Genomic DNA, 72089 nt, shown 5'->3' on the forward strand with positions numbered 1-72089 from the left:
TGTGTTTGCAAGGCAAAAAAAAAAAAGAGTAAAGTATACTTTGAATGATTTGTCAAATGAATATCCTAATTCCTAAATGAAATTCCTAATGCAATCAGGTATATACAGTTGAATTCATGCATCTTGCTACATAGGACAACTCACTTAGGAAGTAAAGGTTTGATAAATATTCCTCTAAATATCGTAAATGACATTCTAATGAAAGAATATTTTATAAAATGCCCTATCATCTCTGAAATCAAATCAACATATATAAATATTTACACATATATTAATGCAATATGTAAGTAAATACAGGGCTGTTTTTGTTGTTTGTCCTTTGTTCTGGAAGACAACCATGACATCAGGAAGGTGATGCTATGACTTGCAAGTGAATCTGATTTAATTGAGGGAGGGCTCTGCAAAGTCATCAGCCTCACTTTCTCCTCCAGTAATTTGAGGAGGGGAGCAGAACATGAGCAGCTGTGGGAGAGGAAAACAGGAACCTGTAGAATGAATAACAATTATTTTAGAAGGTGTTTAAATATCTCAAAAAGACAAATGTTCTTGCAGGAATACGTGGTCTAGAATGAGTTTTAGGAAGTGACAGGGAAGCCTGTAGACTCGAGATGATATTAGAATAATTGTTTGTAAGAGGCAGCACATGGCAAAGATATGAACTCTTGTGAATTAATGGAGATATTCCAAAGGAAAAATCTGGATAGTAGATTTCTTGGCAAGATATTCTTAAGGCCAGCTGTTTGCTTATATTCACTGTTAAACGTTCAGAATTAGTGAATATATTATCCAACTTTCCATTGTCTTCACTGAGTTTTTTGGCAGGCTATGATTGATGGGGGAAAGAACAGCAAGTTCAATAAGAATAAGGAAGGGAGGATTTGGGGTAGAGGAGGTTGCGCTAAGGGAGGAGAATTCTATAGTTTGAGATCTTGGAAGGAGAGTAGTTCTGAGTGATGTGAATATCTACAGGGTGGCTATCAGTGGTTAAGTGGAGCTGTAGAGATCCAGGAATTCTGAGGCTACTGTTTAGAAGAGTCATTCACAGGAACTCCAGACCCTGAATCACAGCTGAGCATTTGCTAAAGCATGATTCTTTTCAGAAAATGGTTGTGGTAAGCAAAGGCAACAGATCTAGGGGTTTAAGGAATTGCAATTGAGTGTGAATCAATAGCGTGATATACATAGGCCTCCATAGAGTCTTCCATGGGGAAAGATCCAATGAAAATGCTCTTTCAGGGTTGGCTGGTATACATGCATACACTCTATGCACGTCTGTAATGATGTGGAGTCCAGAAAAGCTAACATGCTGCTGGGTTGCACTGACAGAGAGACGTTGCTTCCACGAGTAAGGGGATGATAGCGCCACGTTATTTTGCCCTGATTGGACCACATCTGGACTATTAGATTTGGTTTTGGGTGCCACACTTTAAAGATGTAGATAAACTGGAGAGTGTTCAGAGGAGAGTAACCAGGAACATAGAAGGTCCTGAGATGCCATATGAAGAGGTTGAAGGAAATGAATATTCTTAGCCTACAGAAGACATGACTTGGGGGGGATTGTAAACTATCTTCAAGTATTTGAAGGGCTGTCATGTTGAAGACTTGTTCTGTTTGGCCTCAGAGAACAAACCCAGGAGCAATAGGTAGAATCTGATAAAAGCAAATTTAGGCTTGAGTTCGGAAAAAAAGTCCTAATAATTACACTTATCTAAAAATGAAATTGCTGTCCCCCCATGCTGGAAGCTCTCTCCTCATCTCAAGCTTCTAACTTCCCTGGCCCTCAAGTCTCCTCTAAAGTCCGATCTTCTTCAAGAAACTTTTCCCAATCTCTCTAAATGTTGGTGCCTTTCCTCTGCTGATTATCTCTAATTTATCTTGTTTATGTCTTGTTTGTGCATAATTGTATGCTGTTTCCCCACTAGGCTATAACCTCTTTGAGAGCAGGGCCTGGCACACAGTAGGAGCTTAATAAATACTTTTTGACTACCTCAAGAGGTAGCAGAGTTCCTTCCCTTGAAAGACTTCAAAGACAGTCTGGATGATTGCTTATCAGATATGTTGTATTGAGAACTCCTTTTCTAGCTTTTCAGGGCTGTTCATCCACCTTTGGGGTCCACCTTCATCCCACTCTCCCCTTTGGCTCCAAGAAGCTGTAACGTGCTCAGTGGCCACACCCAAGTGAACTGGTTTGGCAGATGGGCTAACCCAGGATGAGGGTAACTGATGTGCTCAAATCTGTCAGTGAGTTAGAAGAATGTCTGCCCCAAGCATGAGAAGACTTTCCCTAACAGAATAAATGCATGAGAATAATTTGTTCCAACAGCCAAGCACTATGCAGTGGGTAGAGTTTGGTCAGTCATCGAAGACGTCAAGGCCATCCACTGCATCCTGGGCCATCGCTGGTCATCTTGACTTTAGTCCTGTCACTGGACTTTGATGACTCTTGGAGAGAGAGTGAGGCTGATAATTTTGAAATACTCTGCAAACGCTTTGCCTGACTTAAACCCAATTCATGCTCAAGTTATCACCTGTGATGTCATTGGTCCTCTTTGAAAATGAAGTAAACAACGTTTTCTAGCATAGGTGACTATTCTAGAAAATGACTGTGATCCTTTCCAACTCAAAAATTCTGTGCTTCTGAGGTATAGCATCACCTCAGGGTCCAGTGTGCCACACAAGTACTTTCCATTTCACCAATATGTCTCAGGGCTTGCTCACTTGTGCTCCCTACTGTTTTGTGTGTGTGTGTGTGTGTTTAACTTCCCTTGCTGGACTGTGTTCTCTATTCACTGCAGTTTAGATGAGAAAGAGGATACAACTGATTTCCTTCTTCCCTTACCCTACTTCTTGAAAATATCAGACAATTTTTCTTCAATGTTGTTGGTTTTCAGAGGATTTACAGGGAAATATATACAGGAGAAGTTTTCAAGTTACTGAGTGTTGTGTTTTAATCTTGGTCTTATATGCCAAATACAGTAAATAAAGTTTTATTTTTTTTTTCGTTCCCTCTTTCCTTACTTACTGATTCCTTCCAAGCTGGTCCCATCCTTCATCTTAGCTCAGTTCTAGTTCTCTAAATTAGATCTGGGTGGCAGGACAATTGGGCATCTCATCCTTACTTAATCTGCCACCCCAATCCTTAACTCTGTGGGTGGGAGCCCAAGGTCCCTAGCATGTGCTTTTCCTTTTTCTGTACCTCAAGTACTCTTTAAAAACTGACAATGCCTATATTATTCTGGACCAGGGGTGGGGACCCTGTGGCCTCAAGGCCACATGTGGCCTTCTAGGTCCTTGGGTACAGCCTTTCAACCCTGTCCAACTTTTACAGAACAAAGCCCTTTATTAAGAGGATTTGTCCTGTAAAGTTTGGATTCAGTCAAAGGGTCACACTTGAGGACCTAAAGGGCCACATGTGGCCTTGAGGCTGCAGGTTCCCCAACCCTGCCTGGACTTATTGGTCACTGACCTAGGAAAAACTGTTTTTGTACTCTGTCTCCTTGGATGAAAAAGTCTCTTATCCATATTTGCATTATTTTTCCTCTCCAGCCACCCCTCCTCCTAACTTCCCTATTACTTTCAAGAAGCAACATTGACCTGGACTTACAACGAAGTCTCCTGGACTTACAACCTCAATGTCATCTTGGACTCCTCACTCTCTCTCACCCTCCATATCCAATTAGTTGCCAGGTCTCATAATACCCTTGTAACAGCTCTTACACGTGCTTCTCTCCTCTGACATTGCCACCGTCATGGTGCAGGCCCTCATCATCTCATACCAGGACTATTGCTAACAGTCTGCCAGTTGGTCTCGCTGCCTCACTCAGCTGTCAAATTGACATTCCTAAAGTACAAGTCTGACCATGTTACCCCCTTATTCAGTCAGCTCCCTCTTGACTCCAGAGTCACACATTTTGGCCTCTTCCTATGCTTTATACTGCTCTCCTTGTTACCATGTGACCCAGTGGCACTGGTCCCCCTACCGTCCCTCAGACATGTCACTCCATCTCCTGACCCTGAGCATTGTCACTGGGTGTCCTCCATGCCTGGAACTCTCTTCCTCCACCTCCTTCCTGTTAACCTGACTTTTTACAAGTGTCTCTCCTTAAGTCCCCCCTTCTATAAGAAGACTTTCCCATTCCTCTTTAAAACCCCTTAATACCTCCTCCCATTGATCTATCCTGTCTATAACTTGCTTTTACATACTTGTTTGCATTTTGTCTCCCCCGTTAGACTGTAAGCTCCTCAAGAACAGGGACTATTTTTTGCTTTTCTACATGTCCCCAGCACATAGTACAGTGCTTGGCACACAGTAGGTGCTCAACAAATATGCTAGTTGATGGACTTCCCTGGGACTCCATGAATGCCTTTTACTTCATAAGATCAGAGATCTAAAGCTGGAAAGGACCTCAAAGGCCATTCAGTCCAATGGAGTCATTTTACAAATGAGGAAACTGACACCCAAGGAGGTTAAATGACTTGCCCAGGTCACACTGGTGGCAGAGGCAGAATTAGAATTCAGATTCTCTGATTCCAAATCCAGAACGCTTTCCACTGTACCATCATGCCTCTACATTTTCAGTACACAACTTCTACTCCCAATTATTTCTCAACTCAGGGGGTTCTAACACTTCTGCCGCAATGGGGAGGGGGACTATTCCTGGAATCCAGGCATGCAATAGGTAAAAAAAAAAATTCCACAAAACCTGGACAGATAGTGTATATTAATAAAACATCGGAACATCTCCTTTCTTCCCCTCTTTTCCCCAATAATGGCAGGGTATGTCATAGCATGGCATGCCACAATAACTGCTTTCTCCTGTAAAGCACACACCACCAAGAAAAGTTGCTGAGATAAGCTAATTTGTCTAGCCACTCCCATCAAAGAACTCACCCTGATCTAGTCCTCATAAAACCCAAGCAATAATGTTGTAAGTGGAAGTGACTTCAAGAAAATGAGGGGTAATTGAAACATAGAGGAGTCTGGCCATCAGCTATTCTCTATAGCCTCTGAGGAAGGCATAAGAGGAAACAGTATTAAGTTCTTTTAGTGGAGGCTTAGTCTAGAACCAAGGAAGAACCCATGACATGAATGGCTAGTTCATTCAGGAACCATGAAATCATTTCTTTCTTTTTGGAAATCGTTGAGACTGGAATATCAGTCTTTACTAGTTGATCTGCTATCTAATCAAGAAGCAGAGAGCTGGACTAACTCATTTCAGGTGGTTTCTTCCAAAATCACCAAATGTGAGACAAGACACAACTTTAGAAATCGAGTTCAACATCCTCATTTTACAGGCGAGGAAACTGAGGCTCTGTAAGGTTATGTGGCTTGTCCAACGTCAAACATTTAGTGATAAAGCCCAGAATGCACACCAACTCCCCGCCCAGGGATCTTCCCCCTGTGCCAGCATTTCCTGAGTGTGTGTAAAAGTGTAAAAATGCTGTGAGTATGTAACAGCATTAATGTAGCATAAGCATTCTCTTAAGATATGTCCCTAAAAGTCCTGAATTTTCATTAAATTTTGATCGTAGACGAACTAAACACAGCTTGTGTTCTACAGGCTTTCCCTTCAGGTAATGCAAGGGTTAAATAAGAATTATCCTTTCTATTTCTAGAAAGTTAAGTATAATTTTTGTATGTTTGGTTTCTAAAAATACATTTAAAATAGGTCTCTTTACCATTTGCATATTAATTGTTCTCCTAAGACAACATTTTTATACATTGACAACTTCTAAAAATCATGAAGGAGTAGCTCTCTTTAATATATCCCTTCCCCTTCTTTTGACATTGGGGTGGATCTGATTATTTTAGCTTCTGGAGAAAGGAAGGAAACCAACATTTATTAAGCACCAGCTATGTGTCAAGTACTTTACAAACGTCCCATTTGAGAGATAGTTGCTATTATTATTCTTATTTTACAGTTGATGTAACTGAGGAAGACAAAGGTTAAATGACTTGCCCAGGTTCATATAGGTACTGTCTGAAGCAGAATTTGAACTCCCGTCTTCTGCCCAGTAGTTCTCTGTCCGCTGACACGCTTAGCACTGAGACACTGAGGATTTTGTAATTGTCCCGTACAGCTGATCTTTCCAGTTTTCTTTCACATTACTTCCCTTCACATACTCTATGTATGTGGCAGAGTAACATTCGTCAAACTGGACTTCGACTGTCCCCCGAGCTCAATGTCTTTTCTCTGTTGTGTGTTTTCACAAGTTGCCCATCATACCTCTGGTACTTGTCTTCCTCAGTTCGACTTCCCTGTATCCCAACTGCTGTTCTTTCCTTTCTACTCAAAATACCTTGTATCTGCCTAGCTGTGAATGCCATATCCCTCCAGGAGAATATATGCTCCCTGAGGGCAGGGACTGTTTTTTTTTTTTGGTGGGGAAAAGGATCTTTGAATCTCTAGCACTCAGCACAGTGCCTTACACATTGCAGGCCCTTAATGGTTACATAAGTGGGGGTAGGTCAGGGGAGCCCTGATCTAGTTTACATACATGTTTGTTAAATGGGAAAAACAAAACACTTGCAATTACTCAGTAGGTTAAGAAATATTTACTGGGATTCAAAGACAAAAAAGAAACAATCTATACTCTTAAGGAGTATATTTGAGAGAATTTATTTATATTTGAGAGAATTTTATTTGCCACCCTTTTTTCCACACTGCTGAAAGCACTCAGAATAGTCATAATTTGATTGTGTTCTTTTTTTTTCGTTAAAAATCATAAACTTTCAAGCATTCACAACTCTAAAATTAATACATAGACTTTGAGAAGGGGAGAGGAAGAATGGATTCCTTTTATTTCATCAAAACAAGGACCCAAAGGGAAAGGGGGAAAGCCCATTCTAGAAGCTACTACTAATGACCCCAGAAGGTACATAACAGTTCACCGGTTTCCCAGACAGATGTAGTCTACTAAAATTTGAGAGACTTGCCCAAAATGATGCTTGAGTAATAATCTTTCTTACCATAAGGAAAGGCCTTACCCATGAAGCAATTCAATGAGCTGCTACAGATTTTGTGGAATGGAGTTGGGGCTATATTCTAGGCATCTGGAAACCACCCATAGTAGATACAACATAGAGCTAGTGATGACAACGCCAGCCTTCATTTTATATCTCTATAAGATCCTTTTGTGAAATCAAGCTGACGCTCAAAACCACGATGATGTGCTATGGCCTTCCCATCAGTTCTCTCCAACCCTCAGAAAACGAAAACAAAATACCCACCAATTAACTTTTGCTATAAGAAAAAAAAACACTAGTTATTTTCTACCTGTGAGAATCAAGGTAAATTGAAAGTTTAACTATCAATCAGTTTGATGTGTTGTTGCATTTTTTTTTTTTTTTACTTTCGTTTGAGCCAGCCTTCATGAGGAATGTGTGGAATTTCCCTTCTCTTGGTAGAAACACTAGGAATCTCAGCCATGCTGCGTGGAGAGATAGGTGTGAATATGAGATATGAAAAAACACAAGCAGAGATAAAGTCTAGGGAGAGCAGGCATTTGCCTTCTGTCGCCGTGAGACATGGTATAGAATGTTTCTGGGATCTGTAAGATCCCTGAGGCCCAGGAAGAACAGATGCACAGTGATAACAATGTGAAGGCACATTTTATGGAGAATACACCATGGGACAGCCTCCAATTGACAGAGGTGACCAGAGCAGATCTGGGTTAGCAGGTAAAGAATGCTTCAAATCATTGCGTGTTTAGGGGGTAGTGAGCTAGCCTCATTTCCAGGAAGCCTTGGCCCCAGTTCAAGACTTGCCCCTGACACATACTGGTTGTGTGACCTGGGCAAGTCATTTAACCCCTCAGTGTCCAGGCAACTCTTTAAAACCATAAACTAGAGAGGGGTGGAAAATCTGCCTAAGGTTTATCTCATGGAGAATTCCTTATATAATCATATAAGAAAAAACAAACAAATCACAAAACGTTGTTTAAAAGGCAGGGGAGGACATAACAATGACTAACATTCCTAGTTGCAAACTAGGAATTTTGACAAGTTTGCAAAGCACATTACAATTCTCTCTTCCACATCGCGACTTTCCCCATTACAGTTTCAACATATTGAAATTCATTAAATATTGATTAGCATAAGAAATCAAATTGGGGGCAGCTAGGTGGTGCAGTGGATAGAGCACGGGCCCTGAAGTGAGGAGGACCTGAGTTCAAATCGGGCCTCAGACCAAACATTTAACACTCACTAGCTGTGTGACCCTGGGCAAGTCTCTTAACCCCAATTGCCTAAAAAAAAAAAATAATTAAATGGGAATTTTTGGAGAGTTTTGTGGGAGCTGCAGATGACACCAAAAAAGTTTAGAAACTCAGAAATGCATAAAATATGTGCATAATATCAACATATTTCATCTTTTAATACCATGATAGTTCAGACTTCTCTGGTACAAGGGAGGGTCAAAAATTTTTACATGGATTTTCCAGATTATGAGGGCACTGAGCCCCTCCCTAATCCCTGTATGTAGAAGGGACAACTATGTATACATTGTTTTATTTGAGCCTTATAACAACTCTCGGAGATAATTAGCTCCATTTTGTAGATGAGGAAACAGATTCAGAGAGGTCCCATGGTCACACACACGATTAGCTTCTTTCAGAGGTGGAATTTGAATCCATTTCCAACTGATTTCATGTCTGCCCTGCTAGCCAGTTTATCATTCTGGTGACAGAATATAGTGAGAAGATTGCTGGGTCTCGGATAGGGCTGAGCTGGTAAATGTTTAACACTTTTCTCTCTTCCCCCCCTCCCCCCTCCAAAAAGGGCCATGACATATTTTGAAGTTTGATCTGCATTATTAACACTTTTTTAAGCCTAGCCAGACAATCAACAAAACAATAAACCCAGGGCTTATTAAGATCATTTGCCAATTTCTAAGATGTAAATGCTTGTGCTGGACATTGAACAATCAGCTGTTTGGTCTGGCTTCAGAAAACCCATGGCCTTAGAGTAAGGGCAGACCTAGGCTCAAATCTCAGCTTCAACTTTTGCTAGCCAAGTGACCCCAGACAACTCATTTAACCTTACTAAGTTTTAGTTTCCTCATCTCTAAAATAAGAATAATGATACTTTTACTACCTACCTCCCAGGTTGCTGTGGGGAAAATATTCTGCAAACTTCAAACTGTGATACAAATGTAGGTTATAAATCAGATGGTCAATAAATATTTACTCAATGCCTACTATGTGCCAGGCATTATGTTAAGCACCGGGAATATAAAAAGAGGCAAAAGACAGTCTTTGTCCTCAAAGAGTTCACTGTAATCCTCTAATCTAATAAGGGAAATTACAAGTAAACAAATATGTACCAACAAGCTATATACAAGATAAATAGGAAGTTACTCAGAAAGGGAAGGCCTTAGAATTAAGAAGGGTTGGGAAAAGCTTCCAGTGAAAATGTGATATTAGTTGGGACTTAAAGGAAACCTGAGAAGTCACTAGTTGGAGTTGAGGAGAGAGGGCTTTCCAGGCATGGGGACAGCGAGAGAAAATGCTCAGAGCTTAGAGGTGGAAGATCTTGCTTGTGGAATAGCAAGGAGATGACTGTGTCACAGGATTGAAGAGAATGTGACAGAGAGTAAGGCGTAAGCAGACTGGAAAAATTATAATTAATAATCATAATGAGACAGTTGATAATAGTGGTGGAGTTCCTGGTCTCAGAATAAGAAAGGCCTGGATTCAAGGCCTTACTCTGCCGCACACTGGCTTTCTAACCCTGGGCACGTCACTCAATATTTCAGTGCTCTGGGAAACTCTCCCAAGCTATGCATTTCAGAGTTTTCTACCTGCATCAGTAGAGGGAGTTTCTTAAACTGGGAGTCCCCTCTATCAATGAAATCACAGGGCCAGTCCCTAGTCCTATGTAGGTATGGAGATGGGAGATGGAATATTGGGTACAGAAAATAGAAAGTGGCCCAGTTTGACTTGAGCATAGAATGTGTGATGAAGAATAATGAGAAATAAGCCTGGAAAGGTAGGCGGTACCCCAACTATGAAGAGCTTTAAAAGTGAAACAAAGTCATTTATATTTTATCTAAGATCTGAGACAGACTCACAGAGCTTCTGGACCAGGGGAATAATGGAGGAATCTGTTGCTAATTCCCTTCCCCCACCCCATGTTTCAATGAATATATTTTCCAATACCCAATTGTATAAGGTAGGACAATTATTTCTCTACTTCTGTGGTTCTTGCTGTTCTGTAAGGCACAATATATATGCATATATATATATATATACATACACACATACACACATACATACATATACATAATATATATATACACACGCATACTATGCACACACCTTGGTTTGTCAATGAGGGTATAGTCCAAGAAAAGGCTGAGGAGTTTCAAGAAGAAATCTGTGAGTGCTTCACAACAGGTGGGGCTGTCAGCATCTGCTTTCTTTTTTGATTTTTTAAAGAATAATATTTTTGCCCAATTACAAGTAAAGACAATTTTAACACCCATTTTTATATAAAATTTTGAGTTCCAAATTTTCTCCCTCTCCCCCTGTCCCCTCTCTAAGATGGTAAGCAATTTGATACAGGTTATATATATATGCAATTATGTTAAACATATTTCCATATTAATCCTATTGTGAAAGAAGAAACAGAAGGAACACACACACACACACACACACAAAGTGAAAATAGCATGGTTCAATCTGTATTCAGACTCCATCAGTTCTTTCTCTGGATGTGAACAGCATTTTCTATCTTAAGTCTTTTGGACTTGTCTTGGATGAATACATTGCTGAGAAAAGCTAAGTCAATCATAGCTGATCATCACGCAATGATGCTGATACTGTGTACAGAGTTTTCCTGGTTCCGCTTCCTTCACTTCCATCAGGCACATCTACTTTCAGAGGAAGACACTTATGTCTATAAGTCTATGTCTGTACATTTGATGTGGTGAAGTGGAAAGGAGCTGAAGTCATAGGAGCTGGGTGTTGTGAAGAAATCCTTTGTAAGCCTTAAAACACTATAGGAATGTCACAGGCATATCAGATAGGAGAAAGACCACATATCCCAGGATGCCTGGGCCCAAAGCACAAATGTTTATTGGAGGACAAGGATTCCATTAATTATGAGGCTGTGTGCTGACACACTTGGCTATTCCATATTCTTCTCAGAATATAGAGAAGGAATGATGATATCTTTCAGGTTCATGACCACATGGAACAATGGAAACTTCATAGAAGACTAGCAGTGATACGATTTTAAATTTAAATTTTATTTTTTTGATATTGGATTCCACACAAATAAGAATCTTGACCAGAGAAGAACAAGCAGACAAAACATCTTGGTTATGGAAAAAGATGACAACTGTTTCCTTTTCTAGTGGATTAAGGCAAACAAGTCAAGTGACTTGCCTAGGGTCAAATAGCTAATAAGTGTCTGAGGCTGAATTTGAACTCAGATCTTCTTTTTTTCTTTCCTTCCCTTCTTAAGCAATTGGAGTTAAGTGACTTGCCCAGGGTCACACAGCTAGTAAGTGTCAAGTATTTGGTCTGAGGTCAGATTTGAATTTAGGTCCTCCTGACTTCAGGGCCGGTGCTCTATCCACTGCACTACCTCGCTGCTGGAGAACTCAGATCTTCTTGACTCCAGGTCCAGCACTTTATCCACTGAGCTATCTAGTTGCTTCCTGACAATGTCTAGGAGTGGTTAATAGTGATTGAGGCAAGCTAAACCAGAAGCTTTATGAAGATAGCAGTGATTGGGAAGCAGACAATTGAATCAAGCCTGAACTTATCCAGGACTATCTAGCTGCTAAAATTTTGCACATCCTTTCCCTGTTTTGGAGTCATTCATCTTGGAGGAACTAATTTCTCTAACAACTTTAGGGAAATGAAATTGTACTCCTTTGAACACATGGCTGGTATTATTTTTCTTCTTTTATTCACTGTTGTTCAGACTAAATGTACTACAGTTCAGTGCTTACTTTCCTGGATCTTTGGCATTAGAACAAATGAATCTCTAGACCTGCTCTCATTTAAATTTATAGGGAGGAAATTGAGCTAGAGGAATAAGATCTCATTGAATTTCCCCACAATTGGAATGGCAGGCCATAAGGGTCCAGAAATGGTTGAATTTGAGCCATAAATATGTGTATAAAGGATGAATGGAAGGGAGGAAAGACTGAAGGTGGAAAGATCCCTAAGGAGGCTATTGTGATAGCCTAGTCAGGTGTTAATGACTAAACTGGTAGCAGTGGGAATAGAGAAGATGAATGTATGAAATATTTTGAAAATCAAATGAATAGGACTTGCTTGAAAGAATGAATTGAAGGAGAGAGAAGATTAATCAACAATAATCAGTAAGTTTTTATTAAGTATTACGTGCCAGGTACAATGCTAGGTGCTGTGGATATAAGTACAAAGAATTAAAGAATTCCTACTTACAATGAGTTTACATTCAAATAGAGGAGACAAAAATACATATAAAATATATATAGCGTAAGTATAAAGTTGAGAAGTGCAAATATACAAAAGAGTTAAATTTGATGTAGTTTGGGAGGGAGGACAATAGCAATTGGGAATTAGGGAAGACTTCATAAGGGTTAATGCCTCTCTCTTACCCCCACCCCTCCAACCCGCCTCCTATGCTCTATCACTGCGTATATTTATTTTGCATATGTCCAGGATTTACTTATATAATGTGTTTATTCTAGCCCTTTCTTTAGGCAAGACCTGTTCTCAGGTACCATTAGATACCTCAGGACCTTGAAGGCTCTTTATTTTTTTGGGGGGGGGTCCAATGACTAGCATTCTGTTCCATTTAATCATTTAATAACTCTTGGCTTTTACAAAGAGATATTTACTTTGAAGATATAGCAAAAATAAGCATACAAACCCCAATAGTTCAGGGGTGCAATCCCTTATATTACCTTGAGAGGTGAGGCAGTAGGCTCAACTTAGCTCAGTTTATGCATAGCATTGGGCCCAATAATTTCATGTCCCAAGGTGGTGGCATCTCTGCTAGTTATGTCCTCTTCTCAGCTTGTGCTGGGCAGGGAAATCTAAGGTCCTTCCAAAGATGAGCCTTCTTTCCCCAGGCATTGATGTTGCGCTGGCTGAGAATCATGGCCTGGGCTCTGAATCCCAGATTCTTATGGCTCCTTCTCCAGACCCTTCAAAACTCCCCAAATCAAATATTCTTTGGGCAAAGGAGACATTGAGTGAATGAGGCAAAGAGACAGAAATTGAAACTGACAGACCTTTTTGAATCCATCTCCAGTCAAAGATCCTCTTTAATGTGTGGTCAGTCAGCCAGAACCAGTTACAGAATGTCAACACATGTTCCAGAGCCTTTCTCTTCAAGGCCCCTCCCTTACTCAACATGCTGATTCGCCCAGCCCCCTCGTGGTCCTCCACATGGAGCGATGCCATGTCCTCACTAGTGTCTTCTATGTTGAGATGCCAGCTGATATCTTCTCTCCCTACACTTATCTGTGAATATATTGTACCCCCTTAGGAAAATGTAAGCTGCCAGAGGGCAAAGACTGTCTCATTTTTTCATTTATATCCACATTCCCTAGTACAGTGTTTGGCATATATTAGGCACCAAATAAATTTCTGTTGACTAAGTGATGCAAAGGTCTGTCTTTAGCTCTGTTCTGTTCAACATTTTTCTTAGCATTAGCTGGAACTCCAGACATATTTATGCCTTGCTTACTTGTTTTATATTCTGCCTCAGGATCAGACACTCCAGGCCTAGCCCTGGGCACTGCAGTCCTGATTGGTGAGAATTCTCACCCTAATTCTCCCTGTTTGTATTTATGCTAGACATTTCCTCCTTCCTCCCTCCCTCACTTTTCCACTTCTTTCTGTGGGAATAGTAATAAAATCAAGACAACCATTCTCAGAAAGGACATGCCAATAAATTGTCCTATGATTTCAATCATCATTTCTATGACTTTCCTGCTTAAAACACTACTCCCTCTTTATTGTATGTGTTATTTTTCCTTATGAGAACACAAAACTCCTTCAGGACAGGGACTGACTTGCTTTTTATACTTAGCACTTGGCACAGGGCCTGGCACATAGTAAATACTTCACAAATGCATTTTCATTCATTCATTCATCTTGGATAAAATTTGTAGATGACACAAAGCTAGGGTATGGAGATAGTTTATGTGTTGGGTGAGAGAATTGAGATCCCTAATAATTGCTTTTATTGTTTTTGTCGGTTCAGTAGTGCCTGACTCTTGGTAACACCATTTTGGGGTTTTCTTGGCAAAAATACTGGAGTAGTTTGCCCTTTCTTTCTCTAGCTCATTTTACATATGAGAAAACTGAGGCAAAGAGAGTTAAGTGACTTGCCCAGGGTCACACAGCTAGTAAATGTATAAGGCCAGATTTGAGCTTACAAAGATCTTTTCCAGACTCCAGGCCTGGTACTCTAACCAAGGTGTCATGTTGGACAACTTCTCTTTTGTGTTTCTTTTGTATTTTCTTTTTCTTTTTTCCCCCCATTAAAAATCTTTCTACAGACCTCAGCTGGGGATGCCCAGTGGTCTCTGCCATTCTCACCGGTGCCATTCTTCCCATGACTTCTCTAACCCTTCTCTACCCTCCACTTTTTTCTTTTTTTTCTGCAGACTTTGACTGGTGTGTTACAGGATACTGAAAGATGTTGGTTCTGTTCTCTCCAGAGTGCCCACTACTGTCACTGACAAGAATTCAGATGATCTCATAAGAAAAAGAAGGGACACACTGGGAAGGAGTTGGAAAGGAATGAGGAAAATTATCTCACAATAAAGAGGCTCAAAAGGAAGTGATTTTTGCAATGGGGGAGGGGAGCAGGAAACGCTTGAACCTCACTGTCATATGAACTGGTTCAAAGATAGAATATACATACATTCATGCACACATGTCTATACATGTATGTGAGACTGGACAGATGGGCTAGAGCTAAGAACATTCATTTTGAGAATGATGACTGTGACTGCCGACATTCAGATTCAAAACATTAGTTACACAAGTGGAGAATGATGATAAGGTTTGATAAGTACTTCCTCTGAAAAAGACCTGCATGTTCTAGGTGACTGCAAGGCCGTTATTAAAAGTATAATGTCTAGCCCAGGGGATGCAATAGTCCCTATGGACCTCTGCCCTAGTAAGACTTGTGTGGGACACTGGTAACCTATAGTTCATTAAGAAGGAAACAGTATGGTTAAGGGCCTGGGAACTATGTCATTTGAGGAAGAATTAAAGGAACAGGGTCTATTTAGCTTGATCAAATGAAGGTTTATTGGTGGGATGGGGATAAGGAGTTTGGAGAGGGAGGTTTATAAAACTGGAAGGCTTTTTATGTGGCAGAGGGATTGAAGTTTAGTCTGAGTGGCTTCAGATGATATGACTAGGACCAATGGGTGGCAGCTAAAGGGAGAGAGATTTCAGCAGAAAGAAGACAATTTTTAAAATGTTTATTCTTTTTTCTTCTCTCTCTGTCTCTGTCTCTCTCTTTCTCTCGCTCATTTTTTCTTCAGAAAGAGCTACCAAAATGTAATAGTTGGTTCTGTTAGATAATAAGTCCCTCATTACTATAAATGTTCATGTAGAAAGTGGGTATCTATCTGTCAGGGACACTGCGAAGAGATTTCTGGGTTAGTTAGGTGAGAGGTTAAACTACATGACCTTTAAGCTCCTTTCCAACTTAAGGAATCTACAATCAGCTGTTCCGATCTAGGTTTCCACACTTCCTTATCTTTACTGCCTTCTCTCTAGATAATAGAATGTAGAGACCGAACATGTGAGGTGAAACGCCTTCTACCAATGCACTTGGACACCAGAGCACAGTGAGGCTAAGTGGCTTTCCCAGGATTACACAGACACTAGGTGTCAAAAGTGAGACTCAAACCTGCATCTTCCTGATTTTGAGCTTATGTTTTTATCTGCACTATACTGCATGTCGTAGATAATGAAGGGAAAGAAAAACTCAGGGTCGAACACGTTCTCCTACTGTCATTAAAATAAACAAACCAATGTCTTCTTTCCCCCTCATTTGCTTATTTATTGGGTGGTGACTTCAGCTTGCCTCTCTCAAGGCTGTCCAAACTAGAAGGATGCACTCAGTCAGCAGGTTGCCTTACTGAAGCTCAAGCACCATCTAGTGGCAGAAACAGTAACTGTGAAGACTTCCACAAAGCTGGAATTTGGGGGAGGAAAGGGATAACTGCAGCGCTTTGTGCCACTAGGCTTATAGTTTCAAGCAACCCACTATGCTGAAAAACAGAATACATCTGTTCTGTATTTTGGAAATACTTGCTACATAAAGATGCAGATTTCCTTATACATGTAGGCCGTGGGATTCTAATCCCAGAAGGCACAGACTGTGAGTCATGCTGGTTTGTCATGGTGAAGTAACTTTCCAATCTGTCCAGGACAAGCCAGGCTAGATGGAGAGAATGGCAGGAGGGTGGAGAGTGAGATTCTGGGTGTCAGCATTGGAGCATGGCCAGGAAAGTCATCGGTGGCATCTAGGACATACTGGTAAATACAATTATCCCTTCCATACCTCAACTTTCTTTCTTGCGGTTTTGATATATCATGGGTCAGCATAAGAAATTAAAAGGGGAGTTTTGTGGAAGCTGCAGATGACACGTGAAGGCCAACTTACAACACAAAGCCTCTGACCAAATATTTAACCCAAATTTTACAATATGATACTGTAAACACCCCATTAAAAAAAAAGAAAAAAATTCAGACTTCTTCTCTGGTACGAAGGGAGAACCAAAAAAATTTTATGGACTTTCCAGGTCATGGGGTAGGGGAAGGGAGTAGGACACCGTGCCCATAACCCCAACGATGTGGAAAGGATAACTGTATTAGGGGAGTCTGACATATGTCAAAGATAGTTGATTTGTTAGTAGGACAAGTATGGCTAATCATACTATTGGAATAGAATAGGATTATAACAAAACAGTATCATATATCTAAAGCTGGAAGGGACCTTAGAAGTCATCTAGTTCAATACCCTCATTTTACAGATGAGACATTGAGGCCAAGAGAGGTTAAATGACTTGCCCTAGGTCACACAGCTAGAAAGTAGGAGAATCGAGTCATCACAACTGTATCAGCATACAACAGAATAAGCAGCAAGGTCTCAGAGATCCAAGAAGGCAAAACAAGATGGTCTCAAATTCAAAAGCAATTCAAAGCCAAAGTAAGTCATCTGAGGTCAGAGTCTGTCCGAGTATAAGAGCAATGCAACAGGAAGTGCACGCAGAGGGATGACAGTCTCAAGGAGACATGGGTGGGTAAGCAATTTCTTGTCACAGCTTTTCTATAGTTCTCATCTGGTTCCATGGAGGTGGTCTAAAACATGGAGGTGGGGAAAAGCAATTTTGGCCACGAGGCTAAGGTACAGAGCAGAAGCTCAAATATGTATGTATACATTATTCACTGAGGTTCTTCTTCGCTTGGAGAGACCTAAGGCCATCCAAGAAGAAGACTTCAATAGATCAGTGACCTCACAGATGTGGGCCATCCCTCTAATAGTGCAGCTTGCAACTTATTCACATCACTGCCTCCTGTGAGATTCAAGTCCATGTTCTTCTCTAAATCATCCACTCTAAGTCCACACAATGTAGTAGTGTGTTATCCTAATGATTTCTGCCCAATTTTCTCCCCTTCCAACTCAGAGGTAAATAACAGTATTCTTAAATCTTGCTACAACTTCTACACCTTAATATTAATCCTGCTTTCTGGAGTAAGCAAAATAAGCCTCTTTTATGTGATAACCCTTTGGATACTTTTTTGGGGGGGGAGGCAGTTGGGGTTAAGTGACTTGCCCAGGGTCACACGGCTAGTAAGTGCCTTTAGAGCCCAAACAGAATAAGGTTAAGCTCTTCCCCTCATGACAGACTTTCCAATCTTTGAAGAAAAATATCATGGCCCTCCTGAGTCTTCTCTTTTCCAGGCTAAATGTTCTCACTTCCTCAACTGATCCTCATTTGGCATGATTTTGTGGCCCTTCAGCACCTGGTTTCTTATGTGGTCTTGAGCAAATCCCTTAGCTTCTTTAGATCTCAGTTTCCTCACCTATAAAGTTGAGGGGTTTAGATTATATGCCCACTATAAGGTCCTTTCCAATTCCAAAGCTATGATCCCATAAATCCCAATTCAGTCATTCAGTAAACATTTATTAAGCGTCTCCTATGGGCCAAGTGCAAGCACTGTGACAAGTGTTGGAATTAACCTACTTCTTTATCTTCTCTCCTGCCCACTGTAAGGCCAAGCAAAATGTATAGGACAATGCAATGCTGCTCCAAGACCAGGATAATACAATGTTATTATTATTGGAGTGTGTGCACCCTACATCTAAGGAAGACATTGGACAACAAATCAGTGTCTCTCAACTGGCTTTCTCTTCACGACTCAGTAAGCTACTAGATCCAACCTCTCATTTTCCTCAACATTTTTAGCATCTATACCGATTTTACACCCACCACGGCTTCTTTGAATTATTTATAATTTTAATTCTTCTGAAAGCACAAATGGATCTTCATGGGATATGAACGAAATGCCCATCACCATACTGGTTGCCCTCTTTTCTGAGCTCTCTAGCCTATTGACATTCTTTTTCTTTTGGTAGCTTTTGATTTTATTGAAAATACTGTTTAGAAAGAACTCTGCCGTAAACCGACTTAGGGGAATATTTTCAGCCTTGTTCGCACGAGAGACCAACTTATTGGAGCAGCAACAATCTTCCAGAGTTCCAACTGCTCTATATGTTCATAAACAAGGAACTGGGGGAAAGTAGCTTCAATTGGCTCTACAATAAACTCATTTTGCCATCTTTGAGTTTCTCTAGATCATTTAGGAAAAATCAAAAATGATTGTAAGCTTCACATGTAATGTCCAAATGTCTAAGTGTGAAGTTTAGTCTTTTCTCTATTGATAAGAAGATTGTACAAGCATTTTTCAAATTGGGAGTAATTCTGTAGAGTGTTTTAAATAAAGCATCTGTGAGGTCATCATCGTAAAAAACATCAGCTGCCATTATGGTAGTAGTATGAGCATGTAAGTCAGAAATTTCTTCTTCAGACCAACTGAAAGGAACTTGAGGATAAGTGCATAAGTCATTTTTCAGCTGATCCAGTTTTTTAACCTTAATCGCACCTCCTCCTGTTGCAGTCAGGTTCCTGTTTAGGGCAACATTCCATTTGCACACAGTCAGGAGATCTTCACCCACATCTGTGCGGTAAACAGTCTCAGCAACCGTTACTGTGATGATGCTGGCAATCCTGGTGCCGGTCCCAACCTCAAGCACGGTGCAATGTTTGAGCAGGTCACATTGGAACAGGATGTAGTCAACTAGAAGGAAAGCTCCTTGTCACACCTATTTGCCAACGTCTTCCAGAGGGGTGGCCATGGTATGCTCTATTTTAACCATATTGTGGTGGATATTTTCTTGCTCTTTTTCATTCAAATTTTCTACCCCCTGGGTTAGAATTTTAAGATGTATCTTATTTCTTTTTCTTTTCTTTTCTTTTCTTTCTTTCTTTCTTTCTTTCTTTCTTTCTTTCTTTCTTTCTTTCTTTTTTTTTTGGATTAGGCAATGGGGTTAAGTGATTTGCTCAGGGTCACATAGCTAGTAAGTGTTATGTGTCTGAGGCCAGATTTGAACTCAGGGACTCCTGAATCCAGGGCCGGTGCTTCTAGCTGCCCCATTATCTTATTTCTTGGTGGCTCTTTTTGTTTTGTCTCAGAGAAAACCTGTGGTCTTCTTACCACTTCCAAGTCACCATTGTATCTAACAGAGCTTCTATTCTCATACAAGGGCAAGTCTGAGTTTCGTTCCTGTTCAGAAAATCTATACCATTGCTATTCTTGCCACAGGAGTCCTGAATACTTCTGTCATCATGTACAGTATTTTCTATTTGAATGTCTTCTTGTTTTTTATGCTTAACTTGAGTATCTCTCCAAGAATCTTTGTTCCACAGAAGTTTGAATTGAGACAGAAAGACAAGTTGGCCAACAGCATTCAGATGCACCATGAGGTGCCTTTTGTTTGGGATTTAGATTCACATCAGACAGCACAGTGTCACTTTTAAATGTAATTTCTTCTATAGCTTCCTCCTCTTCTGGGTCCATCATCGTGCAGTGTTGCTATTAATTTGTACAAGAGCGTCTGGCTGTCGGGGCGAGGCTGAGTCTGAGGGGACCCGCCTACCTTTAAGACCATTAGTCTGGGGAAGCCTGAGCCCCCTCCTCCCCTGCCGCCATGTTCGGTGTATGGCCATGGCCTCCTATTGATATTCTTACACTGTATTGAACTCTGTCTTCCAGATGGAGTCTGGCCTTGGTAGAGCTCAGAGGCCCTATCACCTCCTCATTCCTGAAATCTCTGTCTCTTTTGTTTTTCTCTCAGGCTTTGATGGGGTGCTGGAATTTAACCATCATCTGCCAATCAATCTAACATTCAAAAAGTATTTATTCATTATTTACTATGTGCCAGGCACTGTATTGAGCCCAGGGGATACATACAGTGAGAAAGTAAAAATGGAACCTGTCTTCATTCTAAAGGGAGCGACCACATGGCCCAAATGAAAAGCACTAAAACCTGAGGGAACCGGAAAGGGCTCCTGCAGAACTCGGTACTTGAGCTGCATCTTGAAGAAAGCCAAGGATTTTAAGAGATGGAGGGGAGGAAGGAGAGAATTCCAGGCCTAGGGACAGTCAGTGCAAAGGGCCAGAGATGGGAGGTGGAGTGTCTCGTGTTGGAACATCAGTTAGGATGTTACAGAGGTAGGAAGAAGTATATGGAAAGGAGCTATGTCTAAGAATACTGGAAAGGCAGAGTTTATGTTTGATCTCTAGGGAGCCAATTGGAGTTGATTTTGTAAGGGGTGACACGGTCAGATCTATGCTTTAGGAAAATCTTTGGCAGCTATGTCCAGGACAGATTGGAGTAGAGAGAGACTTGAGGTAGGGAGTTCAATTAGAAGATGATTGATTACACATTGGAGGAAATATGAGATATAAAAACATTATGAAACTGATAAATTAGGTATGATTATTCACATTACAAAAATAATTGACCAATGTTTACATTAAGTAATGTCTTTCCTAGTGGTTTTCAAATGTGATACCATTTTCTAAAACTTGATATATCCTCCTCCCCAATTTTCAGAAATAGACGTGTTTTGCAAAGTAAGACACATCCATGTAACTCTGATACTCTAGTCCCATAAACTAGAAAGAGAATTTCAGTCATAGAGAATAGTTAGTGCAAAAACCCATAAATGAGAGATAGAGTGTTTTGTGTGAGCATTAGATGAGGCAGAGACTGTCTTTTGCTTCTTTTTGTATCCCCAGCACTTAACACAGTGCCTGGCACAAAATAGATATATAATAAATATTGATTGATTGATAAATATTACATCTGTATCATTCCCACTTCTACTGATAGATGGCTATTGCCACAGAAGGCAATGAGGAGCAGTTCATCTGTGGTGAATTCAGTGGAAGCTGGAGAGGAATATTCTCTTTTTCATGATCTCGTCCTTGGAAGGACCTGAGATTGGGACCGTATAGGGAATGAAGTTACTGCAGGTTCTGCGGTGCTGACTGAAGCCTTCCAGAGATTTCATTTGGAATGTTCCCCACAGGCAGTGGGGGGGGGGGTGTGTGGCACAGAATCAAAAGGCAAGCAGGGAGAAGTCAGGGGGCAGACATCCAGGGGTTGAATTCAAAGAGCCAGAGGCAATAGAGGTATTTGAAGCAGGAGCCAATGTTGGTAACATGGAAGTTTAAAGGGCCAGAGGTAGCAGTGGTATCTAAAATAGAAACTAGGCCCTAAACATAAGGAAGTCCCAGGCCTAGCAATGATATAAGGTCTAGGGAGGCAAGGTCCAGGGTCTCAGAATCAAGGATTTGGCATAGAGTAAGCAACAAGGAGAAGTGTCATGGTACAGTAGCTACAGAGCTGTCCTCAGAGTAAGGAAGACTTGGGTTCATTCAAGAGATGCCTTAGACATGTTCTAATTGTGGACAATATAAGTCACTTAATTTCTCATTGCCCCAGGGGATTCTCTAAGGCTTTCAGGGTAGATACAGGTGTGTATTGACAGAGGGAGTTCCTCTCCTGGAATTCCTTATGCTAATGAAAGTACAGATTAGAAAGGAAGGAAGGAAGAGAGGAAGGAAGGAAGGATGGAAAGAAGGAAGAAAGGAAGGAAGGAAAGAGAGAGAAAGGGAGTGAGGGAGAGAGAGAGAGAGAGAGAGAGAGAGAGAGAGAGAGAGAGAGAGAGAGAGAGAGAGAGAGAGAGAAACAATATTTTGGTCATAACACTGCTTCCTGTCTCTGGCCCATTAATTCCACTACCTGTGTTCTAATGTATTATCTTGGCTTTTCTGCAGGACATTTCTGACCTCTATGTGTACTGGAAATACCTGGCTGCAGCCTTCTCTGCTCTTTCCAAATGAGGCTTCAAACAATGCCATGGTCTGTGTTTACCCACAGTCTCATGGGTGCCAAATAGATATTCCCAAAGCACAGGTGGTCAGGGCACTGAAAGGTTAAAGGCCTTCCTCAGGATCACCCAGCCAGAATGTGTCTGAGAAAGGACTTGAATCCATTTCTACTTGACTCCAAGGATAGCTCTCTATGCACTATACCATGCCTTCTCTCCTGTTGCTTATCTCATACCAATTCCTTGATTCTGGGACCTTAGGCCTTAATTCCCTGACTTCCACTTTATACCAGGCCTATGGGATTTCCTCATGTTTCTATTTAGGGCCTGCCTTCCAAAGACACTTCTTGTGCCTCCCTCTGTACCCTTTATTTTCTAAACAAACTGATCTACTTGTCATTCCTCATCTCACCTCTGTGCCCTTACATGAGCTGGCCTCCATGCCTGGAACGCATTCCCTCCTCACCTCTGCCTTTTAGCATCCTTAGTTTCATTCACTGATTAGCCCATGGGCTAACTCCTACTTGAGACCATCCCCCTAGTTGCTAGTGCCCTCCCTCCACCCACCATATTACTTTGCATATATTTCAAATTTTTGTGTGTACGTGTGTATGGGTAGTTCTCCATTCAATGTCTAGAACAGTGGATGTCAGTATCTCTGTTTCTCAGGATACCTAACTCCCTTCAAAGTCCAGCTCAGACCTAACCATCTACATGAGGCCTTTCTTGATGGCCCTGGCCTGTAGTAGGCCCTTAATTAATGCTTGTTGAATGGGTTCTGAGCCCAGGATAATGCCATGGGAAAGAGTTCACAGCGCAAACTAGAGAAATAGCTTAATTGTGATTCATGCTAGAAGACAGAACTATATTTAACAGAAAGTGGGGTTTACTTTAATGGATGTTGGGAAAATCCTGGGGCAAGTAAATGAAAGTGGGGGATGGTGGGGATGCATTGGACAGAGTCTCACATAATAACCCATAAGCTTTTTACTACTGAGCCATTCAGGAAGGTGACTGAATCTTCCTCTCCTTGTGGTTCCAAGTCTTAATGAGGAACACACTGGGATGCTTGGAGCTGACCCCAGTGCTTAGTTCACTTTTCATTTGAGAGGATCAGCCCTGCAAGCTAGGGGAATGCAAAAATCATTCATTTTAATGACCCAATGGTATAAAAAAATACAACTGCTGGGTGCCTTCAGGGTTCGTGAGCCAAGAAGAAAGGGTAATGTTTCAGAGGCTGCAGCCAGAGCAATTTATGAATTGCAATGGAATTATAAAGGTGGGTGATAATTACTTGTAAACAGGGTTCTTTTTGCTTGTGTAGCAGCTTTCATCCAGGGATGTGAAAGCATGCTCATCCTTGTTTTATATGGAGGAGCAATTCACCCCTTAGGAAATGAGTGACAGAATCAGAGAAGTATCAATGAAGAGTCGGAAGTGCCTCAAATTCATGCTTTATGAGGATTAGAAGCTCGACTTGGGGAAGAGAAGAAACAGGGAGAGAAGAGAGTTGCCTTCATATATTTGAAGGATTGTTGCAAGGAAGAGGTTAGACTCATTCTGCTTGGCCTGTGAAAGGACAGAATTAGGAAGAATGGGTGGAAATTTTAAAAAGAAAGATTTAAACATTACAACCATTTTGGAAAGGAATGGGTAGTTATGCAAAGTGACTAAAATGTTCATATCCTTTGACTCAGAGACTTCATTACTAGGCTTATACCCAAAGGAGGTCATTGATAAAAAGAATGCACTCATATACACCAAAAGGGGCAGCTGGATGATGCAGTAGATAGAGTGCAGGGCCTGGTGTCAGGAAGACCTGAGTTCAAATCAGACACTTACTAGCTGTGTGACCCTGGGCAAGTCACTTAGCCCTGTTTGCCTTAATTTCCTCACCTATAAAATGAGCTGGAGAAGGAAATAGCAAACCACTCCAGTATCTTTGCCAAGAACACCCCAAATGGAGACCCAAAGGGTTGGAAATGACTGAACAACAAAATAAATACCAAAATATTTACAGCAGTGCCTTTTGTGATAGCAAAGAATTTGAAACCAAAATAGGTGTGCATTAATCAGGGAATAGGTACATGAATGTAATGTAATATTACTATGCTATAAGAAATGACAAATATGATGAATATAGAAACATATGATTTTTTTCCTCTTTTTTGTCACAATTTATTATATAGGATAGCTCTGTGAGAGGGGATGAGGGATGGATGCTGGGGAAAATTATGGTGATGTAAAAAAAAGACAGCAAAACTTCTTTTTAAAAAGTTAATGCTTTTCAATGATCCTCCAATTATACAAATCATAGAATCATACATTTAGAGCTGGTAGAGACCTCAGAGCCTATTGAGTCCAATCTCTTTAGGCCTGATGAGGAAAAGTGACTTCACAAAGTCATACAAGTAGAATATAGCAGAGTCAAGATTTTTTTGGGGGGGTGGGTGGTTAGGCAATGGAATTAAGTGACTCGCCCCGGGTCACATAGCTAGTAAGTGTTATGTGTGTGAGGCTGGATTTGAACTCAGGTCCTCCTGAATCCAGGGCCGGTGCTCTATCTACTGCGCTACCTAGCTGCCCCCAGAGTCAAGATTTTAACCCAGGCCCTCTGACTGAAAGCCCAGTTCTCTTCCCATAAAAAATAAGACATTTGAGACATATTACACTGATTAATTCCTCAGGACTTGGCGAGTAATTTTATTTGAAAACTAAACAGAAGGGAAGAGTCAAAGATGATAACAAAATTTTGAAGCTGGAAAACTATTTGAATGGTGGTACCAATGGCAGAAATGGTAGTCAGAAGAAGGAGGGACTGCATGTGTTTGTCAACTGTTTACAAGAATACACTCATGTTGTTTACCACATCATACCACACAGATGATTATCTTATTTTTAAAAAACAACTTATTAGGGAAGGGAGTAAGTGTTTATGCAGTGCCTACTATGTGCCAGGTGCTGTACTAAACAGTTTTCAAATATTCTCTCTTTGATTCTCACAACAACCCTGTGAAGTAGATGCTGTAATTACTGCCATTTTCCTATTGAGGAAATGAAGACAGAGGTAAAATGACTAGCCCAGAGTCACACAGTTAGCAAATATCTGAGGCTGAATTTGAACTCGGGGCTTCCTGACTCCAGACCCTCTATCTATTGTGCCATCTACTTAGTCCCAAAATGGAAGCTTACAACAAAATGAAATCCATCATGCTGAGTTGATAAACTATCTTATGATGGTAATAGAACTTACTGCACCACATTATCTGTTATGCTAAATTGACAATCTTCGACCCTGGGCAAGTCACTTAACCCTAATTGCCTAGCCAAAAAAAAATTGGCAAATTTCTCAGTATTTTATTAAGGTACTTAAACTTACTCTCACTACAGTAGTGTATACGTTGGGGTTTTTAAAAAACCATTTAACATTTACAAATCTGTGCTACTATTTTTATTAGGTTCCTATCTTCTTTTATGTCACCCATGAAGTATTTGTCTCTCATTTTCCTCATAAGCCCTGTGTTTTTTGTTGTTGTTTGACTCTGTGATTTTTAGGAACACACTTTCATGTTGTAGCAGAACTAACTGTAGTAGGTGTTTAATTGAACCAATATGTATACATAGACATACATTCTCCCACGTCAGTGTTTTCCATTTCCTTCCCACACTCCCACTTCCCCAAAGCCTTTGCCTTTCCGGTAACATTCTATGTATCAATTGGCCCAGCTAAATCTCACTTTTGATGTTCAAATCTAAAAATGCCACTGGCTTTTGGGCTAGTGAATTTTCCTGGGAGTTGACAAACCTGAGCAATTACTATTATTCTACATGCCTAGGTAATATGGCCTTTCTGTGCTACACATATTTTTTCCTATCTTCAAAATAATATTCCTCACCGTCCCCTTTTGAGAGGCAAAGAATGACAGGTTTGAGTACTTCGTCCATTCAAAATGTTGTCAAATTGCTAAATATTATGCTGGGAAAACAACATTTTGAGAGTAGTCAAAGATAGTAAAAGGAATTAATTTGTACAGCTAGGTAGACCTGGAGTCAGGAAGACCTGAGTTCAAATTCCACTTCGGACACATTAACTGTGAGGCCCTGGGTTTTGTAAGCCTTAGAGCCCTATACATTATTATTAATAATTCTTAGATACCATACAAACTCCTCTGCTTGGCATTTCAAGCCCTTTTCAGCCTAGTTTCATCCTTCCTTTCTAGATACATTTCCTCCCCTTTACACACTCTGAGTTGCAGGTAAACTGGACTTCCTGCTGTTTCTTACGTGTACCATTCTATCTCTGGGTCTTCCCTCGTGCCTGGAACACCTTTCCTCCTCACCTCTACCTCTTCCTCTCAGAATCCTTAGCTCCCTTTAGCTCATCTCAAATATCTCCTGCTACATGAGACCTTTCTTGGTCTACCCTACTGCTAGTACCTGTTCAAAAAAAAATTACCTATTTTGTGTGCATTTTGTGGGGGTCTCATATGTGGACAGGTTGTACCCTATGATCTGTGCTGTTTCCCCTGAAAGAACGGAAGTTCTCGGAGTGCAGATCCGGCTTCTTTTTTGCCTAATACAGCATGTAGGACACCGTGGGTTCTGAATAAAAATTTGTTGTTTGTTTTCTGGATTAGGAAGATCTTCCTTGTCTTTAGCGGCCAAGGTACCTAGTTCTGTGCACTGGCACCAAAAACAAATCAAATCCTCCTTGATTTAACAGCCTTTCAAACATTGAAAATGGTAATCTTGTCCCCTCAGTCCTTTCTTCTTTACATTCACACTTTATAACAGTAAAGTTACAATAAGTGTGTGTGCTTACTGTTTTCTTCTGTCTAACCCACTAACTTTGTGGTGGAAAAATAAATCAACTTCTGCTACAAAGAGTCACAATTTCATTCCATAAATCTATTAGGAGGTGGGCTGCCAGGAAACATGCCAGATCCTGTATGTACATGGATATAAAGGGAATTTAATCTTGCCATCAAGAAGCATTCCACTGGGAATTTCTGGGTTTCAAAAGACCTCAGGCCTGGAGAGCTGGGACTGTTTTCTTAATTACCTTTGCAAATGAGCAAATATTTTCCATTCCTATTCTAAAAGGAAAGTAATGTACTAGCAAATATTTATTCTTGCCCCTGCTCCCCATCCCGTCTCTAACCCCCATGCCAGGATGTGAAAATGCAACAGCTATCAACAATTTCAGCCATCAATGTGGCTTTTTGGTTATAGAAACAAATGGCTGTCTGATCTTTTCCCTCAAATTTTTGATCCAGGCTGGCTCTGCTGAATGTGCTGAGGTATCTCAGGCGCTGTGCCATGTCAGATAGGAAAATGGTGTGATGATGACAGTGCTTCCTGGGTGATGAATGGAGGATTCTAGGCCCAGGGTGATGATCGTTCAACAGAGCCCAGGCTTGCTCTGCAGTAGCAGAGAATTGCTTTGTTAGCCAGTGGGAAGGCTGGGAAATGACCTGATCCAAACAAAAGCTGGCTCTGGCCAAACAGCACTCCTGCCTACCCAGTAAGAAGCGATTAGGCAAAGCTGACTCTTCACCCTCACAAAGCCCATGCTGTGCTCTCTTGGCATAGTTCTCCCACATGGATGAAAAACCAAGAGGGACAGATGCCAATCTGAAGCTCAGCAAATAGCTTCTAGAACAGGACATTCACAAGTGCGTGTAACTAGAGCCAGATCTTTTGTACAATTGTGTGACATAAAAAGAGCTGTGGGACACATGTTTAGGGCTGTGGGTTTCATAACTCATGCTCTGTCCATTTTAAATCTGAAGACTCTTCTCATTATGGTTTCACATAGCAGGCAACGTACTGGCTCTCCGACACGTGTTGTCCTTTGGGAAGCCTGCAAAATCAGTCTGTGGAGGGCCTGTCGTCATGCTCTGGTGATGTGCTTTAGAGAACAGCACGATGGATGGAGAAGCAGAAGTCCCCCTGCTATTCAAGTCCATGGTCTTCAGCAGTCTGAAAAGGGAAATCATATCAAAACAGAAGACATTCTTTGTGACCTAACAGGGCACTGTTATCTTTTAATGCTATTTTTTTTTTTTACTATAAAGTTGGGATGATACTATTTTACTTGTCTAACAAGGAAGTTTTAAAAATATTTGTCCATTGATATTGAAAAGAATGCAAAAAAAGAGACCTTGGTTAAAAGATGTTATAAACCTGTAATACTGAGTTAGTATTCAATGCTTTGGATTTTCTAAATTCTTGTTATTCCCCTTACATGCATGACTTTGTCTCAATTCTCTCTCTCTCTCTCTCTCTCTCTCTCTCTCTGTCTCTCTCTCTCTCTCTCTGTCTCTCTCTCTCTCTCTCTCTGTCTCTCTCTCTGTCTCTCTCTCCCCCCTCCCTCCCTCCCTCTCTCTTTCCCTCCCTCCCTTCCTCCCTCTCTTTCTCTCTGTCTCTCTCTCTCTCACACACATAAACAATGGCAAAATTCAGAATATTGAGCCATCAACTCATTTCTCAGATCCTAAAGCCCTACAGGAAGGGCTTACGTTGTGGCTAATCTTGGGTAAAGGAAAATTTCTCCATATCTTGTTTTTTCCACCGAGAAAATAGAAATTATATCTGCTAATATATTAACAGTCTCATAGGGATCAAATTTATAAAAGCATTCAGATCTTAAGTAGATACTTTGATAGATTTATGATTTCACCAGCAATGAAGATCACAACTATCCATGCCCTCATGCCTGCCCTTCATGCCAAAGGTTTTCCTTGAAAACATGAATGCATATGGAGTATAGGGTCTATTCATTGGTGATCCCTCACTATCCCCATGTGACCAGCATACTTCACAATAGATATCAAATACAGCTTGCCTATCCATACTAGGAAACGGAGGCCCTGAGTGCAAAAGGAAATTCATCTTCTACACCTGGGCTTATTTTCAGATTGAGGAAATACTTCCTCTGCTGCTGGTGCTGAAACAGAAACAACACAAAGATGTGTTGGGGCAGTAGGACAGAAGTTCCCACGTAGGATATTGAAAATGCTGATTGCTAGCTTGCCTGTTCTGCCTATGCTCCATCCTAGAATATTCCTCCAATAGCTGCACTTTGGGTCAGAGGAGCATTCGCTCTCTGCTCCTTCTCTTGGCTCCATGTAAATCTATTGAGGGGTTCTCTAAGTGTTTATGCAAGGCAGTTTTAAGTGATCCTTTCCAGGGACTCACTGTACTCTGGAATTCTGGGGGGGAAGGTAAGCAATTTAATCCCCTCTTTCTATAAGGACAAGGCTCCATAATTATGGTAGTTTTTGCCTTAATACTTAAGTATTATGTGTATATGTACGTATATAATATCTTTATGTGTGTATGTGTATCTACATGTATAGTATACATATATACAGCTACATCTCTGTGTGTATATATATATTTAATATAGCTATTACATATACTTTTGTTCTCATGGAGAAAGTCACATGACTATTGCCTTAGGTACACATTACTCAATGGACTTTGACTTACAGAGGTAAAGGGGAGGGATATTAATGTAAGGCTATGAAATGCAGCAGAAATGCGATAATGGATTTTTTGCTTCTCTAAGAACTCCTCTATTATTAGGATAGAGATCATAATTAGGTGACTAATTAAAAGCTTGAGAATGCATATGAGAAGCAAACTTGTGGTTCAGAGAAATAATTAAATTGGGGTGCTTTACCACTATGGAGAAAGTATTCTTAGTATAGTGACTAAATTCATAGATCCATCAAAAGATCATATTTCTCTCAAAGTCTTATTGTGTAAGTACATCATGGTTTAGATATTCTTATTAATGTGAAAAAGAGCTAGCTATCTAGCTGGTCAGGAAACCTGGGTTCAAATCTTACCTCTGATGATTACTACCAAGATTGCTTTGATCAAGTCTCTTGATTTGCTCTCCCTGAGTCTCATCTGTAAAATGAAAGATTTGTGTCAGGTGGCTTTTGAGGTCCCTATCCTATTTTAAAAGGTGCCAAAATGCTTACTGTCCTTTGGTTCATTTGAATACTAAGAAACAATTTGGCATGAAGCAATAAATGAAAAATGAGTCTAGATAATATTTCTAGAAGTGTTTTTTTTTAAAGTATATTTAAACATTCTAGAGTCTCTTACTTCTTAGGTGCCAATGGAATAATTAGACTGGACACGGTGTAAGATGAATAGCTTAGAGCAAAGAGTTGACTTGAAACAAGGCAGGTAAAGGAAAGATTTTTTGAAATCGTATTTGGAGCCCACTGAAAGCCCCTAGATTTGTGACAGTGACTATAAAGGAGACAATAGGAAATGAATCAGCCCTAACAGATGGAGTTTGATAACCACAGCAAAATGCTGATCACCTTCTTCCTCATCTGGATCAAGAGGGTGAGTTTCTGGCAATTGCAAAAGGATGCCTTAGGCATTCCCCAGTGGTGTAGCAAGAGGGATGAACAAATGATTCCCAGGCTTCTTCCCTCCCATGCCCTCTCTCTCTCTCTCTGTGCTTCAGAGTTCATCAGTGGCTGGTGAGTACTTAAAGGTGGTGAGGAGGGAGTGTTACCTTAAACCAGCTGCTGAAGGAAGGAGGTAGTTTGTCCCCAACAGCCACAAATATGTTCTCAAACAGGAACTATATAGACAATAGGATCACAGGTTTGGAGTTAGAAGACATCTTATAGAAATTATTGCTTTTATTTTCCTCATGAGGAAACTGGGGCCCAGAGATGTTACAAATCCTCTTACTAAAAACCTTTTGACGAAGTCTAAGTTTTATAGAACAAATCCTTTTATTGAGGGGATTTGTTCTGTGAAGTCTGGATTCAGTCAAAGAACTGCACTCGAGGATCTGGAGGGCCATATGTGGCCTCAAGGCTGTAGGTTCCCCACCCCTGTGTTAGAGAATTTGCCTGAGGTAACACAAGCAGCAGAGCTAAGCCTTCTGACTCAAAATCCAATGTTCTTTTGCTGGCAGCCAAGTAGTCCTCTTTAGGACAGGGATATCATTCTCTTTTGGATGGGTGTGAGCTCACAATAAGCCTGGACAAAAGGATGAATGTGAGGGGACTCATGAGAATTTTCGGGGGAAAACTGGGAATATACATTGCTAGTGAAGACGAGATTCAAGCACAATAAAGTAGATTTTTCTTGGTGAACGTGTGTGTGTTTGCATGTGTGTGTATGTGTGTGTGTGTGAGTGTGTATACCCACAATGTGTCCCAAAAATCTCAGTGTAGTTTTAAGCTTTGAGAGTTGAATATGCACACACACATATATGTAAATATACATACACATCTATCTACATTATACTCGATATAGCAACTGGACATGTAGTTTCACTGCCATAGGGAACTCCCAGATGAGGAAATCCCCTGTACAGATACAGGGAGGCATCTTCTCTGCAACATTTTGTCTTACAGAGCTGCCTAGAGCTTAGTGAGGTGAAGTGAATTGTCCCAGATTACACTGCCACTATGTGTCAGGGATGAGACTGGACTCCAGGTTTTCGAGGCTTCGACACTGGTCTATATACTCTATACCAGAAGTTCCCAAACTTATTTGGCCTACCACCTCCTTTTCAAAAAAAAATTTCTCAGCATCCTCCTAGAAATCTACTTTCTTTAACCTTTTAACTGTTTAAAACTTTTTTTTGCTTTATTTCAAAAAAATATAATTTTTTAAAATGACATATCTTATATTTAATAATTTATTGTAAATTTGAGTAGTTTTTTCCTGCTTTGAAATTTTGATGATGCAATATTGCATCATGTAACCATGCAGTATCATTTTGTAAACAAGTCATTACATGCACATATTCCTGCCGATGCATGCTGGACTTCCCAACGATGTGTGATGCTCTCGCCCACCAGCACTTGTTTATCACGACCTGTTGGCAGACTTGACCACTGATCAGTTATAACTTGCATTTTGTATGTTTATTTGGAAAATAATGTAATCACTCCTACTTTAACTCTGGCGTACAAGAGATGAAACATGTATGAACGGCTTTTCAAAATTTTCTTCTCTTCTCTTCTTATGCTTTCACCACACCCTTATTTTTATTCAATGTTCCCCAATTGCACCCGAGGCTACTACCACCCCCCTCATTGTTGCAGAGCCCCGAGGGGGCAGTATCACCCACTTTGGGAAGCCATGTTCTATACTATGCTGTCTGTATACTTAGTAAAATAGGTTGTAGGATGTATGTATAATATACAAGGAGTAGTTGTCTTACTGTGTAAGGTATTCCTAGGATCCCTGCCCTTGCCCACTATTGCTAAGAAGAGCCTCTTGGTAGTGAAAAGAGGGCTGGCTTTGAATAAGAGAACTTGGTTCTTGGAATCAACCTTCCCTCTGCCACTTACTCTATGTACAACCCTGGGGAAATTACTTGACTTCTCTGGTCTTCAATTTCCTCATCTGTAAAATGAAGGTGTTAGAGTGGTTAGCCCTCTGAAAGTTTCTTCTGACTCTAAATCTATTATCCTATGATTATCTGATTATACTGACCAATGAATGGCTTGGCCATTGGCTAATACTGTGTGAAAAGCAGAATCAAAATCCAATTCTCAGGACCAAAAATAACTAACTATTGGTAAAATCAACTTGCCCAGAATAAGTTAAGCTGACCCAAGCTTGACAAGGTAAAGACTGAGGACTTAGTTTGTGAGCAAGGGACCAGAGTGGCAGGTGTTGATAACTGAGATTTAGAAGAATGGCTGAGGTCAAAGCTGCCAAGCACAAACATTAAGATGGTTGTTGAGTGTGGAACATTTAAATTTTTGGCTGGGCCTGGATTTCTGCAATGTCTAGTGCAACCAGGAGAGGAATTGTAAATAAGTCATGCAAATAATCAGCTACTCTGAAAGTAGCCTTAGTTGCCTGAGGTAATGGGGTAATGTGATTTGCTTAGACTCCCACAGCAGCACATGTGAGCAGCATGATGTCAGAGCAGAAGGGGAAGCGATGTCCATTGAGACAGATCAGGATCAGATAGCTGGGGAGGGGGGCACCAAGGCAAATGGTAGAGTCAGAGTGACGTAGTGAGAAACAGGCTCAAATTCAAGGTGGGAGTCTTGACTCTGCCACTTACTAGCCATGTAACTTTGGGAAAGTCACTTTTCTTCTCTGGGCCTCAGTTTTCTCATCTGTAAAGTGAGAAGGGTTGAATTAAATGGTCTAAAGTAGAGGTGTCAAACATGAAGGCGCAGGTGCGTGTGGCCCACAATACTCCAGAGTGCTGCTGAACCAGATTAAAATGGAATTGGTAAATATTTAACAAAACCTTTAGTACTAGCACAGGCAGCTCTTCTAGTAGGAGGCAGCACCTTCTACTAAATATTTAGTAATTGTACTTATAGTACCATAAAACAAAGATAATGTAGCTTTCTTTGTCAGCATGTGGCTTAAAGGGATCTTTAGTTATGGCTTAGTGGCTCCTGTTTCTATTTGAGTTTGACACCACTGGTCTACAGTTCCTTTCCAGATCTGATTTTCTATTATCCTGAAGCTGTTCCTGTTAAAAAACAAAACCAGTACCCTCCCCCCTCCAAAAAAACACACAATGTTCTTCTAACATCAAGAGTTATGCTGAAGAAGTACTTAAATAAGATACTACCTTTAGATAGGTTGTTCGGGACCCTCAGAGAGCCCTACCTCTTACAAGATGATCTTCCGTGTTTTAAAAGAGAGCCAGTCTTCTGAGCAGTTTTAGGCATTGCTAGTACAGTATCTTCAGCCCCCACCTTCTAAGAGTCCTTTGCGTCAGAAGGAGGGCTACATTGTCCAAGTGGATGAGTTCCCTCTCATTAGCCCCTTCACTCCCTGCTCCCCCCCCCCAACACATACACACTTAACCACCTTGAGCTCTCTGGGTCGGCTCAGTCATTCCACTAGACTTAGTTTAAAGATTTTAGAGTGAAATTTGAGCCCAAAGCTTTCACACAGGTCAATTTGATGCAAAGGATATGCTTACTTTGCTGTATGAGAGTTGGAGGGCATATGCACTAAGTGAAGCCACGTTTCTGCTCTGAAAGTCAAAGGAGGGACCCCACTCCACTCCATGGTTGAGGCTTTCAGAAAAGAAACAATTTGTATTTTCTCTGAGGTTGGAGATGGCAAAGGGTAAGGTATGTTGTCGGTTTTTTTTTTAAGTGCCAAATTGGGCAAGTAAAGAAAAGGGAAAATGTCCCCAAATCACTGAAACTAAACATGAACAACAACTCACTAGTGTGTATGACAATTGACCTCTGAACTAAAATGAAATCAACAGAGAGTAGGGCTATCACGAGTCAGCAGAAAACCAGAACTAAGGAGGAACTGCTTGGAATAAAGAATAGGCAAAGAATTATGATTAATGACCAGGAGGGTGACCTAAACCAAGTGCAACACAGATAAAGAGGAGAGGAAGTTGCCTTCTATGCACTCGAACAAGAGAATATGAAAAAGAGGGAATGGGATATCCTGAAATATTTTTGTGTAGACCAGAGGAACAACAATGTGAGGGAAGAGAGATTTTAGAGGACCAAGGACAATTTCCATTTTCTTCACAAATCCTGTAAGTGACCAAAGGAAATGTCATAAATATAAACACTGAGAGGCACAGTCCTTGAAAAGGGCTGTGGACAGATTAGGAAATAACAACATATGGTGGGGAGAATGACAGAACTGATTCAATTTCTGTGGGTGGAAAATTCCACCAAATTCTAAGTATCTTCCCGTCCTAAAGTGCACAGCAAGATTGTCAGTGATGATAAACTACACCCGTGAGATGCCAAGTTGGGAAGATGATATCATTCAGAGATGTGGAGCCCAATTCCCTTCATAGATGGGAAAAAAGGTCGGGTCATCATGAGAACATAAGGGTAGGTACTGAGCAGCCTCACATGTCCTAATAGCAAGTGTAGGAAGGTCACCTTGAAAAGGGGAATGGCCCGGGGGGGAAAGGTGAGGATGGGTTGGGGTAGGGGTACTTGATGCACAATGATGGTGATTTTGCCTAACTGAGCTGAGCTTTTGGCTATCTCTGCAGAATAATACTTTGAGTATGAGCATTCATTTCACGAACTGCAATCCTAATTGTTAAAGTTTGTGGTGTTCCAGCAACCAGTCCCCTCACCTCATCTCAGTGATCTCTGGCCCTTCTTTAGCTCCTAAAAATCTTCTGTGAGGTGTGATTACCAGGACTGGATGATAATTACATTTACCTTAAGCTAAAAGATGCCAGGAGACAGGGAGAATGGGTCAGTTCAGGAGTAGCATCTAGCAGCAGCTTTCTTTCTATGAAAAATCTAGAAGTCGACAGGAAATACTTTTTCTGTTATCAATATTGTGTTCTTGAGTTTGAAGGGGATAAGGACTGATTTTAAAGGCAGTCTCTGCAGGGATAGGGAATAGGTAGGGAGAGAACAATGTGGGCTACAGTGTCCAGGAAGGGAGGTAGAGCGCTTGGGTGTTGTCTAGGGCTACTGGATTGATGGACTTCAGTCACGTTCTATCCGAATAACTTGCCTGAGTATGCTCAGCTGGGTGCCGCTTAGAAGGCAGGTGGTTCCACTGCTACCACTCCTTGATATCTGCTAAAAGACTACTCGGTAACTAACAGCTTGGGAAACAAGCCTGGGTCTATGGCTTCTGTAAGGCAAAAGCTGGCTCCCCAAGGCAGAGGCACAGGGATTCTCAAAGGTGATGTCTCTCTCAATGACATCCTTGTGCAGGGGCATCACCTCTGGAGACCCCTCTTAGTCCTGCCCATGGACCAGGCTAGTTTTAAAAGCAGGTAGTTACTGAGTGATTTTCAAGCAGACATCCAAGAGCTTGAGGCAGTGTCTGGGCTGGAGCCTGTAGGCAGTGAGGCACTGAGATGGATGTCAAGAGGGCCAGCTCCTTCAAAGGCCTACACATCCTCTGCACTGTGTAGAGCCCAGCATACTCAGTGAGGCTAAAGAGCTGTCCAGGTAGTTCACACTAGAGTATTGTTGGTGCCTGTCAATCCAGAAGTTCTAGACCACACCCAACAGCTCTTTTTCCCTAAGAAAACCTTCCTGGACCTGAAGCCACGTTAGTTTTTCCCTACCTGCTTCATATCTCCCTACCTTGTCTGTACCTTTCAAATCAATCAACTGCTTTTCAAATCAAGTGCCAGGAACTCTGCTAAGCACTGGAGACGTAAAGACAAAAATGAAACAGTCCCTGTCCTCAAGGAGTATAAATATATATGTTTGTATGTGTATATATGTATATGTGTACATGAGTAGATGTATTATATAGGTATGTAGTACACGTGTCTATATGTAGCAGTGTATATGTTTATATGCACATGTGTATAGACATGTATACATGTATGCATGTGTATATATACATGTATATATGCACACATGTCTCTTCGATGACAATGACATTATCTTCAGTGACCAAGAACGATGTGCATCCATGTGTAAAGAATGAGACAGATATTTTATCTTAAGCACATCCCAACTGGACCTATGTGGCATGGTGTATGTGTGCATATATGTCTGTTAACGTCTATATCATAAATTATAATATACATACACTGTCTCATACATATTTATGGGATATATATAAAGTAGATAGTATACAAGGTAGCAAGGGCAGAGATAGGAAAGGCCTCGCTCACAAAGTGGATGCTTGCAGAATCTTGAAGAAAGTGAAGGATTCCAAGAGGTGGGAAGTGAGGAAGAAGAGAGCATTCCTGGCGGGGGAAGGGAGGAGAACAGCCAGTGCAAAGGCATGGAGATGAGATGTGAAGCAATGTGTGTGAAGTAAACCTGGACCTGAGACTTCCAGGAGATGAGTGATATATAAGCAAACTAAAATGATAGGAAGAGGACACATTGTGAAGAGTTTCGTATGCCAAACAGAGAACTTAATATTTTATCCTAGAGGTAATAGGGAGCCACTGGAGATTTTAGGCAGTAGGTTACCTTTAGTGTTCTTTCTTCTCATGTTATGTTCTCTTTATCTGTGTGACTACAAACTCTAAGAATAGACCCTGGGATGTTTACTTCTACACCTCACGTAGCTTCAATATTTGTCAACATTTGTTTAATTGAACAGAGCAAAAAATTAGTGACCCTCTCCTGCTCGCTTGTCTGCCTTTTTTTGTTTTCTTTAAGAAATAAAACAAGCATTTCCATAACATGGTAGAATAATAAAACAAAAAGAAGGGAAAAAAATTTCTTGTAATAGATACAAAGACAGATATTACAAGAAAATTTGTCTGTCTCTTTTTGAAGACCAGCCCCCTCTCCCCTTAGCCATCTATAGCCATTGGGATTTAAAAATCTGATAAGCATAAAAGACTAAGATTGAGTGGGATTTAAAATAGCTTTCAGAATAGTACCAGCCCAGTGGAAAGAGTGCTGAATGTGGAGTCAGAGGCCTTGTGTCCGAATTTTGGCTTTGCCACTTACTACCTACATGATTTTGGACAAATCGCTTCTCCTTTCTGGGTCTCAATTTTCTCATCTATAAAAATTAGGGAGGATGAATTAAACACCTTCTAAGGTCCCTTCTGCCTCTAAATCTACGATCCCTATATGCTTTGCTGCTTATAATGATTACTTCTTCTTTTTCCTTTACAAATTGTGGACTTAGCCTGCTAAGTCAGGTAACTAAGATATTACAATCTTAAATCAAAACAATTTCAGATAAAGATTGAAATGGTGCCATGATTTCAACTATAGATTTACATGCCACTGGCTACTACTCTGTGTTAGCTGCTTGGCTGGTCTTAGTCCTTTATCCAAGGCAGATGATCTCTAAGGCTCTTTCTAGCTTGAAATCCATGATTTAATAATGACTTGGGGAAAGAACAGATTTTGGCTTGGATTAGCCTTCAGGTGCCCCAGCACGCCATTAGATTTTTTCTTTTTTTCAAAATAAATTTTACTAATATCTTTTATTGTTACATAAACTAAAATTTCCCCTGTATTCCTTCCTCTATTCTCTCTCAGGGAACTGTCCTATAAAAGAGGGAAGGAGAGAGAAGAAAAAACATAAGCAAAGCTGATCATTACATCCCCCAAAATCTGACCACATATGTAATGTTCCACAATCATAGACCTATCACCTCTGAGAAAGAATAGAAGGAGCTATTTTATCATATCTCTTCTTTCAGACCATGTATGTTCTTCCTAATTTTCCAACATTATTTTAAAAATTATTTTGTGGATTTCATTCTTTCCATTTATACTGTGGTCATCATTGTGGATATTGGCTCCTTTGCTCTGCTTACTTTGTTCCTCATCAGTTCACAGTCATCTTTCCGTGCTTTTTTATGAGTCTATTTGTGAACTCTCTGAATCAAAGGATATGGACATTTTAGTTGCTTTATTTGTGAAATTCCAAATTGCTTTCTATTAATTCACAGCTCCGTCAACCATGCATTTAGTTTGCCCACCTTTCCACAACCATCATTTGTCATTTTTGCTGAAGTGCTGAGGTAAAACCTATACAAAGAAAGGTAGAAGACCCCCCTGTCCTGAAGGAGTTCATAATTTAAAGCAACAATTTTGCAACGAGTTGCAATTTTGCAACAAGCAAACAAATGCATACAAACCAGCTACATACAGGATAGGTAGGAAATAACTAACAGAGGGAAGGCATTAGAATTAAAGTAACTCTATGGCTTCTCATTTATTCTCTGCCACCACTTTCTCCCTCAATTCTGGCAGGCTAACTAGTGAATAGGAACTTAGTAAAGGTTCTGATGTTGCAGGAGGTAAGAGCACAGTGTGGAATTACTTAAGTACACTTTCCAATGTATTAAATTTATCAAGCGTGTGAATGCAATGTATTTCCGAAAGCTTAATCAGTGATTTAATGTGACTCACAAATCGGCAGAGCAAAGCAGAGACAAATCTGATGCAAGATTAAATCTCAATGACCATGAATGATGTAGATCTATGAGTAAGCAATGAGACAAATATTTCATCTTAACTATAGTATGTGTGTGCCTATATAGATCTGTTAACTTACATATCATAAGTTATATACCTTTTATGTTACCAGTTTATTCTCTTTTCTAGACACCATGGGGAAAAAGTCACAAATAGCATGCTTCTCAAATTTACTGATGGCATGAAGCTTAGAGAGACAACTGACACAATAAATGAAAGAATTAATATCTAAAATATCTTGAAAAGCTAAAATGATGAGCTCAGTCTAATTATATGAAATTTAATTGAGATAAATATAACTACTAGGGGGCAGCTAGGTGGTGAAGTGGTTAGAGTACTGGGCCTGGAGTCAGAAAGACTCATGTTCCTGAGTTCAAATGTGGCCTCAGAGACTTACTAGCTGTGTGACCCTGAGCAAGTCACGTAACCTTGTTTGCCTCAGTTTCCTCATCTGTAAAATGAGCTGGAGAAGGAAATGGCAAACCACTCCAGTATCTTTGCCAAGAAAACCCCAAAAACAGTCATGAAGAGTAGGGTAATACTGAAAAATTACTGAACTGATAACTATTAGAGCAAAGAATGATTAGCAGAGTCTTTGATCAATTTGAAGAATTTTCAACTCCTCAACCTGATAAGTTTACAGGATATGCACCATTTGGAGAAATCACTTTGTGAAATGTGAGCATGTCCACTGTTGACATACTAATTGGGCTGTAGAGACTAGGGCCACCAGATGATAGTGGCTGATTAAGAATCAATCACTCATCCCTTTGAGCAAACTGTGAAACCAAGTCTAGCCCTTTTTCCATCCTGTCTTTATCTTCGAAACTACCCCTTCTCCTTTCCCCTGGCACCTTCTTCCAGAGTGCATCAAGTGGTGAAAAGGGAGAGAGGAGTTCTCCTTTCCCCTATGACCAAGAGCAGTACAACCCTGAATTACAGAAGAAGCATAAACTGTGTTCCCCTTTCACTTTCTAATTTATCATGAATATATTTATCTATCTCTATATGGTATTCCTCCAGTAGAATGTAAGCTCCATGAGAGCAGGAACTATTTTAATTTTTGTCTTTGTATCCCCAAGGCAAAGTAGAATACCTTGCATGTAGTAGGTATGTCACAAAAGCATTTTAGATTAGAGTTAATTTTATTAATAAACCTTAATTTTATGAAAAAAGGAAGCATAAATCACTTGTCCTGCAAAAAATTTATGAACACCTTTCATGACATGACCCCTAGCTCCTCTGTGGATTTCCTGAGACAGGGCAGTCCTTGGAGTGAGGAGAGAAATAACCCACAGAGTTCCTGTGCAGGGGCCCACTTGGAATAAAAAGCCAGTGAGTTACTGAGAAAGTGATGGTGTGAAGATCTGGTGAGAATGGGTTTGTGTGTTCATCATTCTCAGCATATCTTTACCTTAAGAGGAAGGGAGAGGGAGGGAGTGAGTGGGAAGAAATCTAAATACAGGTCATGCTACAAGTCTTAGGGAGACTTGTAGGGTTCTATGAGAAAGAACCCATAAGAATGAGAATAATTTGTCTTAGTAGCAACCACTAATTGTCATTGATTCTTTTCCAGGGGAGCAGATGGGCTATTTCAGGGCTTTATGTTTCTGTATCTGTCTGTGTACTCCAGGAAGGCCTTGGCATTTTTTGATATTTTCTATGGGATGAAATAAAGCTGTTCCATGCCTGATGTGCAGTTGGCATCTAAAAAGTGCCTATATGGGATCTGGGCCCCCTTTTGCCTATATTTGAGAAAACCTAGTCATAAGTTATACCATGGTATTTTTAGAGATTAGTTCAGGTGGGACAATCAAGGAAAATGATCTTCTTGGGGTCAGACTTCCATGATTGAATCTAATTCATGTGAATCCAAAGCCTTTATAAGGCCCTGAGCTATGACTTCTATTACATCCTAAACTTGAAATAAAAAAATTTTTTTTTTCAGAAATAATGGATGGCTAGACAAGTGAAAAATGCTTATGAATTTTAGTTGACTTCAAGATCAATTATGAGTCAATAGTAAAATGCAACAGACAAAAAAACTACCAACATCTTCTGTTGAATTAATAAAAGTATAGTGCCCAGAAAAAGGGAAATGAAGGCCCCACTGGATTTTCTTCTAGTCAGACCTCATCTGGCATACTATTTTAATTTCTTGGGACCACATCTTGTATTACAAAGGACATTGATAAGCTGGTGCATATTCAGAAAAGGCCAATAAATACTTTGATTGAGCTAGAGATTATACCATACCAAGGAGCTAGTGAAAGAACTGAGGATGTTGGGTAGAAGAATAGAAGATAATGTTAACACAATAGCAGTCTTCAAGTATTTTAAGGGCTATTATATGGACTGTGGGTTAGTCTTATTCTAGATGGCCCCGGAGGCCAAAACTTCAAGAAATGGGTACAAATTGAAAGAAGGCAGACTTTGATTTGATTGAAGGACAAATTGCATAGCTATAAAAGATTGAAATGGACTGCCTTTGGAAGAAGTGAGTTACCTGTCACTGGTAGTCTTCCTTTAGAAGCTAGATGGCCACTTGCGGAAAGTGTTGCATATGGGATTCCTTTTGAATTGCTGATTGGACTGGAAGACCTCTGAGGTTTCATCCAATTCTGAGGTATTTTTATAAGATTCTAGGAGTCAAGAGACCAGGGTTGGAATCCCAGCTCTGAAACTTATTGTGTGACCACAGGCAAATCATTGACCCACTCAGCCTCTGTTAAAGGGGGATAGTAATACACACATTAGGTTCATAATAACTTCACAAAGTTGTTGTGAGGAAAGAGATTCGTAAGCCTTAGAGTTCTATAAAAATGGGATTACTATATTTTATAAATCTATGCCTTCTTATTTTTGAATCTCTAGCTTTTGGAAAGCAGTTAACCATTTCCATTCCCCATCTTGTCAACCTGAGATATTCCTTCCCTCGCACAAATCTACAGCCGGGGCACCTCAACCCCAGAAACATTGGACACTAAAACCCCACCGCTGGCTCAGACAGAGCCATTCCAATCTTACGACAGTTCTGCATATGCCACTAACTGAAGCCAGAGGCTAGAGAGTGACCACCAGAAGAGAGTCAAAACCACACAGATGAATCCGGGCTTCACTCACCATAATGAAGAAGAACTAACGACCATCATGATGCAGTTCCTTATACAAATCATCACTGCTTAGTATGAACACACCTCCTAGTGGTTAAATTCACAGCAATCATGAAATTGCACATACAGAACTGGTAGGAGGTATTTGCCAAAGTCTCTTATTCTACTACTCTGAAAAAGTTGTAGTTACAGCAAATTTCTCAGGTGAAGGTCTGACAACCAAGATATACAGAATATCCCCAAAGTCTTAGAACCTGTTACTCATTATTACCTTTCCCCACTTCTTACCTTGTTATTTCTTACAAGGATACTTTCAACTCTGAAAGACTTTAGTATCAATCGTGAGACACGGTAGACGTGGTACAGGACAATCTAGTATGGCACGCCCACTTTTGCTCTGTGAGCCAAGAAGGATCATGGTAGTACAAAGGAAACATGAGATGTACACATACAGAGACATGTCCACCCCAAATGTTCAAACAGGCACTGTTTGTGCCTGACCTGTGGTAGAGCTTTCCACATTCATATTGGATTAATCAACTGCAGCTGAACACACTGTACTTTGACCCCAACACCATGAGGTCATTGGTCCTCTTCAAGTATGAAGGATGAACAACAACCCTTCTCCACTTGGTCTGAAAAAGAAAAACACAAATAGCAAAACAGGTTTTGTGGCTATTAAATACAAGGAGATGCTAAAATGTAATGGAAAAACATACCATTCTGGCGAGTAAAGAACTTGCTAGGCTAGTTTACCATGCTCACAGAGTCAACTTGAGCTGTTTTCCTATGATCTCTGTTCTGTTGGGTTGACACAACATCTTGGTGATTAAATACATGCTTGAACTGATCCACAGTGCTCAAAGACAGCCAACCAGCTGAAGTTTGGAGTTCTTAGGCTCAGTTGAATTAATTACTTTCCAAATTATACTCTGTATATACCGTGTGTATACCTAATTACTTACTTGTTGTCTCCCCCACAAGAATGTAAGCTCTCTGAAGGTGGGTAATGTTTTCACTATTACTTGTATCCCCAGCACCCAACACAGTGTCCAACAATAGTAAGTGCCTGAGTGCTTGTTAACTGCCTGCCTTAAGAGTAACTGTTGGCTGGAGCAGCTAGGCAGCACAGTGGATAGAGCACCAACCCTGAAGTCAGGAGGACCTGAGTACAAATCCGACCTCAGACCAAATACTTGACACTTACTAGCTGTGTGACCCTGGGCAAGTCACTTAACCCTAATTCCCTAAAAAAAAAATGTAATTGTTGGCTAAATTAAGAGGGTAACACTTCTCCAATGCCCCTTTAAAGGTGATTTTGAGTTGAAAAATATTGCAAATACTACATTAGTTCAGGTTGAAAAGAGAAGAGGATTTTCCCAGGTAGAGAACAATGGGAACCAGCAGACAAGTAAAATAAAGTACTCAATGCAAAGGAAATTAAAAATTATGGGAGAAACATAATAAATGTCTGCCAATAAGACCAGAATTCAATATAGCTGAAGAATTTTTTAAAATGATTATTTAAACTGTATACATAAGCAAGATAGACAATAGGAAGCGGCAAACTCATCAGGGACATAAGAAGGATGTAGCACATTACCGAAGATGACTTGTGTAGAAGTGGTATAAAAGAAAACGAGGTGAGCAAGGGATGACAGAAACAGTCTGGCTGCTGCGATGGACTTCCCAAATTTTAGGAGCTAAAGGAAGGCCTTCAGTCCATTAGATAGATCCTCTGGTGGAGGATTTGTGGAAGGTTTTGATCTGTACTATTGGAGGGAGTATGCACATTGAAACCATTTATCCATTTGAAGTAGTGAATATTTAGAATAATATTTAGAATATTTAGAGTTAGAAGAGAACATCTAGCCCAGAGGTTCTTAATCTTTTGGGGGTCATAGCTTCCTTTGGCAGTCTGATGAAGCCTAGGGACTCCTCCAAATAATGTTTTTAAATACAAGAAACAAAATACATAGAATTATAAAGGAAACTAACTATATTGAAATGCAGTTATCAAAAATATATTTTAAAAGTTTATATTAATAATTTGAGCCTAGAGTTGGCCTAGCAGGGGTGGGGCACCTGTGGCTTCAAGGTCATATGTGACTTTCTAAATCCTTGGGTGTGGCCTTTTGACTGAGGCCAAGTTTTACAGAACAAATCCTTTTGTTAAGGGAGTTTGTTCTGTGAAGTCTGGATTCAGTCCAAGGGCCACATGTGGCCTTAAGGCCATAGGTTCCCCACACTTGGCTAGACTATTTAGTCCAATCCCCTTCTTTCGTGAAACTTTTCCTAACATCCCAAAACTGGATAGTGGCAAAGTCAAGGCTAGAACTCAGGCCTTCAGAAGGCCTGTTTTACTCCCATCACACAGTGACATTCATAGACCTATAATATTGTGTTCTATTAGTCTCCAATTTGACAGTTGTAGTTCAAGTTACCTCAAGATAAAAAGGAGATTGTCAAAAAGTAACCGTTGATAATTAAAAAACAAACTCTAAGTATTGATTAATGAGGAAAAGGATTAATCATATGACATGATTTGATTAACTAAAAAATATTAACTACCTATACATATTAATTAGGAGAAAATTTTGCTTTAGGAATAACAGTCTCAGTAATACAGTAGATATGTAAACAGTGGAGTGGGTATGTCCAAGAAACATAAATGCCATGATTTCATTAGGAACTAAGTTCCTCAGAAACTTATTAATGAAATCAGCAGGTGACAGTGTTATTCCAGTATAGACTTTAGTTAGATAAGGATGTTTTTCACACGTTTAATTTGAAAGCTGCAAAGAAGGTCTCAGGAAGGGCTGACACAAACTGGAGCCCAATATAGTAATTCAAGTTAAGAATTCAAGTTAAAAACTACTAATTAAATACTTACCAATTGTCAAGTACTGGTCTAAGTGCTGGGGATAAAAATGCAAAGACAAACAATCCTTCCCATCAAAGATTTTACATTCTAACAGGGAAAGACAACATAAAAAAGAAAGATGAAAAGCAGGGGAGAGAAGGTATGATAAAGAATTCCTGAGAGGCAGGAGCAGGTCAGGGAGAGGAGTTAAGAGGAAGCATGGCAGCTAGGTGGCACAGTAGATACAATGCTGGGCTTGGAGTCTGGAAGACTCGTCTTCCTGAGTTCAAATGTGACCTCTGACACTTGTTAACTCTGTGATCCTGGGCAAGTCACCTACCCCGGTTTGCCTCAGCTTCCTCATCTGTAAAATAAACTGGAGAAGCAAATGGCAAACCATTCCAGTATCTTTGCCGAGAAAACCCCAAATGGGATCACAAAGAGTCAGACACAACTGAAAATGACTCCAACAACAACAACAACAACAACAACAAAATGGTGAGCCTGGGCACTTCCTCAAAATGGAAACTCAGGAAGGAACTCACCGGGGGAGGAGGGAGCAGCACGAGTAGAAGGATCTTCCAGGGTGAGAAGGTAGCCGAGAATGAATGGTAGAGAAGTCCAGAGCATCAGGAGAGGAACAAAGGAAAGATGGAGTCAGAAAAATAGAGAAAAAGAAAACACGAGCCGTATCTACAACATCAGGTCCCCTAAGAAAAGAGATTCCTGATTGCTCCAGACATTCTCCAGAAATGATTTTCTATTTATTTTCTACATATTTATATTAAACATATCTTAGGTGTGTGTGTGGTATTGCTTCCTACGTCATTTAATGTAGTGACAGAATATAATCACAGATGATGGGGCTTTAATGCATAAGTAATATGCCCTGATCTCTTTATCTCTCCCTCCCAGTACAATGAAAGCTCCTGGAGAGCTTTGACTGTTTTGATTCTGTTTTTCTATCCCGAACTCTTAGCATAGCATCTGATCCGTAGCGGGTACTTTCAATGTCATGCCCCATCTGCAGGCTCCTCCTAGAACATCCATTTTCCCTGCAGCCTTCTCACCCTAAAACATCCTCTGCTACGCTGGCCCCCTTCTCTCATGGGTGCATTCCTACTGGAACCTCCATTTTACGGAAGGGCCCAGGTCAACTGACTCTCCTTCACATCTTTGCTGTGTTTCTGAGTTTCTAGACTTGAAAAACCCCTCACCCTTATGGGTAACTTCACCATCACCCCTCTTTCTAGTTCTTTTGTCCTTTTGTCCACTTCCCTCATTAGATTGTAAGCTCTTTGAAGGTAGAAGAGTGTCTTTCTTTTTGCTTGTATTCATATCCCCAGCACTTAGCATAGTGCCTAGCATACAGTATGCACTTAATAAATGCTTGTCAAATTTAACCTAATAGCTGTAGGGGACTTTCCTTTTCCAGGTTCTGGGAGGAAGGCTTGCTACAAGAAAGACTTTTTCTAGGAGGAAAGCTTCCTAGGAGACTTTCTGCAGTATTTGTTAGTTCCTGTACTGAGCACTGAGCCTTCCTTGCTTCTTTGATTGGCAAATTTTTAACATCCTTTCCATTGACTTGTTTGCAATGCTGTGTGGAAAAGCCAGCATATGGAGCTTAGAGAGTATCTGACATATACAAACTAGATGATGATTTGATCTCATGTTGGTAAACTAATAATATTTAAACTTTTGTGTATGTGAATCTATACTCTGACAATTTTCTAAGAAACAATGAGCATGCAAAACATAGAAACTGCTATTGAAACTGGCTCCAAGTTAGGGAAATTACATTTAGGGGCTTGTGAGGCCTGTAAACCATAATCCAATCCATGCCTTTTCATTTCCTACTGGATTTTCAGTTTTGCTTAGTTGAGTGTGCCAAAATTAAAATGCCCCCAATGAGATCTGACAGGGAAATTCTACCAGTTTGGCTGTTGGAGCTGATGACAAGGCATTGATTTGCTACAGATTTTAATGTTAGAGTAACTGCTGTTTATTTCATCTGTTTCTTGAAGGCACTTTCTGTGAAAACATCCTGTCTGCAACCCTGGGGACATTTGGTTCAACTTGCACTTGTTAAAGGAGAACTGTCAGCTACCACTTACTTAGCTGGCTCAAAAAAATTAGGATTCTGACCATGAAACCAGCATAACTACCTTCCTTTTTGCTTTTCCGCGTCTTCCATGGAATGACCTTCAGCCTGAAAAAGTTCAACCAGAAAGTCATTGTTAATTACTGTCATTGCTTTTCCACACTGATCTGTAATACAAGGATCAGATGTAACCCAGTCAAATGCATTACAGATTTGCTACCTGCTTCCTTTAAAGGGCACCTCTGTCAATTTCACTGCCATTACCATCCCTTCATGCTCATTAAAACCCCAATTTTTATAGCTTCCCGGAGGCTTTTTTTTCTTGTTATACAATGTGAGTAAGGAATAATAACCTTTAAACTCTATTACCACATTCTTAGCAAGTATTACAAAGAAGGGAAAATATGGTAAGAAGCAAAGGCTGACAAAGGTTACTTTAATACTTAGCTAATTCTTTGACCCAATAGAAGCTGGCTCCTGGAAACCTCTTTCTTAATGTCTTAGCAATGTCACAACATATGCTGGCATGATCTGACATGCTTAAGTGGATGAACTCGAAAAGTGTGTTGGCAGTTTGCAGAGTGTATTTAAAAGAAAGGAAGAAAAAGAAATAAAGGAAAAAAAAGAGGAGGGAAGAAAAGAAAGAAGGAAAAATGAAGGAAGGAAAAATGAAAGGAAGGAAAGAACGAAGGAAAAAGGAAAGAAAAGGAAGGAAGGAAAAAAGAAAGGAAAAAGGTAGGAAGACAGGAAGAAAGGAAGAAAAGAAAGAAGGAAGGAAGGAAATCTCTGGCTTAACTCAGGGTCATGGTCAAACTAAACCTTCAGAGTATAAGGCAAATTTTTCATGTTGCAAGCTAATGGTGGAGAAAAAAGAATATATTACATTCCAAAGGAATGGAATATGGAAATGGTCTCTTCCACCTTATCAAATTGAAATCCTCTACTATTCTGAGATTCTTTTTTTTTGCAAGAGCTTTACTTTTTCTAAACACACTCCAGTTCCAATATCTGCTCCATTGCACAAAGACTGAAATCATAGCGAAGCCGCCAATGCTTAGAAAATGGAGGAAGATGGGGCTTGTTAATACCAATTCTCTCACCCTTTTAAATTTCTAGCCACTTTGGAGAAGAGATTTACTGCTACTGTTGAGACTCTCAGGCAGAGCTTGAAATACGTAGGCAAGGCAGACTAAGTCACATCAGATATAAACCCAAGAGGAGTATATGTACTCACATGTTTTTCTGCATGTGCAATTCAAGGGATGTTTTATCACATTACTTTTTATGAATATGCATGTCAATGTCAACAATTCTGCTTTCCATATCATGTAGATATTTATTTTGTGATAAGTTTTTGTGAACGTTTTGGTGAATGTTCAAACCCTTGGTTGAATGGCATGGACCAGGGGTGGGGAACCTGTCGTTTTAAGGTCACACTTAAGGATCTACAAGGCCAAGTGTGGCCTTAAGGCCATAGGTTTCCCACTCCTGGCATAGACAGAGGATGCAATTTACAAATGAGAGGATGGGAAGTTTTCTTAACTTTGGCACTAAACTCTACAGATACCTTATCCTGCCTTTGCCCTCAAACACGCTAACCTGATGATTGGTGGGCATTTTGTAGGTTTTAGGTTGCTAATTTCTTAATAAGGTCAATTTCTTGTTTCCTGACTAGTACAGAGGGAAGAGCACATCAAAAATGCTAGGTGAATTCTCTCCTGTTTATTTCTCATTGTTCTTTCCACTTAGAACTTGTTTGAATAGACCTATCTCTCCTTCATTCTGCATCACGATTGAAGTTAATTAGCATTTGCTGAGAATGAATCAGTTTATTCTTCCTGCTTAAATTAACTCCGTAGTTAGAAATTAGGAATCTTTGAATTTTAGATGTAGGAACGGACTATAGAAATCATTTGATGATAGAATAATAGATTCATCCTTGAGAGACAAAGTGACTTGCTAAGGATCATAGGCTTAGCAGTGGCACTCAGGCAGGTCACTACAATTCCAATCCAACTTTGCTTTCACTCTGCCTCATTAATTTGTAGAACCAATTTAAGAAAAAAAATACTAACTACATCTAAATGTAAATAGTACATTTATATCATGTTTTGTGGTTTATAAAGAGCTTTCCTTCCAACAACCTTGGTAAGATCAGTAGTACAAGTATCATCCCCATTTTACTGAGGAGGAAACTGAGCCTCAGAGATATTCAGCTATCTGATTATATGGTAACATGGCTAGTTAGTGACCCATTGTTAGCAAGTGTTATGGAAATGGGAGTAAGACCACTTGGAAGCTGGCTAACTGGTCTTGACAGTTTAGAGATATTCACGGAATAAGATTATCATGCTTTGCAATGGAGCAATTATGTACTCTTTAAGTTTGTTTTCTTTTGTTCTTTTCTCCCTGGATGATATGAAAGTCCTCTAGAAAAACAAACAAATAAATAATCTCTTCAATTGCACTAAGGGAAGAGAAAAGAGCTATTCACAGGCTGGTGATTATAGTACAGAGAGCCATAGAAAGGTTACTCGGTAGTTCAATAGGGTTGACCAAGAGTAGTGAGTGAGTGAGTAAAACAGAAAAGACAGAGAATCTGAGGGTATGGACACAAGGACTTAGTCCATTTTTTGGGAAATCTGTTTTTCCAAAGAGGATACTTGAGAGAGATCTTTGGATGAGGATTAAAAAAAATTGATGCCTTTCTTGCCACTCTGGAGGATGAAAGTGAGTTCATGTACCTGTGAACTGGCATGGCCTCCCAACTGGCATGGCCTAGTGATGAGAGACAATTCTAACAGAAGCAATGGGGTATAGGAGATAGAATGCTAAATTGAAAGTCAAAGGATTTGAGTTGGAATCTCAATTTACTGCTCTGTGATCTAGAGGCAAATCACTGAACCTTTTCAGGCCTCAATTTCCTCATCCAATTTCAGTCTCTGTGCAATGAGAAATATTGGAGCTGGAGTGTGATTGGAAAATGTGAAGCTCTTGTAAAAGAGAATCTCAGAACAGAAGAGGATTTCAATTTGATAAGGTGGAAGAGACCATTTCTAATATTTCATTACTCTGAAATATAATATTTTGTTTTTCTCCACCATCAGCTTGCAAAATTTCCCTTACACTCTGAAGATTTAGTTTGACCATGACCCTGAGTTAAGCAATTGATTGTAACAATTGGAAAAGACAGCTTTCTTTCCTTCCTTTTTTCTTTCCTTTTTTCTTTTTCCTTTCTTTTTCTTCCTTCCTTCTATCTTTTCTTCCTTCCTTCCTTCTCTCCTGCCTTTTTCCTTTCTTCATCTACCCATTATCTAGTTCTGCCTTCTTAAACCAAGCAGAACACACCTAATCCCTCTTCCAAAGGTTTAGTGGTACAGTGGAAATAGAACTGGATTTGAAGTCAGAAGATCTGGGTTTGAATCCTACCTCTGTTGTGGTATAGGTTGTAATCTATGTGACTCAGGGCAAGTCACTTAACCTCACTGAGCCTCAGTTTCCTCACCTATAAAATGAAGAGGTGGGCTACGTAGTCTCTAAAGTCCCTTTCAGCTCTAAGCCTATGATCTTATGAGTTAGACAACTACCCTTCAAATATCTGAAGACAGGTATTATGTCTTATCTAAGTCTTCTCTTCTCCTATCTCTTCAATGCCTCTTCATATAGCACTCTGTATGTGAAACTCAGGCTCTGTCTTCACAGTTGAAAAGTACTGTGCTGACACAAGGTCACATTGGTTCTTTTGGCTGTCTTTAGAGTTTACTTGTAGTCCCACTTTCTCGATCATATCAGTTATGTAGAAATCGGATGTTAAAACAGATTTGCATCTCATAACCAATTGTTCCACTGATCCAGCTCTGCCAAATACATGTTTTAATCAGTAAACACAGCTAAAGAAGCAAAAGTGCAAGTCAGCTTCTGATTTTAAGGTGAGATGTCTGAAGGTGATTTAAGGTTGCCATATTTTTGGTGATGTAATAAAAATAATAACAGCTCCCATTTATATAGCACTTGAAAGTTGAAAAAGCATTTTCCATATTTACAATAACTATTTGAGGGAGGTAGTAATTAAAATAGAATCTGTGGGACTCATTAATAGGTAAAACGCCCACACAGGGATAAACTGGCAGAAACCTTTCTGGTGAAAAATGTATTTTCTTGCAATACTTCAACTTTGTTACTTTTTAAGGATTGCTATAGGCATCCTTTCCTGTACCTCCCCAGTCCTCTCCTCTCCCCCCCCCCCACACTAACGAAGAACTCAAGCCCTCCATAACTTTGCAAATTGTTCTTGAGATTTATTGTGGCTGAAAAATTCGTCATTCTAGGACTAATGTGGTAGTGAGCATCTTCAGACTTCCCTTAGCTGGTCGTTGGGTCCCAGAAATACAATCCATCATTGGGCCTGCATTCAAAGCCTTTCAACTTGGTGTGATCAGCCTGGCAGAGCTCATACTCTGGTGACCATGTTACTTCCGTGCCACAATGAGGCATCAGAGCAGGGTGAGCAGATTATTTTTTAAGTAACTAGATAACATCTACAACATTTCCTTAGACATTAGCTGTTTCATCCTGGTTCAGGTCATTACAAAGCACAGTAATCAGATTTTAATAACTATATTTGAGAATAAAATATCCAATTTACTATTCATACATATATATGAGCTATTGTAATTTTTATTACATCACCATAATTTTAAAAAATTTCATGGAGATGTCCTATATCTCCCTGTCATTATGTTATGATATTCAATCAACTAGCATTTATTAAGTGACTACTATCTATCTGCCACGCATCATACTAGGTGCTGAGGATACAAAAAAAAAAGACCAAAAAAGCCCCCTCAAAACCAAAAAACCCAGCCAGGCTCTCAGAGAGCTTATATACTAATGAGGAGATAATATGTAAAAAACAATGTGCAAACAAGATATGCACAGCATGAACTAGAGATAATAAACAGAGAGAAAGCATTAGCTTAGGCTTAGTATTATTGATGGATATCCCATAACAATGCTTGCATACTTCATCATTATTTTCTCTAAGTAGCCAAATAAGTCAGATGGACACTAGATTTAATTTGGATAAATATATACTTATTTGGACTATAGCAAGTACTGTATTATATACTCTAGGAGTAAGCAAACTATGACCTCCCCCACCCAGGCCAGATCTGGCCTGCCACCAGATTTTGTATGGCCAATGCGCTAAGAATAATTAACAAATTTAATTAATTTAAAGTAAATGTTTTAAATAATTAAATGTAAATTTAAATTTAAAAATGTAAAAACTATTCTGGGAGAGCGATGGGTACAGGTTGTGAGCCAAATTGTGGGCCAGAGTTTGCCAACCCTTGCAAAAAGCTAGGGTAGTTTTAGGCAGTTGAATCTAATCTTTGATTGATATATTGGAAAACCAGGTTTAAAGAAAACTCTGCTTTGCTCCAAGTCAGAAAGGCTGCCCCCACACATAATTGGAAAACCAAACTTATTTTTATTTAATTGAGGGCACTGATTAACATAGGTATCAGTTAATTTAACTATCAACCTTAAAGCTTTAAATACAACCTAAAGGATTGAAAAGGCATAGGAAACTGAAAAAAAAATGAGACAAGTACATTTCTATTGTGTGACAGTCACCCCTTTTTAGAACTTGGAAGAGCTGTTTGGTGCAGGTCATGATAGATTGCATTTACAGATGACTTAAGAGTTTTATGAAGTATTTAATTACACAATTTTATTTTAATTTCACAATAACCCTGGGCAGGAGGTATTGCATTTATTATTATCCCCATTTTAAAGATGAGGAAACTGAGGCTCAGAGTGCTTAGTTGCTTGCCCAGAGTCACATAGCTAGGAAATGTCAGCCCCTCTAACCCTGACGTTCTTTTCACTGTTCCATGTAACCTCTCAGAGGAACCCACGTTCACCTATATGAACCCATGTTTTTCATCAGCATTCTTGCCTTCAGCCTTTAGGAGACTCATTGCAACAGCCCGCCCATTCTTTGTGCAGCTTGAGCAAGAAGGATATACCTGTTCTTTCTTGCCTCAGTTACACCACACCTTCCTTTTAGGCAAGGATGGTTGGTTCACCCACAGCTCTATGTGTGTGTGTTTGGAGGGGTGGAGAGAGAGTGCTCCTACCCCACCCCAATTCAACTCTGGGAATCTTTTGGGTAGTATAAGATAAAGGAGATCTTAACTTTAGGGGATACTTTAATGTTGGTGGTTAGAATTAACTGACATCCATGTTAATCAGTATCATTAATAATTAAATTGTTTGACACTTAAATAGTGTATAGTGGCACTGTTTCTGACTTGTGGCAAGATGAGATTTACTGAGTATACAATTCCATCCAAAGCATCTTTTTGGATCCCTTACCCCAGGCCTTTGCTCTCCGGCAGGAGTGGGAGGGGTGCTCAATGACTCTGTTCTTTGTGCTGTCCATCTAGAAAGGCATAAGGGAGCAAGAGAAGATTGTACCAGGCAAAAATACAAATAAATGGTAATGAAGAAGCTACTGTATACGGCAGCAATAGAACAATGATGAATTATATGGTTGAAGGCAATATGACCCTGTGTCTGAGCACAAGTTTAGAAGCCAGACTCTGAATTTCAACTACAGATTCATTGGCTGACCTGTGGAAACCATTTGACCTTTTGGTGTCAGTTTCCTAGCCTACAAAAGAGGCAATGAAATGGACAAAAATATTGTGTGGAATACACTATTAATGACTTTAAAGGACCTTGAAAATACATAGATCTATAAAATTGTATGTTCTGTATGATGGTTATATATGCCATTTGGATTTTTGTTCTCAGGTGAGGGTGGGAGAAGAACCTAATTTCTTCAGGAAACCATGAAGCCACATGCCAGAGGAACCTGTGGGAGAAAATAGATCATTTTTCAAAGTTTCTATCCTATACCACTCAAAAATTAGTTATTAGCCCTCTCAACTTCTCAAAATTATTTTGCATTGTTTCCATTTATTTATTTAGTTGTATACTTGTTAGATCCCTCCCCAACCCATCCCCAGTAGAATTTAAATCCCTTGAGGACAAGATCTGTGTGTGTATGTATGTATGTATGTATATATATGTGTGTATATATGCATATGTATATGTATACATATTATGTATATGTGTTGTATCTGCATATATATACATATATACATACATATACACAGTACGCCTTATATAGTAGGTTGTTTAATAAATGGTGTATAGAATTGAATTGAACTGAATTAAGATATTGGGCACTCCAGTAAGGCAACCTAATAGAGAGTTCCATCCAGAACAGAAAGATAGTGATAGCTCCAACAAAAATAGGAAAGTTTCAAAGAGGGGAGGGTTGGGGGGAAAGATAACACCCATGAAAAGTATGATTGTAAAAAGGAGGCAGATAGGTAGAATGCCCAAGTACTATATTGGTACCCAGGAAATAATAAAAGATCAAGTAAGTAAATCCTCCAGCACATTGGCTAGGTCCTCTATTGAAGATTTACAAAAGGACTCAAAGTCTTACAAGGTAATTTGAATAGGTTGCAATCTGCACCAATGGAGGGAGTCCTGACAATGGTGAAATCATGCAACCACTGAAATATTAAAGTCCAAAACCATAATCGACTTTTCACTGACTTTTTAGAACACTGAATTAGAGTTTTTAAATTGAGAGTGACCTTAAATAATATGCATTCTGATTTTCCTCTACAACTTTAAGCATCTGAATGCAAACAACCTTTAGCACATGTCCAAAATGGAACTATGTTTTTTTACTCCAAGTCCTTCCTTTCTCCAAACTTTTCTATTTCCCCTGAGGGTACCACCATCCTTCTAGATAGGCTCCTGACCTCAGCATCATTCTTTACTCTTCCCTTTCTCTTCAATCCCATACAGAATCAGTTGCCAAGTCTTGTTGATTCTACCTCCACAATATCTCTCCCATCTGGCTCCTCTCCACCCACACAACTACAACTTTAGTGCAAGGCTTTATCATCTCTCTTTCACTATTGCAAAGACCTCCTAATTATCTTCTCTGCTTCTCCTCTCTCCCCTCTTCATCCATTCTTCACAAAGTTGCCAAAATCATAACCCTATTCTCACACCCAAATCTGCAATGACTCTTTAGGGCCGCTAGATTAAATGCAAAACCCTCAGCTTAGCATTTAAAGTCCTCCATAGTCTATGCCTCAGCTACCTTTTCAGTTTTATGCCATTTTATTCTGTTCTATACATTGTGTGCTTTAATCAAACTAGCCTACTATTTCCCATTCACAATAAGTTCACTTACTGTACCCTTATTCTCATACTTCAGTAATTCTTCTGCCTTTATGCTGAACTTAGGAGTTTTGTCTTCTCTAGCTGCCTTCAAAGCTCAGCTCAGGTGCCACCTCCTTTACAAGACTTTCTCTGATCTCCTCAAATATTATTGTTTTCTCCTTCTTATAATTACTGTGTATTTACATATTCACAGGCATAGTCTATTCACACATACCAACACCCCACTGAATATAAGACTCTCGAAGGCAAGAACTATTTCATATTTGTCTTTGTCTACCAAGTGTCTATAGTAGTGCCTTGTAGATGGTAGAATATTACAGTTTAGAGCTAATGGCCTTCACATGTAATCTATATGGGGTTGGAGTGTGTACTCTAATCAACAACCACACCAAAGTTCTACCCCTTAGCCTACTCCTTGGACTGATTACCTTATTTATTTCCATCCTAGCTTTAAGGCAATCAAAGGGCATATTCTTGTATTTCCTCATTAATTACTAAAATCACAGCTTCCATTAATTAATCAGTTCTCTCTGAGCCCCCATGCCAGTTTATTAAATAATATTTATTAAGCAAGAGAAATTTCTTTTCACATAAGCTTTTGCTCACTTTTTTTTGTCTTTTAACCCTCCCCCCAATAAATAAATATCAAGGTTATTGGCATATAATTTATTAACAGTATACTCAAACATTCAAATAAATCTATGATCTCATCAATTTATGTGTTCTTTTCAGCAATGCAAATTGAATCCATTCATTCCTGCCCATCTTGTGTAGCTCTCATCCAAGTCCTCTCATTATTTTTGTTATTCGTTTTTCGCAGTATAACAAACAACAAAACAATGAACTAAATATTTATGATAAATCAACTGTAAGAAAAGTTACAACCAGAGTCACTTTTAAACATCACCACTATTGCTGCCTTCTCTTCACTTCTGGAAATGCAGTCTTACCATTCATCTCTCTTATGATGGCAACAAGTTTCTTCAGAATTCTCTTTACTGATCGTTCAAGTTAAAGTCAGTATCTAATAAAAAGAAATTATCTGAGTCCTTTATCTTTTTGCTTCACCCCATCTCTCCCTCCAGAAAATTAAGTCACTTAACCTTTAAGTGCTTTGGTAGCTCTTTAAGACTATAAGTTGCCGAGAAGATGTCTGTCTGCATCTGTGGAGGGAATTTTCTCATCTAGGAGTTCCTACTAATGAAATCATAGGTTCAGTTTATCTCCTATGCCTAAGTATACAGCAGGTTCTGTAAAAAGCAACAACTACAACAACAATAAAACAAAACTCGGGCTATAAGTGGACTACAAATTTAATATGATTAGAGAATGTGATATGGCATCCAAAAATTAGGCTAGATATTTTTTAAAGTATAATGCTCCTAAGGAGGGAGGTAATGTCTTCAGCTGTTTCAGTTGTGTCCTACTCTTTGTGACCCCATTTGGGATTTTCCTGGGAAAGATGTATAAGTGTTTTGCAATTTCCTTCTCCAGGTCATTTTAAAGATAAGGAAACTGAGATATACAGGGTTAAGTGAGTTGCCCAGGATCACAGAGCTAGTAAGTATCTGAGGCTGGATTTGAACTCAGAAAGATGAGTCTTCCTAACTCCAGGTTCATCATACTATCTACTGCACTACCTGGCTGCATTCACACACATACACACACACATCTACGTGTATTTATTAATTGTATTTCAATGTAATTGCTTTTCTTTGTAATCCCACATATTTTATTTTGTGGCACATTATTCTGAGGTTTCACTAGACTGCTAAAGGTCCACGACACAAAAGAAACTGTGGATGCTTGACCTAGATGGTGTCTGAAAAGGAAACGTTTAAGAATCAAGTCACTGTCCATGTCACCCTCACCTTCCAACCCCACTCCCCGGGACAACATAGTTATTTTCATCCCTTACACGTTGGAATCATACAGAACCCAGCCACCACAACATGGCTCTTGAAGTTAGTGTATTTGAACTCTTGCTATGGCTATGACAGGCAGTTTCCTATCTAAGAATAACAGGCTACAGTTTGTGTTTTATTTCTTCTTCTTACATCTGAATGAGAAGTTATTTATTGACCACATTTTGCCTTACTTCATTTGAGAAAATAAGAGGGGCATCATGTTTCCATTAAAGCCTAAGATACTCAACCATAAGTAGATTGCTACTCCTTAGATGGCATAGTAGTTCTTTGAGGACACAAGGTGAATTAATGAGTTCTTCCTTTCCTCTACAGGGCTAAAAGCAACCATATTAAAATACAGTTCACTAGCATTACTCATGCAGACATAGGCAGGTTTCATTACGTTCCCTGAATTTCACTAAAAGCCTGATATAATTATATCAGCCTAGTGGCTTGTTAAGAACATCTAGCAAACTGATCATGGAGTCAGAAATGAGATTTTCTGGTTCACTGCTCTTTTCTCTAGCCTATACTGTGTTTAAGATGATTGGAAAGTATGGACAACATAGTCTGGGCTTTGAAAATGGCTGAATTTAAAATTGGGGAATTGAATGAATGAAAGAAAAAAGCATGTATCAAGTATTTGCTATGTGTAATTATTAAGCATTTTGCTAATTGCCAGGGAAATAAATACAAAAGAGAAAACAGTTCCTGCCCTCAAGGAGCTTACATTTCTGTTCTTGTCAGTCACCTACCTCCATCTGGTCTCCCAGGTTCCTTATTAGCATTATCCTGACTTCTCACTGTCCTTCACCTTACATTTTTAATCAGCTGCCAAAACTTGACATTTCTACCTACACAAGAACTCTAGCATCTGACCTCTCCTCTCCACTTAAACATTTACTACCTTAGTTCAGGCTCTCATTATCTTTTGCCTACATTATTGCCACAGACTCCTAATTCGTCTCCCTGCCTTGAGTATCTCACCACTACAATTTATCCTAAATGTTGCTACCAAAATAATTTTCCTGAAGTGACGATCTAATCTTACAACTTCTCTATTTCCCCAATTTCCCCTTGCCTCTAAGATTAACAAAATAAAACAAAGCCCTCTTGTTTAGCTTTTAAAGTCCTACACAAACTGGCCTCAACCTGTCTTCCCTTCCCTCATTCTGATCTAGTCCAATTGGCCTTCCATCTATTTCTCATTCACAGCATCCCATCTCTTCTCTGTGAGCCTTTGCATTGGCTATCTTCCATGTTTTACCTTTGACCTGGAGAGTCACTGTCATCCTCTAAGAGGCAGCTGAAAGAATCATCTTTTGCATGAACCTCTCCTGATCCCTCCAATTGATTGTGCCCTTCCTTTTCAACTATCTTGATTTTCATGTATTTATTTGTATTTATGCTGTATATTTTATAAGTGCTAGTTGATTCCCATGTTAGAATGAAAGCTACTTGCAAGTAGTAATTTTTTCACTCTTTATACTGGTCTCCTCAGTGCACATTGCTGTTGTCATTCAATCGTGTCATACTCTTCATGACTCAGTTGAACTATACTGTTCATGGGATTTTCTTGGCAAAGATATTGGACTGGTCTGCCATTTACTTTTCCAGTGGATTAAGGCAAACAGAGGTTAAGTGACTTGCCCAGGGTCACACAGCTGGTAAGTGTCTGAGGGCAGATTTGAACTCAGGAAGAGTCTTCCTGACTCTAGGCCTGGCACATCCACTGTGCCAGCTAGCTGCCTCCTTCCTGGCACATGGTAGATGCTTAATAAATGTTTTTTTGACTAATGGGTACATTATAATCGGTATTTATAAGTGGTGGCCAAAGAGGGATATTTTGGTTCAGAAAGTTATAAGAATGGTGAGTGGAGCCACAAAGGAGTAGACTGACATGCCCCTGCCAGTATCAGTGTAAGTGTTGATTTGATTATGGTTCTTAAGTTGGAAAGCTCATCTTTGTGGCAAGGAAACTGGTGAGAAGATAGCCAGGTAGTAAAGTGAAGGACTGCTAGGATCACTGCATGAGACACTCAACTATCAGAAGAGCAAAGCGTGCAGAAAGGGAGACCTGGAGCTGAGTAGAAAGAGTAAATTCATCCAGGGCATGCTCACTGGAAGGAAGATAGGAAGAATTTAGCTAGGGAGTGGCAATTGTAACGAGTGCTATTTATAGCTCAGACCATTCCCAAAGGATAGCAGCGGGAGTTCTGGGAATTGGAATAATGAGACCTTACCTCTAATTCTATCTCACACATTTATTATTTACAGGATTTTGAACAAGTCGCTTAACCTTTTTGAGCCTCGTTTTTCCATCTGTACAATGAAACCTCATGGGACTTTTGTAAGGATTAAATGAAACAGTGTATACAAAGGACTTTGCAAACCTGAAAGTGTTATATAAATTCCAGTATTTTTATAATTGTTGATATTATTACTCCCCGCTTCTAAGCTCCCCAACAGACAGCTGAAACTGGAAATTCAGAGTTGCCTAATTGGATATCTACAGAAGCAGAAAGCCTTTCTTCCAAGCAAAGTGATGTAAAAGAGTAGGGGTATCTTTCTTACATTAAAACAGAAAACCCAATTTCAGATAAGCAATCCTTGTTTTAAAAAAAAAGTGTGTGTGTGTGTGTGTTTGATGGATGGAAGTAGGTGAGTAGGTGGAGAAAGAATTTTGGCAATCACCAATAGTTAATGTCTATTAAAGCTTCTAAAAAGAAAATCCTCTTTTTCTAGGACACCAACTAGCAGTGCTTAACTCACCATTGACTAGTTCCCATAATCACTGATTTTAAAATAATTACAGTTTCGGTTTTTGTTTTGTTTTGTTTTGTTTTCACAAAGTAGAGGTGTAACACAAAGTGTTTATATATTTTTCATTCAAGAACACTTCTCTGGGACTCTTGTTGCTTTTGATTTGTTTATCTTTTTGTTTGGAAACCCGAATTGATTCCCACTTTGCCCCACTTCCCACTTTCTGCTATTCTCTATTTATTTCTTTTTAAATTAAAGGACAAAAGGGAGCAAACTTTCTGAGTCCTTTTTGTTTGAACATTTGATTTCATTGGCCAAGAAAGCTCAATGTTAGGGTGAAATGGAGCTGAACTTATGACAGGAGATTCAGTGTCTGGGTTTCTTGAAGGGGAACTAAGTGGGCATACTGGCCAGGATGTTTTGCCAATTTCATTAGATATGCTGGGAGGAGGCCTGACTGAACAGTATAAGAGAGAATAACCCAAGCATCTGTGGGTGTCTCTCCTCTCAGTGTCCTCATTAATAGCCACCAGGAGAAGACACAGGGATTGGCCATAGTTCCAGCCACTCTTAAATCATGCAAATAAAGAAATCTTGCAGAAAGGCCTACTTTTCTATTGTCACACCTGGAAGCCCTGGGTGGCTTTAGTGTGAATCCTCACATGGATTCCCCACTGGATAAATCTTCTATTCTTATTTATCTGAAATGTCTTTCAACTCAAACTTGGTAGCAATGTGTTTTCATTTTTAAGTATGAACTTTTCTTTTACATGAGAAAAATGGAAAGAAGAAATAGAAAGGGTGGGATCAATGCTTAGTGGAAAGAGTATTTACTAAATTCAGAGGAGATGGGTTCGATTTCCTTTTCTGATTCTAGCCCGTGTGAAGTTGGGCAAGCCAATTAACCTGCTGCGGATGAAAGGATCTCCACTCCCTGGGTGCAGCTGAAAAGACAGAACAAGAACAAGTCATATAGTTTTAAAGATATAACCTGGTCTGGCCATGAAGCCAGTGTAAAAAGGCTGCTCCCTCTCATGTAGTAGGCGAATGCAGGATGTTTTCTCCTAGAAGCAGGTCCCTGACATTTCCTACATGGGTGCCTTCATCTTAGGTGATCTGGGCGTGAACAAAGCTGGGTTACGTTATTATTACTAGTCATGTAAACTTAGGTAGAAATCATCACTTCTCTGTTTTTTCTTTTCTTTCATTTATAAAATAAAGAAGTTGGACTGGGAATCCTTTTGGCCCCTCCTAAAAAAAAAAAGGAGTGGGCAGGGCGGGGTTGTGATGTAAATCTAGCTTACTTTCTTAGCTCATTCATCCATGATCTATGATCTGGGGGCCAAAGTAATTAGTAAAGTATTATTGCAGTACCTTATTCCAGTATGGCGTTGAACATGTAATAGGTCCTCAGAATCAGAACACTTAGATCCAAATCTCACCTTTGACCCATATTGGCTAGGTGCTCTGGGTAAGTCACTTAGCATCTCACTTCCCTAAGCACCCCTCTAGTAATATGTTACAGAGAAGGTATTTGCTTGTATTGGTAGATGAAATTTCTTCATCTGGAAACTTCCTTCATCATTGCAGATCACAACCCATCTAAAATTTAATGTGTCAGAGAGTTGCCTGAGGCTTGTCCATTTGTCTTGTTACACAACAACAACAACAACAATATAATAAAAATAACTGACATCAATCTATTCAGAAAAGTTTTTTACATATATTATCTCAACAGATTCTTGTAACAACCCTGTGAATTAAGTTCTATCATTATCTCTGTTTTACAGATGAGAAAACTGAGGCTGAAAAAACTTTATGGGAGTAGACATTAATGGAGGGAGGGACAGAAAGGTTTCTGTGTTTTAGCATAGTGGAAACCATAGTACTTCCATCAGATCCAATAAATGTTATAATCCAGGCCTGCACAACCTGCAGCCTGCCAAAGGATTTTGGATGGTCCATGAAAAATGTAGAGGAAAACATTCTTTGTATATAGAGGAAATCCTTTGACATGCCACAAGCGGCCCAAGGGCCACAGGCTGTGTAGGCCTGTTATAATCTATCTATCTGTGATCAACAAATAGTGAAAACTGTCAGGTCTCTGCAGTCTAAAAGCTTCAAAGATGGTTAACACTTCCAAAGAGTCATCTTTCAATTATGCTTGAAGGAGGTTCGTAAATAATCATGTGTAGTTTTGTGGGGTTTTTTTGAGGGACAAAGTTAAAGGGCATATGTAGAGATGAATGAATGGTAAATGTAGTGCATTATTACAGAGGCAAGGCTTCTCACTTACCATTGGTTCCTTTTCCTTAGCAACCTCCACAGATGTTAGATTGCATCACGGCTCTCTAGGTTATTGTTGTTTGTACTTCATTCTCAAAGAGGACCGTGACATTGGGAAGGTGATGTCATGACTTGCAAGTGAATTGGATTTAAGTGAGTGCAAAGTCACCAGCCTCACTCTCTCCTTCTGAGCCATCCCGATCTTGTGGTAACATATAGAGCAGGATGACTAGAGATGGCTCTGGATGCAGTGAGAGTCCTTGGCCTTTGTAAGCTGAAGTCTTTCCCAGGTCTCAGTTTGTCTGAGGCTACACCCATTCAGTGATTAAGGCTAGGTAAGAAATGAGGCAAAAAAATAGCCTCTTTTGCTTAATCAAAAAAAAAATTGTGGGAGAAGAAGACCCTGAGGGTTCCTCACCAAAACGGAAACAATTGCTATTCACATTCGCTCTGAACCAACAGAATCAAAAGAATAACCAAGGGAGACTTGGGCTAGGACCTATTATTGACCAATCAGTGAGAGTCAGAGAAATTCATGTTTAAGGCATGATCTTTAAAAGAGAAATCTAGCCCATAAACCCCAAAATATCTTTCAAGGTTTTAGCAATCAAAATTTATATTCCTTTGGGCAGATTACCCACAGGTAGGGGTATGATTCCCTATGGGGACAGAGGGAGAATAGGAAGGGAAAGGAGGAAAGGAGGGAGGAAGGAAGGAAAGAAGGAGCTGCATTGCTCAACTGGAACTGGCTAGGTGAGAAATGAGGCAAAAAAATGGCCTCTTTTACCTGGTCAAAATAAAAAAATCAACCTGGGAAGGGAAGACCCTCAGGATTTCTGACCAAAACAGAAACAATTGCTATTTACATTTACTCTGAGCACTTAATGACAACTCAGCCCATTGATCTCTAAGCTGATTCCCAAGCAAGATGTGTTTGTCAAGAACATTGCTGACAAATAATGGGCAGGCTTTGGACAGAGAGCCTATAATAAACATAAAGGCATTGCCTTTGATTGGTTACATTAAATGTGACCCATGTTAACACCTGCTCATGAATGAAAACCATGACTGAACAATTAACCATTGAACTGAAACATGGTGTAATAAAGAGTTAATGGCCACAGAATACAGAAGTTTATGATGTGATTATTTCAAAATATTCTTCCTGGGAAAAGGAAGCAATGAGAGGAAATTTTTTTTAATTATTGTTTTGTTCCCAATTACATGTGATTATATTGCAGGGTTATGAAAGTGTAACTTAGGGTCCAGAGCTCCAGCTCTGGGCTTATGAAAATGGGATTCAATCTTAGGGGATCATCCCCCATACCATAATCCTTTAGTATGAATTACTCCCACTCAAAGGTTTTTTTCTTTTTTCTGGGAAATTAAGAATAGAACTTCTGTCTAGTTTTCCACAAATGTAGGTAAGAAGGACTTGAGTGCAAGCATTCAAAGTAACAACATGTATTGGGTACAAGACAATCTTTATTTCATCTAGATGAAATAAATTAAACATGAAGGACTCACAGTAGTTATAAGCAATCTAAATCGTTGTCTTTCCTGTTCATGAATCATACTTTTCCTACAAGAAACCATGCAGTGGCTGGTTCTAAGGGCTCTCTACCCTACCACCCACCCGAACTGCTGCAATTATTGCTATTTCAGTTGAAATGGCAGCATTATAAGAGCATGTTTCCTTCTTGTAGTTAAATAGACCAGTAAAATTTAATTGCCTCAAAGTACGTTGAGGGAGCTGAGCATTAAAGCAACAGAAAAAAAATGTAGATTCACTGGACCAGAATCGAACATTATCCTGAGACTGAAGATGACAGAATAATCCTCCTTTTAAATTTAGTCCCCATTCCCTGCTCCAAATTTTGGTGACTGTAGGTGGCATGAGTATTGTTCCTAAGTTGGAAATCTACTGCAAAGACCATCTGCAAGATAAGTGATCCTTGCATAACCTAGAACACAACACACTGGCCAGTCTTCAGTGTTCCTCTCACCTTACTTGGGGCAAAGAGGGATAGTTTAATTTGCTGTGGCTTTAAGATTTGTTTTTAACAAAGCTGTATGTTCTGGTGGAGAAAGCACTGGATTTTAATTTAGAAGACCTCGGTTCAAATCTAGTCTTAGTCACTTACTACTTGGCTGGCAATGGTTAAATTATTTCACCTCTCTGGGACTCAGTTTGCCATGAATACAATAAGTGGGTTGGAGCTGATTATATATGATGTCATTCTAAAATGCTATGCTCCTATGAATTACCAATTGCTATATGTTAGACTGTAGATTGAAAGATGAGAAGAAAGGACTGGAGGTCTTTGCAAAAATTACCCAGGTAGGGACTGGTAAGCTAGGTTTAGTTTTTCTAGCCCGGAGTCACTAAACACGCTCAATTTTGCAGAATTTATGCTTAAGGAGTAGGCTTTAAGATGTCTATGTAGCATAACTGGAAGGACATTGGGAAGGGTGCTCCTTGTAGCCCCTCCCCCTAAAAAACCTTCTCAATTTTATGTGTGAAAGTCAACCATTAGATTCATTCCTTTGGGTAAATGATTCTTTTATAAGAGCCATCTTTGAAAAAGTCAAAGGAAGGGAAGAAGGAAATGTATTTATTAAACTAATAAATATCTAAGTGTACCACCAAAATGTCTGCAAAAAGAAGGATAATACATTGTCCCAAACGAATTAATGAATGACTGCAAAAACACTGAGGCAGCAAGAGAGCAGTGGGCAATTGGTGTGAGGGAAGAGGTGCTGAAATAAGGAAAAAGGAGAGACCTAAAAAGCAGAAGGCAAACTTGTCCTACCTCTTCTTTTTGCTTAGTATCAAATTTGTTTGGGGATGTGCAGGGAGGACTGGATAGATGGCATAGTGGATAGTTCACTGGTCCTCAAATCAGAAAGATCAGAGTTCAAATCTGGCCTCAGACACTTACTGTGTGACCTTAGGCAAGTCACTTAATCTCTGTTTGCCTCATCTGTTAAATGGAGAAAAGACTAACCTACCCCCCAGGGTTGTTGTAAGGATCAAATGATATGATATTTATAAAATGTTTAGCATGTAGTAGGCTCTATATAAATGCTAGCTGTTATTAAATACTGGTACTATTAAATTAGTCAATATGCATTATGAGTAAAAGACCCAGAATACCCTCAATAAGCATTAACAGTGACACACTGGCATCTGTAGTCTTCATCAGGTAGGAACATTGTACACATGGGTCCAAAGGGGGAAATAGAGATAATTCTAAGGAATGGAATTATCAGTGAGTCAAATATTTGAGAGTTTACTATATGCAAGTGATCATGCTACAGGCTGTATGGAGGACAAAGAAGTATGAGACAAAGTTCTTGCCCTAATGAAGCTTATAATACAATTCATCAGATAAGACATGTAATAATAACAATATTTACATAGTGCTTTAAAGATCACAAAGAGCCTTATATACATTATTTCATTTGAGCTTCAAAGCAATACTATGATGTAGGTAGTACAGGTATTATTATCCTTGTTTTATAGATTAGGAAACTTAAGTTCAGATGGATTAAGTTTGAGGGTGGGGGGAAAATGGATTTTCCCCATCATCTTCATTTTATTTGCAATTAATTTTTTTTCCTATTAACAAAGACTGACTTTAATATTAGGTTTAATTTTTGTAGCCAGGAGTCACTAAACATGCTCAATTTTGCAAATTTTTTTTTCTTTTGTTAGGCAATGAGGTTAAGTGACTTGCCCAGGGTCACACAGCTAGTAAGTGTTATGTGTCTGAGGCCAGATTTGAACTCAGGTCCTCCTGACTTCAATGCCAGAGCTCTATCTGCTGCACCACCTAGCTGCCCCTTTGTTGCAGAATTTATGCATAAGGAGTAAGCTTTAAGATGTCTGTGTAGCATAACTTGAAGGACATTGGGAGGAGTGCTCCTTTATAGCCCCTCCTCCTAAAAAACCTTCTCATTTATATGTGTGAAAGTCAACCATTAGAATTCATTCCTTTGGGTAAATGATCTTTTTATAGGAGCCATCTTTGCTTCTAGGGTTCTACAATTCTGACAGTCAGCTGAGTAGTGTGGTGGATAATGTACTGGTCCTCAAATCAGGAAGACCTGAGTTCAAATTTTGCTTTATGTAATTACTAGCTTTGTGAGCCTACACAAATTCTTTAATCTCTGTTTGCCTCAGTTTTCTCATCTGTAAAATGATGATAATAATAATAGCACCTGCTTCCCAGGGTTGTTATGAAGATGAAATGAGATGGTGTTTGTAATGTTCTTTGCAAACTTTAAAGCACTAAAAAAATGCTAGCTACTTTTATTTTCTCTCTTCTACTTCTGCCCCTCCATTGAAAAAGAAAAAAAGCCCTTGGCAAAGATACTGTAGTTTGTCTTTTCCTTCTCCAGCTCATTTCACAAATGAGGAAACTGAGGCAAACAGTATTAACGTAGTCACCCAGGGTTGCACAACTACTAAGTGTTTGAGGGCAGATGTGAACTCATGAAGATGAGTCTTCCTGACCCCAGGCCCAGCACTCTATCCACTGTACCACCTAGCTGCCCATATATAGCTGCCTAACTGTATAAAATATCATGAAAGGCAACAGATAAATGTTGAATGAATGGTATATTGTTATTAACACATAGCCAGGAAAGGTCATTCTAGGCTGGGGGTTGGGTGGACCTCAGAGTGATCTAGAAAGCAAGTGATGTCTGATTTCATATTGATTATAAGCCAAACCAAACCCCAGATGGATGGGAATTCAATTGGTGTGCCACTGCCTACCCCAGCTAACTTGTGAAGTAGCCTATTGTGGACTTGAAATTGAAACAAAAAGCTTTTTAATGTGGGCAGCTCTCATGAGATAGCATTGAATTGATTGGGATTTTCTTTTGCACAGCAAAGAAGTAGATTAGTATCTAATAATGAATCAGCACATTCACAAATGCTGACTCCAGAGCTGTAGGCAACACATGATATGGCATGGGAGTTATATTATGCACTGTTCAGGGAACATTAATGAAAGCTGAAAAACTGTTGGCTTTAGTTGCCTGTTTTGATGTCAGAAGACGGTTGTAGTGCTAAGAAGAAAGTGAATTGGAATTGGGGGTGGAGAAGACAAGAGCAAGGAAACTCTGCTATTTAATCTCTGAGGTCTGTTTTCCTGAAGACTCCATGCCCCAGCCCCTAATTGAGTGTACCCCAAGGCTCCATCCTGGGCCATCTATCTCTACATTCTCTCCTTTTATGACCTCAAAAATTCTCACGGATTCAATTACATCTTTATGTATATAACACGCAGTTTTCTATATCCAGCTCTTGTCTCTTTCTGGAATTTTAATCATGAATTACCAACTGACTGCTGACATCTTCAGTTAGATGTCTCGTGGATATCACAAACTCTGCAGGCCCCAAATGGACTAATAATCTCTCTCCCCAAGCCTCTCCCCCTTCCAATCTCCTCTGTTTCTGCTGAGGTTAACCCAGCTGCTGAAATTTCTCAGATTTGTGACCTTTCCATCACCCTTGGCTTTTCCCTTTCATTAACTCCCGTATCCAGTTAGTTTTCATCTGTTCCAATCTCTATGCCTCACACGGCCCCCACCTTAGTTGAGGCCTTCGTCGTCACCGTTCTAGAGAACCTCAACGGCTTCCCAAGTGGACTTCAGGCACCTAGTCACTCCCCTCTCCAACATACTTTCTACCCTGCTGCCAAAAGGTCTTCCTAAAGTGTAAGTCTGACCACTTTCTTGCTTGAGAACCTTCAATGGTTACCTATTGCTTCTAGAATAAAGTGCAAACTCCTTTGCATTTACCTTGTGTACAAATACCTGAAAGGGAAGTGATGTTGGGCAGCTTCCTTCTATGTTAAATGATCTCTTTCATTGCTTCCTGACTTTGGGGACCAGGACCAGGCCATTACTTACAACAAGACCGTTTCTCTACCTATTTTTTGAAGAAAAACAGAACACTTTTGCAGTCCCTGAATTTGAAAATTGATAATAAAAATCAAAATAAGAGAATGGTTTCTGGGAAGAAATCAAGAAGTACATTGGTGGGCAGAATGTGGATTCAGAGAGAAAATTTCAACCATTGTCAATCAGAAAATGTACATTTGAAAAGCATTTATTATAAGCATGGCAAGATTGATAAGCACCATTTTATTCTAAAGATTAGGATACTTACCACACTAATTCACATAAACAAATCTTACACTTTTTGAACTGCATTTCTTAAAGGAACTAGGATAAGTATCTATTGTTAAAAAATAAATGAGAAAGCAAACCTGAAAATACCTCCCTATTTTGTGGGAAAATTATGTAACATTTCCTCTCTTGACTCTTTGCAATCCCTTTTCCCTAGGGCATTAGGACCATGTTTTTGGTGGCCCTGAGCCACATTAACTTTATCCCTAACAGAGATACAATCTTAACTGGGAAGTTATCTAAACTATTCTCCATGTCCTTTTAATAGTCACAGTATACGTGCAGTTTATTTCTTCCACAACAGATGTACAGCTAATTTAGCAAACATTTTAAGTTCAAAAAATACATTAAGGACCTACTGTGTGCTTACAAAGGGTGCTTTAAGAAGGTATGGCTATGTCTTGTATGGGCTGTCCCTATGACTGGTGTGTACTCCTTCACTTTCACTTCTTTGAATTTCCAGTTTCTTTTAACACTTAACTTAAAGGTTAACTTCTAAAGAAATCATTTCCTGATCCCCTCAACCACAGGTGCCTTCCTCCTTAAACAACCTTGCATTTATTCTGTATATATTTACATATGTACATGTTGTCTCTCCCAATAAAAAATAAACTTCCTAATGATAGGGATTATTTCAATTCTGCTTTCATCACTCTAGTGCCTGGGACAGTGTCTGGTACATAATAATTGCTTATTAAATTTTCATTGATGGGTTGATTTAATTGAGGACTATAATTTGAGTCTACATCTCCTCTTATGACTGTCAATGTCCGTTTCTGCAGAAATCTTCATGGCTTTATAATTTTATGTCTCTCATTTGTAGGTGGCACTTGTAAGGGTTGAAGGATAATGAAGGATAAGATAGAAAATCAACCAGTACTTCTCCCTGAAACAAGGGTCATCTTTTTAAAAACCAAATTCTTTCAGTCTCTGAAAAATTAATGTTGCAGGTCACTCAAAGGCCAACAAAGAGGCTTATGGTCATCATGAGTAGATTGTAACATAACAATGAAGAATTGTACCAGAGAAATAGGGCAACTAGGTGGCATAGCGGATAGAGTACTGGGCTTAGAGTCAGGAAGACCTGAGTTCAAATCTGGCCTCAGACACTTTCTAGCTGTGCAACTCTAGGAAAGTCATTTAACCCTGTTTGCCTCAGTTTCCTCATCTGAAAAATGATCTGGAGAAGGAAATAGCAAGCCACTCCAGTATCTTTGCCAAGAAGACACCAAATGAGGTCAGGAAGAGTTGGACATAACTGAAACAACTGAACAACAAAACCAGAAAAATGGTATAAAGAATATCACCAAGATGGAGGGCACCACCCTGTATGCTCTATTACAATGGTTCTCAAACTTTTTGGTATCAAAAAGTTTACACTTTACATTCTTTTTTTTTCTTTTTGCTTTTTTTGCTAGGCAATTGGGGTTAAGTGACTTGCCCAAGGTCACACAGCTAGTACATGTTGTGTGTCTGAGACTGGATTTGAACTCAGGTCCTCCTGACTTCAATGCCAGAAGTCTATCCACTGCTGCCCCCACTTTATACTCTTAAAAATCATTGAGTTCCCCAAAGAGCTTTTGTTTAGATGGGTTATATCTATCAATATTTACCATATGAGAAATTAAAATGTCTTAGTATTGTTATGAAAATGGTTTTAAGCTTATAAATTCTGAAACTGGTCTCAGGGACCTCTAGGGGTTCACACTCTGAGCACTGCTGCTCTATTGATATCCATGCAATGCCAAAAAATCTAGAGAAAACCTTTAGGAGGTTGGGTGGATGTCCTATGCAGGAGGACACATACAAGATTCACGTACGTGTGAATGCATTATAATTTTCACATTCCTGTCCCAGGGCCTCTCTAATTAGAGGGTGGAGCAGAGAGCTCCTCCCCAAACCTCCATTTAAGGAAGGTATCCAGGCCAACTTTCTCTTCATTTCCCACCTGGCTGCACTCTTTTGGACTTCTCCATCCCATCTCCCTGCTTGGTACCTTTCCTTCCCTTCTCTTTTCAGCTTCCTTTTGTGTATTGTCTTCCCTCATTAGATTGTAAGCTCCTTGAGGGCAAGGATCGTGTTCCCCTTTTTTTTATAACACAGTGTCTGGCACATAATAGGTGCTTAATAAGTGTTTATTGACAGATTGACTGACTGGCAAAAGTAACCCACACTTGAACTGGTGAGAGCATAAGTCACTGAGCTATCAAAGCATCCATTAATTGCATCCATTTATGTTGTAAAGATCACAAATTTTAAATAGAGGCTCCTTCAGGATTTATACATTAAGAATTTTCCATCGTGAATACAAAACTATAGATCAGAAATGTTTTTGTATTGGCTCAAATCATTTTGGAAACAAGTGAGCTATAAATCATGAATAAAAATATTTTCATTTCTCTAATGGTTTATGTTATAGAATCAGATCATAGAATTAGAGGTTTAAGGGATCTCAGAGGTCATTGAGTCCAGTCTTTTCATTTCATGGATGATGAAACTGAGGCCCAAAGAGATATCTTGGACTTACATGTTAAAACAATTTGAAAGAGAAAAGAGAATCCTCAAAGATTTACCAAAAAGGCTACAAACTCCTTTCAAATGATGATCTCAGCTTCTGTTGAATTATGCATGTTGTCATAATCTTCCATTATCAACTAACAAGGGACATATTACAGAGATGGAAATGTCTGACTGACAGATTGATATCTCATAGCTAAAATTCCTTTCCTTGAGGGATATGGTCCTCAGAGGGTGTATGGAGCATTCAACAATGACTAGCACCTCTGGTATGAGGGATTGCTGAGACCTTTTCAGGGCTACTCATCTACCTTGGGTATCTACCTACCACCCAACTCTCACCTGTAGCTCCAAAAAGCTGTAGCATGCATAGCGGCCACATTCTGGTAACCAACAGGCCTCAAATCCATTGGTGAGTTGGGGGATATCTACCCCAAGCATGTGAAGATTTCTACTAGAACGGGCTAATGAGAACCATTTGCTCCAATGGCCACGAAGGCTGCTAAAGCAGGCTCTGTGAAGTGCTAAAGGCTTGGTCAGACATTGAAGACTCCAAGGTCATCCAGGGCCATCTCTGGTCATCTTGACTTTTGACCTGCCAGTGGACTTCAGTGACTATGGAAGAGAATGAGGCTGATGACTTTGAGCATCCCTGTCTCACTTAAATCCAATTCGTGTGCAAGTGAAGACAACACTCCTGTGATGTCATTGGTCT

The 72089-nt window shown here is 39.7% G+C and overlaps 1 long non-coding RNA gene and 1 pseudogene across 2 annotated transcripts; both read right to left on the reverse strand.

The window, feature by feature from the left end:
• Positions 1–18668: 18668 nt before the first annotated feature.
• LOC114053929 lies at positions 18669–20121 on the reverse strand (annotated as a pseudogene).
• Positions 20122–25134: 5013 nt separating this feature from the next.
• Positions 25135–42942, reverse strand: LOC114054171. Of its 2 annotated transcripts, none has more exons than XR_003570442.1 (3): positions 42742–42942; positions 30296–30359; positions 25135–28421 (listed from the first exon to the last, which is right to left on the reverse strand). It is a non-coding gene; the product is annotated as an uncharacterized LOC114054171 (long non-coding RNA). The 2 variants fall into 2 exon arrangements; XR_003570443.1 differs by lacking the exon at positions 42742–42942 and adding an exon at positions 30985–31092.
• Between the last annotated feature and the right edge of the window lie 29147 nt (positions 42943–72089).

This window comes from Vombatus ursinus, unplaced genomic scaffold (assembly GCF_900497805.2).
Source record: "Vombatus ursinus unplaced genomic scaffold, bare-nosed wombat genome assembly UNPS02014812.1, whole genome shotgun sequence".
In the NCBI taxonomy this organism is placed as follows: Eukaryota; Metazoa; Chordata; class Mammalia; order Diprotodontia; family Vombatidae; genus Vombatus; species Vombatus ursinus.